Below are 72,089 nucleotides of genomic sequence, written 5' to 3' on the forward strand. Positions count from 1 at the left end.
ACAAACTGGATATGTGTTTACACATGGTGGTACTGCCATCTCCTGGCGCTCAATGAAGCAAACCATTGTAGCTACTTCTTCCAACCATGCAGAAATTCTAGCAATTCATGAGGCTAGTCGTGAATGTGTGTGGTTAAGATCTCTAATCCAGCATATACAAGAAGATTGTGGTCTATCATCTGAGAGGTTGACTCCAACAGTTTTGTATGAGGACAATGCAGCATGTATTGCACAGCTCTCGGAAGGATACATCAAGGGCGATAGGACAAAACATATCTCACCAAAATTCTTCTTCACTCATGAACTCAGAAAAGTGGCGATATTGATGTTCAACAAGTTCGTTCAAGTGAAAATTTGGCAGATCTATTTACTAAGGCACTTCCAACCGCTACTTTTAAGAGGCTGGTTCGACAAATTGGAATGCGTTCTCTCAAAGAACTTCACTGATATTTTTATGAGGGGGAGTTAATGCGCGCTGTACTCTTTTTTCCTTAACCATGGTTTTTTTCCCACTGGGTTTTTCCTGGTAAGGTTTTTAATGAGGCAGCATCATCTTATGCGCATTGTAAGACATATTTTATATGTTGGACATCCAAGGGGGAGTGTTATGTAATAATTATGTATGGAATAATTATAGGTGGATGTCCAACCTTTTGCATTACCTAACCTTTGACATCCCTCGTGACTTTTCGCATTACGTAACTTCTCCCATTATGTGTATATATATATGTGTACCCCATGAGGTGAATAAGATAACCTTATCTATCATCTTTCTTCTCAATACTCTATAATACTCTCAATTTTATAACATAATCCCACTTGTAGCTTGATTAAATGACTATCACTTTTTACTTTGTAAATTAAGCAAGTCTCTTATACAAGGACACTAATTAGTATGAAATATCAATAGTACAAGTTAGAGCTTAACAATGAGTTAGATATCACCTTATTATTAAAAGTCTAACTAAAGTATGAAAGTGCTATAATTATACCTTCAAGTCATTAAACATGAATTTCCATGAATCTTATAAGTAGTGGTTGTTACTAAATAAATAATTTTACTTTTACATAAGTTAGTGACCAAGTTAGTAAAGTCAAGAATTATAGTTTAGGTAATAAATGATGGGGTTACATAATTAACTTCAGGAACTCACTATTAAGTTATATTAAAGTACTTCCTATAATGGGCACATGATGGAAATGGATCATAGAGTTTAAATCTAGATTAAAATATTAATAACTCGTCTTTTATTAATCCTTGAATAGATTAGAAAGGAAAAAGGAATATTACAAGCCTCACCCGGCTATCAAGTATAATAATCGCGACTCGAGGTAACTTCTACTGCTAACACCCGCACTCCCCTTCCAACTATGTTTTATGACGCTTTTACATAATGTTTTGATGATATGTGTTTATGGATTGCGGGATATGAAATGTTTTGCTAACTGATGTTTACGATGATGTTATGATATAAACTGTTTTTCATGATGCTTAAAAGATGTTTTATGACGTAAATATAAAAATGACGAAACATGATAAATGAAAGTGAAAGATGGTTTATGGCAGTACTATGTTCTCTGGGCCGTGCACGTGTCATGATGTTATATGGCGGCAACCCACCTTCTGATGGGGACAACGTCCTCGGTGGTACCCGCATTATGTTTGGCATTATATGCCACCTTCTGATGGGGGACAAAGGTCCTCGGTGGCTTTGCCTTATGTTATTATGTTTGGCATATGCCACCTTCTGCTGGGGGACAAAGGTCCTCGGTGACTTTGTCTTATGTTATGATGGCTTTATGCCACCTTCTGATGGGGGACATATGTCCTCGGTGGCTTAGCCTTATGTTGTACTCGCCAAATAACCAAAAGAAGATTTCTGATAATTAATATGATAATATGATGAATTACAATACAAATCTTTCTTTTAAGTTCCCCATATGAATTACGAAATGGTTTAACTATATTCTCCCCTCTCTGTTTGCAAATAAAATTAGTTGAAATGAATTTACGCTGTTAGAGTAGTATGTTACTGGGCCTCGGCTCATGACGTTTTGTTTTCTGTTTTAGGTATGACAAAGCATATGCAAGGGTGATATTATGGATTATGTTGAAGTGACTCTACACATATTTGGGATTTTTAGAATACTATGTATTATGAGTAATCATTATTAATCTAGTTCAGAGTTTGTATATTTTAAGAGACCATTTTAAGGCTATTATTTTATATATGGGCCCATAACCCACAGCTTAAGTTTTGTTTCCGCTGCCAATCATGAGTAATTAAGGTTATGAATTCTCGGGGCGTTACAGAGACATGTTCAGGTTGATAAATTTTCAACAACTTATTCAATGAAAACTTAAGAAAAAGAGGTAAGCTAAATCACTCAATGATGTTGAGCTAAGAGTGATACTACCCCAACCCCCCTGCAATAATGGTTGATTATGTTTTTCTTGGGATGATGGAATTTGAAAGAAAGGTGAAATGAGACCTCTCAAATGGTTATTGTTGTGCTTATTTACTTATTGTCATGTTTAGTTATGTAAAATTTGAGGGGAAAACTTGAAATCCTCTATTTCAAAGTCAGGCTTAGTGCTGAAATTTTTTTTGGGGAAATTTAAACCCCTGCTGTAAAACTTTAGTTTTGCCTTTCATGAATTTTTTGAAGGAAAAATTGTATTCCCTGTTGATAAAACTTGTAATTTCATTACATGAATTTTTTAGAGGGAAACCCAAAATCCCTGTTGAAATATAAATACAACTGATTTTCTAGTTTGGCTCAAAAGTGAAAAATAGGTCCTCTTTCATTCCCACAAAAAACGCAGTTTTAAAAAGTTGTGGGCTAAGTCTCCTTTTCCTACCAAAATTACTAACTTTATTAAACTCCCTTACTTTCTCTTAATATGCCCTCTGCACAGTGGGCCCCCACCATTTCTTTGGTCTTTGTGAAAAAGCATATGCAGCGACTAAAAAAGACAGAGGGAGAATAAACAATAGTTCTGTATCATATTAATCGATACAATTTGACTTTTCTTGATGTAAATACATGACTTTAACCACTATTATGTTTAATTGTTTATATAAAAAAAATTATAAAAGGTTAATATTCTAAAATTATATATTGAGATAAATCTAATAATATTTTATAGACGAACTACTTGGTAAGACAAAATAATGTACTTGTTGGGTGGACATGTCATTTTGTCATAAGTAGAATTTTTAGCTTGGTTGTTAATTAATTACTTGCTTGCATATTAAGGAGCCAAGAGTTTAGACATTTAACAATTATTTTTCAATGAATGAGTCTTTTTATACTCCCTCAAATCTAACATAAGTTTTACATTTATCGTTATTTGAAATTTCGATATAAGTATACAGTTATCATTATTGGAAGTTCAAGAATAAGAGTTATGTTATTTTATTTGATATTGAATTTTCTCTATTTCTTTCTTCATCACATATGTTTCTTTTTTATTTATCTCTATCTTTCTCCTCTCCTTAGTTCTTGTGTCTCCGCCTCCCTCCACATTACACATATTTCAAAATGAAAGAAGATATGCATATTAAAGTATTGAAGCCCAACTCTTGAATTCTATTAAAAAGCTTTGAAGGTTGTTTTTTCTAATTTTATTGTTAGGTTTGTCTTGTACTTTCTTTTATTTCATAATATAAAAACTTGTAATGAATTCATTAAGAAGTTTTCTTAGTAGTAAATGAGCATCATTGATATAATTGTTCTCGCGTTTGAATAATATATATTGGTATTTGCCTTTTAGATTTAGTAGAAAATTATGGTCAATGTGGGTTATGTGAATAACACGGTCAAAATATATCAATTAATATGGGATGATGAGAGTGCTATGTAAAGACCCAACATATGACCTGATTATAGATTTATTATCACATTATATTAATGGTTTTAATATATTATTTTATTAATTGATTAAATGTACTATTTCTTATACTAAACTAGTTATTAGTCCCGGGCTATGCCCCGGGTAAGAAAAAATTTTATTTATTAATATAATACTTTATGATAATAACACTAAATACAACTTAGTCTAGTGGTTATAACTTTAGTATATGTACTTGAGGTCTTGGGATCAAACCCTATACTATGCAATTTCTTAATTCTTTTATTATACATGGATTACATGAACTAAAATTCCCTAGGGAAAGCGCCATGTGGCACAGTTTCTTATTTTCGCACGCCTTTTAATATATTGTATAGATATATAACTTTTTCTATAATTTGAATAAATTTTTTTAGAATGGCCTTGAATTGGGTAAAGCTCCTTTTTGGAAAAATGTAGTTTTTCTAATTGTGTGTAAGGTACTAAGGTGTAACAATCACTTACTTAGTGCTGTCAGTTTGGTTGAAAACTGATGGTTAAACTGCAAACGGTTGATCAACTGAACTGAATAAACTGAACTGAATTGACCCATAACTGAAAAGTTAAAAACCGATAAGTCAATCAGATTAAAGTAAACTGCAATTAACTGAACTGAAACTGAACTGAAACTCAACCGAAAACATACCAAACTGAAAATTAACTGGACGAAAAACCGATTTAAACTGAACTGAACTGAACTGAAAATGAACTGAATTTAACTGAAAACTGTTTCAAACTGTTTTTAACTGAACTGAATCAAACTGAATGAAACTGTTTTTAACTGAACTGAATCAAACTGTTGTTAACTGAACTGAATCAAACTGAATAAAACTGTTTTTAACTGAACTGAATCAAACTGTTTTTAACCGAACTGCATAAGGTTTGGTCGTAAATAGTGGTGTCAGAAACAGATCTGACCGCTGGATCAACCTGATTCTGACCTGACCTGACTTGAACCTGGTTCGACCTGTGACTACTGTGAGGGTCAGTTAGTGGTGTCAGAATCAGATCTGACCGATGGGTCAACCTGATTCTGACCTGACTTGAACCTGGTTCGACCTGTGAGGGTCAGTCCTTAGACCTGACCGAAACCTGACCTGGGATTACCCAGACCTGACCGGCACCCGCAAGATTATATCCTGACCGTTCAGACAGACCTGCTCTCAAACCCGAACCCGACCGCAATCAACAAGATATTATTAAAATTCAATTTTTTTTTATCTACAAAATAATTTAAATATGTTAATTTATAAAATATGCTTAATAATAATTAATTAAATAAAAATTAAAAATTAAATTACATTTAATTTGACTATTTGTGGTTACACTTTCAATATCATGTATTTGTTTATATTTTTATTTCATTTATTTTTGAATTATTTTTGTACATTATTCTCTTGTTTTAATTTTACATCTATTGATGTATATTATTATAAAGTCAACTCAACATGTAAATTATTTTTACTAAAATTAAATTGAACAAAAATTGAGTTGAAACTTGACAAATTTTAATCAAAAATTGAACTTGACTAACCAAAGCTGTTTAGTAACCAAATTAATTTATTGTTATCTACATCAAATACTTGAATTTACAAGTCAATTATTTTTACTTTGATTTTTTTATTAAACTTATTAAACCTAAGATAACATCAACTTACAAAACTATTTCTAGATCCCAAACCAGCGATTTTAAATCGCTTAATCAAGTACTTGTTAACTACTGGTTTTATGCAAATCTTGTTCAATTAACAAACACCACCAACAATCTTTATCATTTCTGAAAAAGCAAGAGATCTACATGCAATATCATAATACAGTTAAATTAATAAGAATATAAAAATAAGAAAAAGTCAGTAAATAAACAAATAAATTAACAAAATAAGAAGAAAAAGACAGTAAACGAAAAAATAAATTAATAAAAACAAGAAAAATGAATTACAAAATTCTGAATATTCAACGCAAAAAAATAATATTATACGAATTAAAATCTAAAAACTAATATTTAATAATCAAATTAATAAACGAATTGCGAAAATAATGTATATTGACAAGCTAAATCAAAAATCTAAAACAACATTCAGCCTTGTTGAAGATTTCGACAATTAAAAATCTAAAAAATAATATATAACAAGCTAAATTAAAATGATTTACAACAATGAACAAACTAAATTTAAAAATAGACAAAATTTCCCCTCAAAAAAAATAAACAATGAAGACCGGCGAGATGATGAGAGAATGAAGACCGACCGGCGAGATCTGGAAACAAATCTGAAGCCATTGATATCGAACAAACGAACGATAAGCTTGAACGTTCGCGTGAAAGAGAGAAGAAGACGTTGCGTGCTTGAACGACCGCGAAGCTTGAACGTCGGTGCGAAGAGAGGTGCGTGAGAGAGAAAGTTGAAGGAGATCTACCATGAGAGGAGGGAGAGTACGAGTAAGGCTGAGGAAGGAAATCTCAGAGAGGAGAAGTGAGAGTGAGGGAGGCTATTACTGAGGAATGATGATAGGAGGAAGGGGAGGGTTTAGGGTTAGAAAGGGATGTAGTTCAATGGTTGGATTTTGATCTTTTCAAATCAATGGTCTTAATTCATAATCTTTGACATTATATTTTGACAATGAGAATTGAGAGTGGTCAATCACATGGATTGCTAACTTAATCAATGGTTGGATTTTCATCTTTATAAATCAATGGTTTTTTCCCTCAAAAAAAAATTTAATAGCCTAAACTACTAATAAACTAGTATTGATTTTGATATTATTATGATTTGAGTATTCTAATTTCTAGTTCTAATATTATTAGTTTACTAACTTTAGAAATTAGTATATTACTAGAAATTAAAAAAATTAGAAACTTTCAAAATTTAATTAGTATTAATGATTTTTAAGAAATTAGTTTTCTAAATTAATTAGTATTGTCACTTGTTATATAAACATATCAAGAGTCGTTATACTAATTTATAATCAATGAGTATTAACGGGTTTTATAATGATTTTAATACCAAAATTATACTAAAATGATTAAACACATTGATAAAATATTTGTTTATACTTTATCATATATAGTCACAACATAAAGCATATATACCGTGTTATGTTTGTTATTGCTATTGCTATTCTTAACATTGTTGCTACTATATTACTATTAGTATTTATATTGTTATTGTTAAGAATCCGTAAATAGTTATACTAGTTATTATTGTTGTTGTTATATGAAGCTTGAAATTGATCATCTACTCGTTATTATTGTCATTGGTTATATATATATATATATATATATATATATAAAAATATATGAAGAGTCGTTCTACTCCTTTACTCATTAGAGTGGTTTTACTCAATTGATTAGTCCAAATACGAGTTCACTATGAGAATACACTAAACATCAGGTAACAATATAGTGTTTTTATTAGTTTTTTCGTTATCATCCATATATCTATCGCACGCATACGTAGGGATAATGATTTGGGGTATAATACATTATCATTATTATTGTGCAACTTATGAAACCCTCGTTATAATCACCTAGGCCTCATATGAACCGTCGTTGTAAACATATGAATGTATGATTGTCATTTTGTTATAGCATTATTATAACATATTAAGAGTCGTTATACTAATCTATAATCAATAGAGTATTAGATTGGTTCTACAATTATTTTGATATAAATCTAGTAATTGATCGTATATTTGTTGTTAATATATAATTCTCTTATGTTATCGGTAGTTAAGTTATTAGAGCATATTAAGATTGATGCTCCTCATACTCTTAATAATCAAATAATCAATCACGTATTCGCTATAATTTCCAATATTATAACCGTCCTAATACATTTAAGCCTACTGATAAAATAGTTTCTTTTATAGTCACATATATATCAAAGTTAAGAGATTGAAACGAAATTCTCAATATCAACCGAATGTTGAACCTTTAATAAAATAAATTTACAAAATATGGCAACATCAAAATGCGCTTTCGTAGACAAATATAGATACGTTCTCTTGGTGCTATCGTTGTATTCGACAAGTTTAATCTATGCATGTGAGAAAAGTCCAATTGATGATTGGAATTTCCTGCAATGAATAATGACTTGACCCGAAGTGAGACCCGAAGTGAAAATATGTAACGGCATAATCGATATCAAGTTTTACCCGAGTCAATGCTGTTTCCTTAAAAACTGAAATTAACTGAATCCGATCTGAAAATAACTGTTTAACTGATAGTAATCCGTAAAAAGTCAACTGTTTAACCAAAACTGTATGGGTCAACCAAAAGACAACTGTAAACTGAACTGAACTTAACTGAAAATTGAATTAACTGTATGGATTGAAACTGAAACCGAAAAAGTTTAAACTGAATCGGTTAAGATCGAAAAAATGAACTGAATTAACTGAACTGAAGTCAACTGAACTGTTTGGTTTGAACCAGAACTGAACTGGTTAACTGAATTGACACTACTACACTTACTCCTCAATTTTCTTTGTGTCTTTAGCTTGAGTAATCCAAAGGTTAGTTAATAAATTTTTTAAAGTGCTTTTAGTCATAAGAGTATTTAAAGAATTTGTTATGAACCTTAGGAAACAAGATGCGATTTTTTTTTTTTTTTTGAAAAAAAGAATAAATTAAGAATCTAAGAGTATCTCATAAAGAATCTTTTTCCTTTTATGTCATACTACATATGTAGAAATTGTGTTGTCTAAAATTAGATAGCTTAGTGTTCTCTTTCTTTATTCGTGCCATATAGACATTTATTTTAAGGGATATTATCTCAGATAACCTTGACATATAGCTCTTTGTTCCAAATAACCCCACATTGCCACCCCTATCGCGGATAACCCTAAATTTGTAATTTGTAGTTAAACATTACAGAATTACCACCACTACTAATCGATTTATTTAAAACCATTGTTGACTCTCAAAGTCCACCTTTGAAATAATTTAAATACTTTAACTATTTAAAATATTAAATAATCATTGACTTTGAAATAGTCAATACTCAAGAAATTAATTATTTAAATACTAAAATATATATAAATATGCTTTAAATATATTTATGAAATTCATAAAATTACGGGAAATTGCAAATTAAACGTGACACTTTTATTGCTGCTTGTATGATATAACACTAATATGATTACTAAATAGTCGATGTTTGTATTTTCAAAGAATTCATAGAAGAGGCAATAGTTGATAGTAAGGAGTCTTTGAATTTTACTAGCCAATAAATAATAGGAATTTAATATGAAGTTAATTAACCTAAACTCTTTAATTAGAATGTGATTGTGCGTAATGTGTATGATGTCGTGTGTGAAAGTGTGATGTGATTTAGATTACTAAGGAAACCAGAAGCACATGTAGGCTGGAGAGAGAGTGTATGCGATTTTGTGTATGATGGCCAGAAATGATGTGTAGGATGAGGGAGAGAGAGTTAAATGTACATGTGTGGAGAATAATTGCATTAAACTGATTATGTTAATCCTGACATTTAATATATATATATAGTGTTTACAATACAAGCCTACAACTAGTAAAAGTTCATATTATCCTTTTACATACAATATTACTCCAATACACCCTCTCAATCATTACGGGGTGAACAACAGATAGATTGGAACGATGCTTACTAAACAAGTTAGTAGATATACCCTTAGTAAAAATATCAGCAACCTGAGACTGAGTAGCTATGTCGAACAATAAGACCTTCCTTGGCAACCGTTTCGCGAACAAAATGATAATCCACATCAATATATTTGTTGTGATCATGATGAATTGGATTAGCAGTGAGATATGTAGCAGAGACATTATCACAATACACGATCACAGGAAAGCAAAGACAATGGGCAATGTCAGCAAGAAGTTGCCTGAGCCAAATAGTTTCTGCAGCCGTGTAGGCAGCATCCCTGTACTCAGCTTCAGTGGAGGATTTTGACACAGTAGGTTGTTTTCTCGAGCGCTAGAAAATAAGATTCTTCCCAAGAAAATCAGCATAGCCAGTAGTGGAACGACGAGTGTCAGGCAACCCGCCCAATATGCATCAGAGTAGGCAATAACAACAATAGGAGAACTGCTGCTATATAAGAAAAGAACAAAATCCAAAGTGCCTTGCAGATATCTGAAAATTCTTTTCACAGCATGAAGGCGAGTAGTACGAGAAGCATGCATAAACTGAGACACCATATTAACAGCATAAGCAATATCTGGATCATTCATAGTTAAGTACTGCAAGGCACCAACCATATTACGATAATCTGTGGGATCAACAAGAAGCTCTCCATCAAGAAGAGACAATGTAACTCTAGAGACAATAGGAGTGCTAACTGGTTTAACAGTATGAAGATGGAATTTACGGAGTAAATTAGAAACATACTTATTTTGAGAAAAAAATAAACCAGAGGGAGTACGCACAACCTGAACACCTAAGAAATAATGAAGATATCCTAAATCCTTCATAGAAACTGAGAAGAAAGAACAAAGATGAATTTTGTAACGAGGGCTTGACTACTACCAGTAAGGACAATGTCATCAACATATAAGAGAAGAATAATGAGATGACCACAAAGTTTGAGAGTGAACATGGAAGTGTCATAACTGCCGCACTTGAAACCAATAATAGATAATAGGAAATTGTTGAAACGAGAGAACCAAGCGGTAGGAGCTTGTTTCAACCCATAAATGGGCTTACGAAGACGACAAATATGAGTAGGTTTGGAGGGATGAACAAAACCCGGAGGTTGATGCATATAAACCTCTTCATGAAGAAAGCCATGAAGAAAAGCATTTTTGACATTCAATTTTACGAATACACCATTTAAGAGAAACAACAATAGTAAGAACTAAGCGAATAGTAGTAGGCTTAACAACATGACTAAATGTTTCAAAGTAATCAATACTTGCTTGTTGGTGGCTCTGATACCATGTACAAGTGTGAAGAAAGGTTAACCCTGACATTTAATATATATAGTGTTTACAATACATGCCTATGACTAGTAAAGTCCATATCATCCTTTTACATACAATATTACTCTAATATTAAAGTTAAAGGTACACAAAATCGCTCCAAACTAGGACCTAGTATTACCATGGATTTTGGAAGAATTTTTAGGAACTATTTTGAGGATGAAATTTATGAGCTAATTGTTTCTTAGCTACTGTATGTTAGTTAGGAATTGGAGATTTTCATTGCATGTTCATATAAGTTTGTTTAAATGTGAGTTTTTTAGCACTAAAAACTAGCCTAGTGCATAATCTATCGATTTTGTGAAGAAAATTACGTGCAAAATGATTTGGTTTGCTTTTGGTTGGTTTGGGAAGTATGCTAAGTGGTAATTTGAGAAACATTGCTACGTCTACCCTGTGGGTAATCTACCCACTACTAATATAAGCATTAAAATATTATTAATCATGTGAGTTGGATTCCACTATCATCACTTACCATTACTCGATCTCTATTAGTGGTGGGTATATTACCCGGTGGATAGACTAATTATTTTCCTAATTTGAGGTTGCATGTGTGACTTAAAGTTTCAAGTTTTATCACTAAGTTATGACTCCGATTTAGTCGTTTGAAAAGCGTATATGACACCTTGTTTTCGGTTTTCGACCAAGCTTTACTCGTGAGAATTTGTGAGTATTGAGCTTCGAAATTTTTGTGAGGAATTTATGGCAGTAACTTATTGAATTTAACGAATAAAGTTTTACCAAGTTTTCATCAAAACTTGTTGTCAATTACGAGCCACAAAAACCCGCTACAAACCGCGTTTCAAGCAGAATTCCGTATAGTTCTTTGCAAACGGTTTGAAGAAGGACTTATTCTAACTAATTTGGGGAGACTACGATAGCTTAGCTACTACATGATATACAAATCAAACATTTAACTTGACTACAAATGTATCTCTAAAGGAACTCTTCTTTCGAACTCTAAAAATAATATTTTATTTCACTTATTACCTTTTCTAGTTTCAATGTACATTTTGTATTCTTTTCTTTTGATAATGATAAGTTTTGATATATAGCAACTCAAAACCATTTAGTTACTGTCCTAAACCACATAAATCATTGATTAAGTTTAAGAAAATTTAAGAATACCTTTCCATGAAGGAATACGTTTAAGGTTTGCTTTTCTTTGTGAATTAATGATTAAAAAATTATGTTTTTGAACTATTTTGCACGAAAACGGGGTTATGTGTGTATATTGTGTGAGGATATAAGGTTAAAATAGCTTGCAAGTGAGTAAAATAATAGGGGCTTAGGCTCCAAAATGTGTGGAGGTCTACAATTCGATGTACCTGATCAATGTGAAAACACCCTCCATGCGATTCCTTGGTTTGGCTAAGAATTTGTGAGTTATGATAACTGGTTTTGCAAGTGATGTTTTACATCAAGTTTTGAATTAAAATGCCAAGTATTTTTGGAAATCTTGTTAACACGTAATGTTGAGCTTATGTTTAATTTGTAAATAACTATAGAGTACAACGCCCTATTTTCAACCACCATAAGTAGTTTCCTAGTTTGTTTTGTGTACCAGTTTAAGCTAATTATATTCTATTAACCTGTACTGGTGGGGGATAAACTCTCTTCTGTGGGAACTTAAAGGTAGACTACAAGGGAACTCTAGGAATGTGTAGCAAGGGTATCCATAACAAGCTGGAACTTGAGCATGATCATATCACTTTTACTAAATGACTTTGTGATGTATACTTGAATATATATTTGCATCTGATTTGTGTGCTATGTATTATAATAACTTGAACTATCTCTTGTATGATGTATGTTTCTAAACTATGCTCATAGAGTCAACTCACGCATATTAATGGGTTTGACTCTAACAGGTGACAACCTCCATATCATTTTATTCTAAATTGCTTCCGCTAATCTTATATAATATAACATATATATAATGATTTAAGAAGTCATATGAAGGTGGCCTGTTATATGGAGCTCATTGGGTGTTATATGGATAATTGAAGAGAGGGAGATAAAATCATGTTTTGAAAGAATTACGGAAATAATCGATTAAAGGTCCACTCACTTTGCTCAAATAAATAGATAGATCGAAACAATTCAAATTTTAATTTTAAAGTATGTAATATAATGTAATACTTCATCTATCTTTGTTAATTAACCTCATTGAGCTTAGGAAGTTTTTAAGTTTTTCTGGTTTGGATGAGCCGATGAAACACAAAAATGGTAGGATGGGAACAAATAAAGTGAATGTGAGAGTATAATAATGGTGTCTATTGTCATTTTTAGTTCGAGACAATATTTTGATAGCATCTAATTTGTGTATTATAAAACCCACCGAGACTAAAAGTTCTATAGTGGTCAAAAGTAAATATGACCATGAAAATCTAATTGTTTGAAATCATTTTAGGTTTAAAAGTGAACCTAGTATCATGATGATAGACTTATTTAGAATATAATTGAATGAAATATTTTTGGGCCCCTTGCCAACCCTAGGCCCTAGATCGTCACACCTCTAGCTTAGGTCCAAGGCCAGACCTGATAATTCATATGTTAGTAGCGTTTTTATGAAAGTTATTACACAAAATTACCTTTATTATTATGGAAAAGCTCAAAAACAACTATATATAAGACTATATCCATTACCAAAAATATCATTTTTATATGCACTATTTGCATATATTGATTACTCAACTCATCAAATATCTTACTATTTTAAGTTAATCTTACGTTCCTTGAAGTTTTTCCTATGCTTGCTTTATTTATAATATGATAGTTTTTTCTTATTCATTTTACACCCTCCATTGTTCACTTGTTAGGTCCCTTTATTGCATCCTTTCTCATAACTATATTATCTCTTCTATTTTATAAATAAAAAGTTATAAGAGTTGAATTGACCTAAATTGAGATGCTACCTTGATTTAAGAAGGTACAATTTATATTTTCAACCATATATATTTATATTTATTTATTTATTTTAAAAAAAATATTTATATAAAATTTTAACGGATAAACAATTCATGCAATCAACTAACTTATCAATTTCAATTAACTAATCATTTTAATCTCCTTCTCAACCTACGTAACCAAACATAGCCTTAATCTCCATTCTCCACAATCAAAAAAATAAACAAAAAGGAGACAACTGTATTACCTACTCCTAATTGATTATTTGATTCCATTTCCTAATAAAACCAACTTTTCAATCGAGTTGAATGTGTCGGCGCTTGCTTAAACTTCACATTTGGCACCCCACACCTCCTTTCATTAGATCTAACCTCTGCATCTCTTTTTCTCTCTCTTCCATATTTTCCATTGCAGTTATATCACCGACATTTCCCTCTAAATCACAGCTCCCATTAACAAGAAAAACAGCAATATAATACATGCACATTACATTTGCATCAAATATCAACCCACATTAAACCCTAAACCTCTTTACCCATATCCTGTTACATTGCTAATTTTTCTGGGATTTCCTTCAATTTTTCATAAAACAACTTTTTTTTCTTCTTCCCCATTTCCAGAAAAAATTATTAAAAATTCTGGGTTTTCAAAATGGGGAAAGAAAAAGAGTCTAAAGGAGGAGGGTGTTGTGGTTGGTTCTTGGTGATAATAGTAGCGTCAGCCATTGTTGCGGGTATAGTGATTGCTGTAAGATCAAAGTTTCATCATTCTGATAAAGCTGAACCTGTTCCGGGCCCACCTGGTGCCATTGTTACTAAATACTCTGATGCTCTTAAGTTAGCTTTGCAGTTTTTTGATGTCCAAAAATGTAAGTTTTTCTAATGATTTGTTTTTTTTTGACAATGTGCTGTAAATGTAAGTTTTTCTAATGATTTGTTTTTTTTGACAATGTGCTGTTATTTGATGTTGAATTTTACGTTTTTGAAGGAGTTTTTGTTTGTTTTATACATATATGATGTTTTAATGAAGTTGGGTGTCACTCATTTTGATGATTGGAATTGTTGTTTTGTAGCAAAGTTATTGTTTAGGTAATTGTTGCAGTATGATTGATTCTCTGCTAAATTCTGCATTTGGAAAAATTATAGTATTGATTTGCTGACAATGATACTACATTGTGGACCTGAATTTGATTTTTGGATGTCTGTGGTCTAAACAAATGCCCAATTTGTCAATATTATGATATAATCAATGTGGGATCTTTTTGTGACTTATAACAATCTACTTATGTTATACCCATTTGGATTTGAGCCATAAATGTGATAGTCTTGTACTATCTTGTGATCGATCGCGGTTTTGCGATGGTAGAATTATATTCGATCCAATTAGATTTATGATTGTTAGTCTTGGCTTCTATTGTAGATGTTGTATGACTTCAAGTTGAAGAATTAATTTTGACTTCAAGTTGAAGAATTAATTTTGACTTCAAATAAAAAAAACTATACTTTCTTGATCTAGCATGAGGTGCTTTAATCATATTTTAATCTTGCAGCTGGTAGGCTGGTAGATAACAAAATATCATGGAGGGGTAATTCTGCTCTGGAGGATGGAAGTGAGGCGAAGCTGGATCTCTCGAAAGGAATGTATGATGCTGGTGACCACATGAAGTTTGGCTTCCCAATGGCGTTCACCGCCACAGTCTTATCCTGGGCTATCCTTGAGTATGGGGATCAAATGGCTGCTATAAAGCAGCTTGAACCTGCTCAAGAGAACCTCAAGTGGATGACTGACTTTCTTATCAATGCACATCCTAGAGATAATGTCCTCTACATTCAAGTAAGTTTGAGGCCTTACCTCATCTATAGTGTCCATGATTTGTTCGATTTGTAATTCTTCCTACAGGTAATATTGAAGTTAAGTAGCATATCCTGTCTTGGATCAAATTGGTCTTAATTAGTTTTGTTATTGCACCTATGTTTCGTGGACTCGGGTACTCATGTCGGGCATGGGTGTGTGTTCAAGTCTTTGATTGTACTATTTCATGAAAATTTTCCTTCATTCAGGCCCATGATAAATTGTCGAAGTGTCAAAATCCCATGTTGGAGTATCGAGGATCCAACATAGGTATTTTAGTTTTGAGTAACATGGTTGCACTCTCCTTCTATATAATCCTACAAGTCTTGATCATATGACTTGTGAGTGAGAATGTGCTATCACTTAGTGACTGATTAACTTAATAATTTACTTAATCTGTATACTGCAACGGCTGCCAGGTTAAATGATAAGGGTTAATGTGGATAAGCTGATAAAAGGGTGGTCAGTTATTTCTTTGTTATCCAAAAGTAATATATTTTAAAGCAATAGGTAACATCCCAATGATGAATTTGTGTAGGTTGGTGATCCTGAAGTGGATCATAAATGTTGGGAAAGGCCTGAATCTATGACTGGAGAAAGGCCTCTTACACAAGTAAATGTTACCACTCCGGGTACAGAAGTTGCAGCAGAAACAGCAGCAGCCATGGCAGCTGCATCGCTTGTGTTTAAGTCGAATGATGCCACGTATTCAAGCACTCTTTTGAAGCATGCTAAGCAGCTTTTTGACTTTGCTGACAAACACAGAGGTTCTTACAGTGAAAACATTCCAGAAGTTGCAACTTATTATAATTCCACAGGTTATGGAGATGAGCTCTTGTGGGCTGCAAGCTGGCTTTATCATGCAACCAAAGATAATACTTACTTGGAATACGTGAATGACAATGGAAAAGAATTTGCTAATTTTGGAAGTCCAACATGGTTTAGTTGGGATAATAAACTTGCCGGAACTCAGGTCAGTTATTCGTAACATTATATTAAGAACTTTACATACTACAGTAGAAAATAGGAAAAATGAGAAGGTGTTTAGTTTGCTTTAGATTTCAGTTGCGACGATTCTTTCTCATGGAACGTGACGAAATAATGAAGTTTGTTTTTATATATATTTTCATAAGAAATGGTGGATATTTCAACTGAAGCATCAGTTACAAGTCTGATAACCGTATCAATTACACCGAGGTTATAATATGCTATGTCTAATAAATCAACAATAAGGAAATTATCAGCCTTACTTCATAATTATTTGGCCAAAATTGATGACTGGTTTTGACAGCCTGTTTATGGTTTTGAAGGTACTACTTTCCAGGGTCAATCTTTTTGCTTCAAAGGACGGGAACTCTGGCCTTCATATGTATAGGCAAACAGCCGAGGCTGTTATGTGTGGCCTCATACCAAAATCTCCGACAGCCACGTCTAGCAGAACTGATGGTAATTCATTTGATGTATTCTCATCTTATTCCCATCTCTACCCATTTCTCCATAACCATCAAAAGGGGAAAAAGGAGGGGGAGAAAAACTCATTCTTGCACCTTCAAATTTGTGTCGTTACTAATTAGAATTATGCTTTTTTTAAAAATCTACATTCTCCATATCCCCAATATAACCCTTTTTCAAAGACCTTTTTGTTAACTGTGTGAAATTACCTACAGTTAGTATATAGAATATGATCTGGTTTGCCTGATATTTGAACTTTATAAGACGTCTTAACACTTTGTTAGGATCCTTCACTTGTAAAGAAACAAGAATAACACACAGCGACTTGTTAATGGTGCTTTAATCCACCTCTTCTCTTATTAATGAACTGCAAAATGATATCTACAACATGTTTTTCTTCCTATCATCTTCCTTTTTATTTCTATCAACCACATCTTTCTTCCTCTTAACTGCATTAAATACTTCCGTACTATTTTATATTTGTAGGATTTCAAGATCTCCTACTACTAAAATATGTAAACTACCCTAAGACTTCTACAATGATTAGGAAACAATATAATTGGAGAATGGGTAATTTACTTCCTATCTAAACTCCTAAGCATAATATATTTCAATCTTATTAAATTTCCTAAAACACAAAGACGTATTTAGTAATTTTTTGCCTACTCGAACAGACTTCTGATTAATATCGGTGTGCCTCTTGGATTGCATCCCAACAGCACTTGCTAGTTATATTGACTTAACAATATGAGAAACTAGGGCAGTGGGGAAATGTTGGTCGAAAATAAGTTATATGATTTGATGCTTTTTAGTTATATTACTGTCGTTATTTGTCTCTATTAAGTGTGCTTTAGTTCTATTGCTGAGTGCTATCCAAATGTGTAAAAGTACCAGCTAGTTCTCTTATTCTATACCTCATCACCTTTTGGACTGTGGATCCAGGTGGTCTTATATGGGTTAGTGAGTGGAATGCGCTTCAGCATCCTGTCGCATCTGCGTTTTTGGCTGTTGTCTACAGTGATTACATGCTTTCTTCAAGAACCGCACGGATTTCTTGCAATGGAAATTCCTATAAGCCATCAGAACTTCGGAAGTTTGCACTCTCACAGGTGCGGTTTCATGCCCCCAAACTAGCTAATCAGATATGAGAAAAAACCTGCATTTAATTTCTTTGGTTTCTATGCTTTGGCAGGCTGATTATGTTTTAGGAAACAACCCTATGAAAATGAGCTTCCTTGTGGGTTATGGGGACAAATACCCACAATTTGTGCACCATAGAGGAGCGTCAATTCCAGCAGATGCAAAAACTGGATGTGATGATGGATTTAAGTGGCTTAATTCTACCGAACCCAATCCAAATGTGGCTGTTGGAGCACTTGTGGGAGGGCCCTTCTTGAACGAAACATTTATCGATGATCGGAATAATAGTATGCAAACAGAACCAACCACATATAACAATGCCCTTGTTGTCGGCCTCTTATCGGGTTTGGTCACCACTTCTTCAGTAGTTTCATCTTTTACATGAAAGTAATCCGATTCTACAAACTACATTGGTTGTATGACTTGTATCTATGTTGTATGTGTGCTGTCCATATCTATGTAGGTATTGTTTTACATTGTTGCTATTGTCATCATAGTACAATGACTAGTGTGCTGAACATAACTGGACATGGTTGGGGTAGTAAACTAGTAATTAGTAGTTAGATGTCAACTTCTTTATATGCAGTAAGCAGTATGTATGAATTAGCAGTCGCAATCATTTTTTTTATATATATATTTTTTGTTTTTTTGGGTTTTTTTTATCGGGTAGAAGGTTTCTCAAATTTTCCCTTAAATTCATATTCTGTTTTGAGCTCAAAAAGATCGATTCAACGTGAAGACTGAAAAATAGAACTCGTTGAGCTTGTTTTATCTATCATGCGACAAATACTTAACTCGGTTACACCAAGACTGAACTCTTTTGTTTTAAGGTGTACGATTGAGTGGCAAGAAATTATAAGACTAATTGGTATCCGGCTATCTAATCTAATTTACTCTAATCAAATTTGAATTTTGAAGACTAGTGTCTTAAGAATAAGTAGAGAACTAGTTATTAGGCCTGAGTTATGCCCCGGGTAAGAAAAAAATCATTTATTAATATAATGCTTTATGATAATAACACTAAATACAACTTAGCATAGTGGTTAAAACTTTAGTATATATATTTGAGGTTTTGCAATCAAACCCTATACTCTGTAATTTCTTGTTCTTTTTATTGTACATGGATTGCATGAACTAAAACTCCATAGGGAGAGCCCCACGTGGCGTAGTTTCTTGTTTTCGCACGCCTTTTAATATATTTGTATAGATACGATTGTTATTATAGACTTGGTTGCACCTTATATTAAAGAACTCCAAATGAGCAAATAAGCAAAATGAGAATGCTCTAAATGAGAAAATGATTAGACTAAGTATTAAATATACCTTGCACAAAGGACACCTAGGTCATCAATGTTGCTTCGCATGAACAACCATAGGTTCACAACGGAAACAACCACTTCTTGCCTGCATCAGATAGAGCAATTGCAACACCATAATTATGACAATTCTTGGTAAATTAGTTTACAACTAACTTGGAGAAGGCGTTTCTAAAACTCAAGTAGGATTTGAATTATACTTTAGAGAAGTTAGAGCGCTGAATCGCTCGATCAAGAAAGAACAATGAGATGGTGTTGTGCAATGAGATAGTAACAAGAGAAGACTTCTTCTTCTCTGAATCTTTTGAAATATAACCTCTATAGGATTTTGGAAAATCTCCAAATCATCTGTTTGAAAGCTAAGATAGGAGAAGCACCAATGAGAAAGAGTCGTTTTTGGACAAACCATCAGTAAAGGCCTAAGGATCTAGTGGTGAATGTGGAAGAGGTTTGGTTATAGGTAGACCTGGCAAAGTTAGTCCTGATCCGAAAATCCGGTCCGAAATATCAGATCCGTGGTCCGATCTGGGTCCGAACGAGACGGTCCGAACCTTGATCCGAATCCGAAACGGTCCCGATCCGGTCCGAATCCCGATCCGAATAATCTTGATCCGGAACTCATCCGTAATCCGAATGATCCGATATAATCTTACCCGATCCGAAACCGATCAGGCCCGATCTAAAACTGATCCGACCCGAAGGTAAACCGATCCGAAATTATTGGTTTAGATTAGGATTTGATCCGAAATACCCGAAACTTACCCGTTTTTTTTATATAAAAACAATATCATTGGCATAAGTATTGCATTCATTCCACCATAGTTCTATCCCGATCCGAAATAATAGTCCGAACGATGCCCCAATCCGAAACAATCCGATCTGGCCCGATCCCTGTCCGAATTTAACTTGATCCGAAAACGGTCTGATATGAATTGGTCCGGTCCGATTCCGATCCGAAATAATAGTCTGAACAATGACCCAATCCGAAACGGTCCGATCCGGTCCGATCCCAGTCCGAATATAACTTGATCCGAAAACGGTCCGATCTGAATTGGTCCGGTCCGAATTCGATCCGATTGGTCCGATTGCCAGGTCTAGTTATAGGTCTTATTAAAGGCTTTAATTGGTGAGGGTTTTTAGGCGGTCCAAAACTTTAAATTGGTTGCTTCAGAAACATGTATTTTGTTTCTTGGATCAAAGTCTCCCTCCTAAATCATGTCCAAGAATAAAAATTCCCTCTCAATTTCAAAATTTAATTAAGCTATAGTTTTGTTTAAATATTACAATTTTTCATGTCTTTCATTTTACTAGTCCGTCCCATATCAATACATTTTGACCATTTACACTATTCACATAACTTACAGACAATTTTTTCATACTAATATATAAAAACAAATGTAAATTATATAAGATTAATTAGAATCATTGGCAATTAACAATTGGTTAGATAGTGTAACTTAGGAGCTAAAACATTTTTAGCTACTATAGCCTAGAAGTAATTTGTAGTTGAGCAGACAGGTTATCTAATTCTGTTATAAGTTAGTTAGTCTTAGTTTAAGTAGCTTATTATTTACACTTCATTCAAGCTTTGTATAAATAGCTTCTAGGTTGTAATATTGAATTGAATAGATTGAAAATAATTTTTTTACAGAGAGATCTCTCTCTAAACATTCCAAATTATCTCTTCATGGCATCAGAGCTAGAAAACTCAAATTGATTGAATTTTTTGATTTTATTTGATATACTAAACTGAATTAAGATCTTCTACAATAAAATTCATCTGTTTCTTGAATCAACATCTCTAAAGTTGCTTTCCTTCTGATTTCTTACAGATTCTTGAGAAATCTAATTATTGTTTTTAATTTCTGGAAAAATAATTGGACAATCACAAAATTCAAGTTCTCAATATCAAAATAATATAGTAGGATATACAGATTAGTATTTCCCAAGTTCAGGTGATCAACCTGATCAACATCTTGGTGCGCATAAACTCAATGGAGATAATTTTCTTACCTGGAATCGAGCGATCATATTAGCTTTAGGAGCTAAGAACAAATTGACTCTTATAGATGGAAAAACTGTTAGACCTCCATATGGTTCTAAGAAGATTTGCAGAAACTAGCTTAGAAACGATTACATAATTCAATCATGGCTGCTGATTCCATGGATAAGATGATTGCAGAAAGTTTCATTCTTCAACAATCTGCAAATCAGTTGTATGAAGAAATTCTTGAGAGGTATGGACAATCTAATCACCTAATTGTTTGAATTGCATAACAACTTTCTTCTATTCAACAAGGATATGATTATATTCTTCAATATTACTCAAAGCTGAAAAGAGTTTGGGATGAAATTCAATTGTCAGATGGATTTCCATTATGATTGTGGTGCCTTAGCTAAGTGTTCATGTGGAATTTTGAAGAAAGTCCTAGTTGCTGATAAGAAACAGAAGTTAATTCAACTTCTTGTTGGCTTAGATAAAGGTTATGATATTGTAACAACAAACATCTTGAGTATGGATCCTTTGCGTATGTCAATAGAGCATATTATATGTTATCGAAGAGGCCAAACATGATGAATATTCAACATGGATCTTTAAGTCACATCAGTGCATTTGTGTCTATAAAACAACCACCATATTAAGGAGCAACATCTCAACATAATCATCCTTCTCAAGCTGATAGAACAGATGAAAAGAGAATCAAATGTGCATGATGAGCAGCTGAAAATGTGATTATTGTAAGAAAACTGGTCATACTATGGATTAATGCTTCAAATTATCTGGAAATTATCCAGATTGGTTTCTTAATATGAAAAACAAGTCATTTGGAGCTGTTTCTACCAATAAGATGGCTGCTCATGTTGCTAACACTACTAAGGAATGCATTGTTGCTATTCCTTTAGACTTTACTGCTGAAAATCATATTGAACACTCTCAAGTTGATTCAGCCGTGGTGCAATATGTCTACAAGGAGATGATGAAATTGGTGAAAGGACAAGCTAATCAACATAATTCTTCAGATTTCACTTCTTCTAGTGAATTTTGCAAGTATAATTACTGCATACAATATTAATAAAATGCAATATTTGATGATAAATTGGCTTGGATTGTGGATACAAATAAATGCTACAGGTCATATGATTTAGGGTAGGACCTTATTTACTTCCTAGATTACTTTATATAATCCTATTAAATTTTGTTTAATTACTTGATTGTACAACCTAATTAGTATATATTACTGGTACTATTAATCTCGTAGATACAATTCTTCTCAGAAATGTGTTGTTGATTATTGCTTTCACTCACAATATTCTTTCTGTCAGTAAGTTGTTGGTTCAAAATAACTTGCTTGATGTATTCACTCTTTTTTTTATCAATTCAGGACCCTACAACTAAAGCAAACCAAGCTATTGGATATCAACAAGCTGTCTTATACAAGTTCAGTTCTGTTTCTTTTCCTTCTTTATTAATAAGAGCTTTAAAGTTGGCATTTCTATTCCTACACTTAGGCCTTGTTTGGTTGTATATGGAAAGTCATACTTCCTAGGAAGTTTTTTTTTCCATGTATTTGAAATTCTTGCGAGGAAGTGTAAAATTGTGTTTGGTTGATAATGGGAAGTAGAACTTCCTATGAGAAGCTCTACTTACCTAGGGGAAGCTAGGTAAGTAACTTTCTCCATTTTGGAGGAAGTAGAACTTCCTAGGAAGTGCAAATTCCCATGGTTTTGCCAACCAAACAACTACATATACTTCTACTTCCTAGGAAGTTTCACTTCCCATGATTTGTTTTGTCAACCAAACAAGGCCTTAGTGTTTTACATGCTAGGTTATGACATCTTTTAACTCAGAAAATGTCTAAGTTGGCTATTCGTTTTATATCGAATAATGAAACCGAATTTTGTTGCGAACCTTGTGTTTTTGCTAAATCACATAATTCATGGTGCAATTTTTCAATTGGTTCATTTGGATTTTTGGGTCCATATAAACATCCTTTTTTGTCAGGAGCTACTTACTTTTTTATTGTTCTTGATGATTTTTCAAGAACTACTCAGGCTCATTTGGTCTACCCTAAAACTTAAGTTCCTGTATTAATGGAAGACTTTATTGCTTAATTATGTTAAGAACCAGTTTAACACTTCTAGTAAGATCATTAGGGTACAAAGTTTTTCTGAGATACTTGTACTGATTTATTTTCTATTAAAGGCATCATACATCAGAGAAGCCATCCCGCCAAACCCCAACAAACTGGTAGGGTAGAAAGAAAGCGTAAACACCTTCTTGAAACAACTAGAGCTATTTAATTTTATGCTGCTCCTCCACATAAAATTTATGGCAAGAGTGTTTATTGGCTTTGACCTACTTAATCAATGTCATGCCTTCTTCAATTTTACAGTGGAAAATTCCTTATGAGTATTTGATAAAACAACCTCCTTCCTATGATCATTTAAGGGTTGTTGGTTGTCTATGTTATGCCTGTTGTAAAACCTCTAATAGATAATGCATATTTTTAGGATATCCATAAGGACAAAAAGTTATAAATTGTATGATCTTGACACTTAGCGGAGATGTCAAATTTCAGGAACATGCTTTTCCTTTGAGACTCCTAAATCATTTTTAGATGATTCCATACCATCCAATAGTGTTATGGTTACTCATGGTTTACATGATGATGATATCCCTTATTTTTTTCTCTTGTTTCATCTCGTACATCTACTCATCCAAATGCTTCTTCACATATACATCCTTCTACTTCGTCACATGTTTCTCGAATTACAGAAGGGATGCACTTTTTTAAAAAGCGCAGCCCTTCTATGGGCATTTTTTTTAAAAGAATTAAGCGCAGCCCTCACAATTTAAATTCTCTCCTCTCTCTCTCTCTCTCTCTCTCTCTCTCTCTCTCACGCTTCTCTCTCACCCTCCCTCTTCTCTCTCACCCTCCCTCTTGTATTAGTAAAAATATCAACAAAAAAATCCACCAAACAAAAACCCAGAAAAAAACAAAAATTAGGGTTTGCTTAAATTGAGAGCAATTTACAAGAGGGTCGATCCGTCAATGGAAGAATCTAGAAGACGACATACTAATACTTGAATCGAAGCTATTTTGAATAGGAAGAACACTATTTTTATGTGAACAAAGCGAATTCCATCCAATAATCAAAGTAAATTTTCTTTTTATTTTTCCGTTTTTGTGTGTTCCTATTAGATCTTATCTTCTGTTTTCTCTGAATTGTACCTAATGTTTGTCAATTGTTGGAAATCGCATGAGTGAATAATTTGATAACTAATTGAAATATGTAATTGGATCATAAATCAAAGCTTGATGCTCTAATTCCTGCCATTGTGATACTGTAAATGGCGAAACCCCAATTTCTGATACTCTATTCATTTTTTCTGCCTGAACGCAGGGCTAAGGGATTTTTTGTTAGTTGGTCTTTTTCGTCAGATCTGAAAGCAGGGCTAAGGGCTTTTTCGTCGTTTTCTCACTGAACGGAGGTTGAACTCCGGCAACGACAACCACAAGTTATAGATTTTCGTTTTTCAGATCTAGAATTTCTTGATTTTTGTTTTGATGAATTCATGTAATTTCAGATCTATAATTTTTCTCGTTTGTTTTTTTGTTCGTTTTTTTCATTTTTGTTCATTTTTTTTCATTTTTGTTCATTTTTGTTTTGATGAATTTATGTAATTTCAGAAAGGCAAGTATAGTGTTTTTGGTTTATTGTGGAATATGTTAGTCTTGTTTCATCTGTTTGAATGAGAGTGGTTTGAGGGTTATCAACAACATGCTGTTTATATAGATAATCATGCTGTTTGATAAAAAAAAATGTCAAATTTTTTTTTTTTTTTTATTTTTTTTTTTGGTTGGAAGGGCTGCGCTTTTACCTAAAAAGCGCAGCCCTTCAAGCTTAGAAGGGTCGCCCTTCTTATGGGAGTATGGTTGGTTTTGGATTGTTTCAGTCCATATTTCTTCAGCAGTTTCTTGACATATTTTTGTTGATGGATTATTGTTCCTCTTTTGGTTTGCTTGATTGGCAAGCCCTAAAAGAAGTTCAATTCTCCCATCATACTCATTTCAAATTCATCACTCATAAGATCAGCAAACTCCTTACAAAGAAAGTATAATATCATCAATATAAATGTGGACTACTAATATGTCTGTTCCTTTTGAACGAAGGAACATGGTCCTATCAACTTTTCTTCTAACGAAGTTATGAGAAAGTATGAATTTCAACAATCTTTCATACCATGATCTAGGAGGTGTTTTAACCCATAGAGAGCTTTGTCAAGCTTATAGACCTGATCTGGAAGATTGAGATTTTCAAATATGGGAGGTTGTTCCACATAGACGTCTTCTAACAAAAATCCATTTAAAAATGCACATTTTTACGTCCATTTGGTACAACTTAAATCCCATAGAGGCTGCAAAAGCAATTAAAATTCTAATAGCTTCTATCCTAGCAACAAGAGCTAAGGTTTCATCGAAGTCAATACCTTCTTTTTTATTGTACCCTTTGGCTACGGGTATGACCTTGTTTCTTATGAAAATTCCATGTTCATCAATCTTGAACCTGAATACCCACTTGAGCCCAATTACCTTATGGTTTTTTTGGCTTAGGTTCCAGGTGCCAGACTTTGTTCCTCTGAAACTCATTTAGTTCCTCTTGCATAGAGTTTATCCAATGAACCTCTCTTAATGCTTCCACATGATTTTTAGGTTTTATCATAGATAGAAAAGTACAAAAATTCTTCATTTGGGATCTCGTTTGAGTTCTCTTTTCAATATCACTTATAATTAACTTTGAGGGATGAGAATTTTGGTGTTTCCAAGGCTTTGGATCAATTCTCCTTGTTGTTGCAGTTCCTTCTGGTGCTTCTTGAGGTGTTTGTATCATAGGAGTTTCTTCATTCCCATGAGTTCCTGCTTCTTCTTGAGTTACACCTTATGTCTGTTGTGCAGGAACATGCTTCCTTTCTTTACCTGTAGGGGTTAGTTCCTCATCACAGTGGTTTGACTCTTTAGGTCGAGTTAATCCAATCACAAAGTTATCATCATAACTTGGTTGCTGGAGAGAATTAGTTTCATAAAAAATTATTATATGGACACTTTCCTTTACACACATTGTTCTCTTGTTGTCGAGTCAATATGCCTTTCTATTTGATGCATATCCTAAAAATATAGCTCCATCGCTTCTAGTGTTAAACTTTCCTAAATTGTCTTTTCCATTGTTGTGTACAAAACATTTACATCCAAATACGAAAGTAAGAAATATTTGGTTTTTTTTCCTCTAAGGAGTTCATAAGGCATCTTCAATGTGATGGGCCTCAGCATAACTCGATTGATGATGTAGCATGTTGTGTTTACTGTCTCGTCCCAAAAGCTCTTTGGAAGGTCGTTTGCAATAATCATCGTTCTTTCCATGTCCTCTAGAGTCCGGTTCTTTCTTTCAACTACTCCGTTTTGTTGTGGTGTCCTTGGAGCAGAGAAGTTGTGATATAAGCCTTCATTGCTAGGGGTGGACCGGAATTCGAATTTTTTGGGATGGGACCGGGCCGTAATATTCCAGTCCGATCCGATTTTGGACAGGTTTGACCGGAATTTATATTATTTTACTCAAAAAAAATATTTTTTTGCTAAGGTTTAAACATATTAATAAATTCGATAGATTAAAAACTAATAATACTAAAAACAATAATATTAAAGGCAATAAACATGAGATTTTAACTTTCTAATTTTTCTAAGTTTTAAACTAAAATTCCGATCCATTCCGGTCCGGACCGGAAAATTCTGAGTTTGGACCGGACCGGAAAACTGGAATGCCGAGTTTACATGTACCGGAGACTGGATCACAATTTTCATTGTTGCAAAATTCATCAAACTTGAAGTTTTCAAACTCCTTACCATGGTTAGATGTTAAGTGTCTCAATTGAAAAGCACTAGTTCGTTGAATCTTTTTAGCAAAGGTTAAGAACTCGTCAAAGGTTTCATCTTTGCTATGAAGAAAGATAACCCATGTAAATCTAGAGAAATCATCAACAATAACCAATACATATTTCTTACCCGATCTAATTTGTACTGGTACAGGGCCACATAAGGCCATATGAAGGAGTTTCAATGGACTTTGTGTGCTTACCATTTTCTTAGATTTAAAGGAGGATCTCACTTGTTTTCCTTTTACAGATGGATCACAAATACCGCGGTGCATATACTTAATTGTTGGTAAACCAATTACTAAGTCTTTTCCACTTAATTTGTGTAATAGTGATAAGTTAGCATGACAGCAACACTTGTGCCATATTAGGGGATCTTCTTCAATCACGCTCACACATATGAGATTGTTCCTAGGAATAAGGTTCAGGTCAATCATATAAGTGTTGCTTTTCCTTGTTCCCTCAAGGATCTTGATTCTTGTACTTTCAATGTTGACTACACACGACTCATTAGTAAACTTCACTATATTGCCTTATCACAAAACTGAGAAATGCTAAGTAAACTATGCTTTAAGCCGTCGACCAAAAATACATTTATGGACTGTGACTAAGACTTACCAATCTTACCAACAGCTACTATGTTACATGTAAGATTGGCTCCGAAGGTCACAATCATTGTTATTAAAATCCCGATTCGAATCTTACGATTCTACGATTTTACGATCCTGGAGGACCTCACCGATCCCGATCCTACGTAGGATCTTAATCTTGTAGGATCTTTCGATCCTGCCCAACCACAAAAATCACATGGTAGGATCTTAACACGATTCTACGATCCTACGACTCTACGATCCATCCTACCGTTAAAAACCATAAACTAATTTCACATATTATATTTCTCCTATTAGATTTTGGTCGCATGTTACTTCAATCTATAGTATTGAAAAACTATCATCATTTTGCTAATTAAAAAATTCATTATTAATATGTATAAATTTTTAACATGAGGTTCTCACCATATTTTGGTATAATTATCTTTATTTCACCGAATTGTAGGATCTTACGATCCTACGATCCGATCCCACCGATTCGATTCTACCAACCTCTACGATCCAAAGTTGGATCCCGATCCTAATAACATTGGTCACAATTCCTCCATGGTAAGCTGAAAATGAGAGAAACTTTGATTTGTCACCAATCATATGCTTAGAACAACCTTTGTCGAGGAACCACAAGTTGTTCCCCCTCACTTCAGTATGTATTTAAAACAACTAGTCAGTGGTAGGAACCCAGTCCTGATTGGGTTCCTTTGTTGTTGAACTTAAATCACTCTTAGCCTTATATACATGTTTAACAATGTAGGTATTCCTCTCGATACATTTTTCCCTAGTGGAACAATCAGACACTATGTGTCACTGTTCTCACGAGCTTATTTTACTACTTGGTAGATCCACATATTTTTTCTTTTTGTTTTTCTTCTTTTGATTGAAACCGAGTCCATCTCTTCCTGTATTTTGATATTTTTGTGTCCATCTCATTGGATCAGGAAGCTTATTCCTAGAGGAATCCAGTTCCTTGTTAAATACCAGATTTTCACTTAAAATATTTTCATAACTATATTTTAATAATTTGAAATCTATTTTGGTACTAGTAGTAGAATTTGTTCCTTCAGGAACACATAGTTTCAACTCTACCGATTCCATACTCAAAAAATAGTTCTCATTTTTTTTACCGTCTCAAATGCTTCTTGAATGCTCCAATTTTTATCAAAAAGATCAAAGAACCGTTTTTGAGTATAAGATTTCAATGAGTAAAGCCAATTTGAATGTTTCTTAGTAACTTTTAAGGTATTCTCTACTTGTTCCTTTTTAACACAAATTGCCTTATATCCGTCTAAGATTTCTAAAAGTAATTTCACAAGTTGCCTTTTGTTAAGTTATGTAAGCACTTCTTCTATAGTGTTAGAATATACCTTGGTGTTGGACGATTTTCCTTCATATTTAGTTTTAGCCATGAGGCATTGATGAGCAGTTTCTTCTTTTGTCTGTTCCTGCTCCTAATCAGAATTAGATTCTCCCCATGGAACCACCATGGCTCGCTTCATGTTTGTTCTTGAAAAAGGTTTATGCTGACCCTTGTTCTTTTCCTTGAGTTTTATTTTGCCTTTGTCGGTTTCCCATTGAGGACACTCCTTGATAAACTGACCAAGGCTTCCACACTTATGACAACTTAACTTTGTAGGCTTCCTTGCGACCTTCCTCTTTTAGTTCTTGTTAAAGAACTTTTTGAATCTTCGAACAATCATTGCGGCTTCTTCGTCGTTTGACTCTTACTCTTCTTGATCTTCTATTTTGAGAGCAAAAGCCTTAGGTGTCACAGGTTCATCCTCGTGAGTTCATAGATGCAATTCGTGGGTCATCAAGGAACCAACCAGTTGCTCAACATTAAATGTGGTGAAATCCTTTGTTTCCAATAGAGCTGTAACCTTAGCCATCCACTTCTCATCCTTTGGGAGACTCCTTAGAACTTTTTAAACTTGTTCCTCTGGAGTAATGATTTTTCCAAGAGACTCAAGTTCGTTTATGATGTTCGAAAAACGAGTGAGCATGTCTTTAACAGGCTCCTTTTGTTGCATTTGAAACAGTTCATGCTTATGCATAAGCATATCGATCTTCGATCTTTTCACCTCGCTTGTTCCTTCATGAGTAATTTGATGGAGTTCCCACATTTGTTTGAAGGTCTTGCATTGCATGACCCTGTTGTGTTCATGAGGACCAATGTCACAATGGAGAAGCTTTTTAGCCATATGGTTCATCTCCATTTTATCAAAATCATCTTTATCAAATTCTCTAAGGGGTTTAGGAATCAGCTCCCCCTTTTCATTTTTATTTATAACTTCAAAATCGCCAAATTCAATAATCCTCCATACTTGATAGTTTTCTGCTTTAATGAAGATCTCCATGTGGTTCTTCCAGTATAGGTAATTCTTCCCATTGAACATGGACGGACGTTGGGTAGAATACCCTTCATCAAGTTTTTCTCCTATAATGTTCATGGCGCTAGATACAAGCTCCTCACGGTTAACTGATTTTTGGAGGTACTAGGCTCTGATTTTTGGAGAAAGTAGGCTCTGATACCAATTGTAGTTGAGGAAAAATTTTCAAATTAGAATGCGGAATTAAAGAACTTCAAAGTAAAGAGAGATAACACACAAAATTTACCCTAAAAGGAAAACTTCTTAGGCCCATTAGGAAGAAAAACCTTGACCCAAGGGATTTTGAGTCAATACTTTTCTTATTAGACTAGGCTAAAATACACTCTTTACAACCTATTACTGGACGCTTCTCTATTCCACTAGGAACTTGTTTCCAGTCACTCAGTTCCCCCTAAACTGATGACACTCACTTGACTTCACTCTAAGTCTTTTCTTTCTCTCTTTCTTTGTCTCACTTGATTACAAGAATATTCTGAAAATTTTTACTCACCCATACACTAAGGATTACAATGATATGTTTTGTAGGAGAAGAAGAAAATTACAGAAAAATATTCTAAGTAAATATGTGAATGTAATGCTTGAAAGTTATATATCTTCGAACAAGTATTTTCTTTCCTAATAGATGCATTAGCTTCTTGTTCTTCACTCCACATTCTCCATGTTGTGTGCTTGCTGAAATCTAGGGATCATGACCTATTACACGTTGCACAAACTCCACGATTTTTGCAACAGATTTTATCTCCTCCATCCAGCCGTTGTGCATCGGTATTAGTGAGTATGTTAGAGGAAATCTCGCCCCAACTCTCCTTGTTTAGCCATATCTTATCACCCTGATTTCACAACAAAACAACAACAATATCTCAACTAACCTAATAATCTTTTTATTCAAATTATTCTAAGTTATGAGATTTATTAAACATACCATATAATAAAATTGAGTGTGTAGATAATATCTTGATTAGATTAATACTCATTAATCTTTCTATACAAGATAAAATATAAATTAGCATGTAACAATTAATGAAACAATTTTTTTGGGATTTTATATTTTTTCAAAATAACACTATACAAGCACCTAAGTATTTGGCATCATCAAAACATGGAATACAACAAGCAAGAATCAAAGAAATTAATGAATTAAATAATCATTTAATCAATCCCTCATCTGCATACATAGATTCTCAAATCCCTAGAAAATAAACTACTCACACATAACTGGGGAATATATATAATCACAATTAAATAAGAAAGCAACATGATGAAATAACCAAGGAAATAGTAAGGGATGAGATACAATACCAATTGAAGAACGAATTGAATATTGAAAATGATTACTCTATTGAATCATAAACGTGCTTGCAAAGTAGAAGAAACTAGGGTTGTTAAGAGAATAAAAGTACTTAGAAAACTAATGAATGAAAATAAAAACATGAAAAACTGGTTTCTCTCCTCTAAAAGGAGAGTTATTTATACTGAAGTAACAATTAGCGCAACACGCGCTTTAAAACGCTTGAAAATCGTCCTGCCTAGGTTGCCGGGGTGGATTTGTCCGGTCATTTTCGTAGAAGTGAAATAGCGCTCTGCCCAGTCAGGCGAGATCTCGCCCGATCGGGACCGCAACAACATATTTTATTTTTTTTTCAAATCTTCTCCAAACGATGAAATTGGGCTAAGTAAAGGCGCCTAGGCAGCCGTTGCAAAGATCTCTATCTCCAAAACGCCATAACTTCTTCGTTATTCGTCGAAATTAGGCAAGTGTAGAATCTAACCCAATTTAAATCACTGAATTTGGATTTGTAGAACTTGAGATATAATTAAAAGAGTAGATTAGAGTCATTTTTCTACTTCTTTCACTATTCATTTTGCTTCAAAACTCTTCCAACTCAATGCCCATACTTTCAAAAGTACATCATCTCTTGTAGTGATATAAATGAGTACCAAAATGCACCAAATTATTATTATTTCTTTTACAGAAGAAATGCACCAAATTAAAACATGCTAATTATCCTACCATTAGGGGAAAAAAAAGGAAGGGCTGCGCTGGAAGGGCTACGCTTTCTTCATTACGCAACCCTTCTATACAGTAGGGATGCGCTTTTAAATAAAACGCAACCTTTGTTTAAAGTAGGGTTGCGTTTTAATAGAAAAGCGTAGCCCTTCACATAGAAGGGATGCGCTTGTCTAAATAACGCAGCCCTACTGTAAAGAGAAGGGCTGCGTTTTTAGACAAGCGCAACCCTGTTTTGTGAAGGGCTACGCTTGTTTAAAGAGCGCAACCCTACTGTTACAGAAGGGATGCGCTTTTTTAAAAAGCGCAGCCCTTCTATGGGCTTTTTTTTTAAAAAGAATTAAGCGCAACCCTCACAATTTAAACTCTCTCCTCTCTCTCTCACGCCTCTCTCACCCTCCCTCTTCTCTCTCACCCTCCCTCTTCTCTCTCTTCTCTCTGATCACCCTCCCTCTTCTCTCTCACCCTCCCTCTTGTATCAGTAAAAATATCAACAAAAAAATCCACCAAACGAAAACCCAGAAAAAAACAAAAATTAGGGTTTGCTTAAATTGAGAGCAATTTACAAGAGGGTCGATCCGTCGATGGAAAAATCTAGAAGACGACATACTTATACTTGAATCGAAGCTATTTTGAATAGGAAGAATACTATTTTTATGTGAACAAAGCGAATTCCATCCAATAATCAAAGTAAATTTCTTTTTCTTTTTCCGTTTTTGTGTGTTCCTATTAGATCTTATCTTCTGTTTTCTCTAAATTGTACCTAATGTTTGTCAATTGTTGGAAATCGCATGAGTGAATAATTTGATTACTAAAATTGAATTATGTAATTGGATCATAAATCAAAGCTTGACGCTCTAATTCCTGCCATTGTGATACTGTAAATGGCGAAACCCGAATTTCTGATACTCTATTCATTTTTTCCGCCTGAACGCAGGGCTAAGGGATTTTTCGTTAGTTGGTCTTTTTCGTCAGATATGAAAGCAGGGCTAAGGGCTTTTTCGTCGTTTTCTCACTGAACGCAGGTTGAACTCCGGCAACGACAACCACAAGTTATAGATTTTCGTTTTTCAGATCTAGAATTTCTTGATTTTTGTTTTGATGAATTCATGTAATTTTAGATCTATAATTTTTCTCTTTTGTATTTTCGTTCGTTTTTTTCATTTTTGTTCATTGTTTTTCATTTTTGTTCAACTTTGTTTTGATGAATTTATGTAATTTCAGAAAGGCAAGTATAGTGTTTGGTTTATTGTGGAATATGTTAGTCTTGTTTCATGTGTTTGAATGAGAGTGGTTTGAGGGTTATCAACAACATGTTGTTTATACATATAATCATGCTGTTTGATATAAAAAAATGTCAAAAAAACAATTTTTTTTTATATTTTTTTTGGTAGGAAGGGCTGCGCTTGAAAAGTGCAGCCCTACTTAAAAAGGGAAGGGCTGCTATTGAAAGGGCTGCTGTCAAAAAGCGCAGCCCTAAGGGCCTTTTTTAGCGCAACCCTTCCGTATTTTTCCACTAGTGTACAACGATCAACCTAAACTACAAACACACTACAATGAGCACATTAGTACTAAAAATAACTCCAAAGAGCGGAATTAAAACCAATAATCTATGAGGGACGGGGATAAACACTCTATAAAATAGAAATATCACTTATTCTTTACACTTCATTCAAGCTTTGTATAAATAGCCTCTAGGTTGTAATATTCATTTGAATAGATTGATAATAATATTCTTACAAAGAAATTTCTCTCTTTTCTTTCTAAACATTCCAAATTATCTCTTCAGATTGTAATCAGTATACCATATAAGTAAGACGTAATACAACATATGATCTACTTGATCATATTTTAAAATGAAAAATAATACTCCTAAATCTACTAATAATTACGAACTAGAAGCTCAAAATGGCAATTCGGATAATTTCTGTAATACAATAGTCTAAATTAAACCTGATCTTGTGTGGTCTGTTTGAATTTCTCAAAACCCTATGGTTGTCAAATGTTTTTGTTTTAACTAATAAATTGAAACCATTTGTACAATTACACGTGACTCGATATAATGAGATCTGCAAATCAACGTGAGATTTCTGTCTTTGCTGTGCCATATTCTAGTTGTTGCTCCATCTCCCAGCTGAGCTTAGGTGTTGTCTCGTAGTGTCGTGGAACGTAGTCCTGAAAAATTGCCATTTACACTTCAGATAATCTTTCGCAATGTACAATTATGTTTCTTAGTTGTTTTATTTGAATTTTCAAGGTTTTTAAATATTTTTTGAGAATAACAATGTTTAGTTACATATTTACATTTATAAAAAACAAAATGATATTTTATTGATATATAACAACTAAAATTAAACAAGATCGATCATCATGTATTCATTTCGCTCTTTTAAATTTGTTACACTTTTCATTTTAGTCCGTTATTCTAAGATGGTTACACACACATTTTTTGTCACTTATATCTAGCAATGTTCTATTATTATTTTATGCCAACCAACCCATCTTCATCTCGTCATCCTCTCTTTTTCATTTAAGAAATGTCACTATCTACCGTTCCTTACTTTATTCATACAATATTACTACCTATCTTCTTCACTTTTTCTTACTTTACCCCATACAACACTTCCTCTCTTCTCTTGCCACAATATGGCGTATAAATAATAAGTGTAATGAATAAACAGTGAGCGTAATAATAAGTTTATAGTAATGTAATGAAAATATACAAACTTTGACCTTTAAAGCTAAATCAAACAACAAAAAGAAGAGGGGTATAATAATTTTTGTTGTTTTACTTCGATTAAAAGGGTACAAAACCAAGTGTCTGACCTCAAGCTTGGACATTAGCTCTTGAGCAGTTGGAGCAGACACAATAATGTTACGCGCAGCTGGGGTAACGAAATCCTCGTCAACAGCCTTGTCTATGAAGGACAACAGTGAGTTGTAATACCCATCAACGTTCAACAAGCCCACCTGTGTGCATGAAGATATATTCGTTAATTTTATTTTTCTTTTATAAAGGTTTCTTTCAATTTTAGAACCTAGAAGTTAGAAGAACTATTACTAAATATTGTCGTACTTAAAGGATTAAATAAAGGCATGAGTCTAATATTAGAATTTTAGCTCAAATGTAATTCTCCATCCTTCATCTAGGGTTTTTTTTACCTTATAGCATAAAACGATGAATCACATAAATAGAAAATTGTATTCGGATGACGGTTTGAAAATATGACAAATCATCATAACTCTCATAAGATTTTTGTTGCGGTGTGGTTATGTTTTTACTGATAATCTATAGTATATTTCTTATGATTTTTAAATTTTCGGTGGAAGTTAGTACCCTACAAGTGAAATAAGAAAAAACAATGAAATATGGTCTATTATCATGAGAGACAGTTGTACTAGACATAATCTTTTTAAAATTTTTTTTTTAAGTTAGAAGGAATTGCTTATTTTCTATAAAAACAAGTTCAACATCTTAAACCGACATGATATCTGAAATTGCAACATTGATATCAAATTTTTTTCGGAACAGTTCGAAAATTATATATAATAGTGATTTTCCAAGGATCGAAGTTGGATGAATTTCCAGTGGTTCCTTCCATCGGCGTCATCGAACCACGTTAGCAATCCAGAAGAACTGGAAGCTCGAAACGACCGGTCAAAGGAATTGATCCGTTTAGTTCTGTTCTTCTCCTAGTTTTATAGTACACTCACTCACGTAGAGGGGTCTTTTGGACGCTAAATCAGGTCAATTTGTTCTTAAGTCAGTCAGTTTCGACTGACTTTATTAAGGTGGTAACTCTTACCTTCTTCTAGTTTGCACTAATGTTCCTTAAGTAACCTTATAAGAATCCCTTTTTTTTTTTTTATCTCCGTCTTTCAAGCTCCTTGAATAACTTTTTGTTTTGTTTTTTGAAGTGGAAGCTGGGTGGGGGAGTGTATTTTGAGGAGAGCTCCTTGGATATCACTTCCGTCGTACTAGATGCTCCTAAATTTCAACTTAAGCTTAATTGTTTTTGTTACATTATTATTATTGATTAAAGAAAGTTTAGTGTATGATAATTGATAATAAGTTTACTCCACGATACCATGAATCATGATGTTTATGCCTCACATCACCTTTTACGCCTCAATTATATTTCCGAAACAAGTGGAGCACTAGTCACCACTTTATATTGCAACTTTACTTTTGCTTCGTACTACACTACTTGTCGCATTTGTAGATGTGATGCTTAGGCTTCGTTTAGTAGGATGTAAAATATTTTATTGAAAAACGGCTTTTCTCTATTTATAATTTTATATTGTTTGATTTGTAAAGAAGTATAATTTATAAAATCATTTTCTCTAGGAGTAAAATTGCTCTCCCGATGATGGAAAACCATTTTTCCTTTAAAATGAATGAAAAATTATTTTCCTTCATTTTTCTGATCTCTCTTGTACACTCCTCTCACTACCTCCTTACCGTCCATTAAGCTAAATTATAATGAAGGTACATAGTGAATCCCCATCGAGCAAAGACATAAATGACAGAAGAGTAGGATGCTTGAAATAGGGTGGGGTCGTGATTAGCAAGTCTTAATCCAAAGACTGGTTGGATGGAAGGTGAAAGCCTTATTACCATCTAAATCAAACTTGCTTATCTATAGTTTTTGGTTCTCTTTCCTCAATACTATATAATTATGTTGCTTGCAATTAGGGTTTAAAAAAGTTATAATCTTCTCATATTTAATAATTAGTTTACCAAGACAAAAAAAGAGCTACAAGAATATCTTGATTGTCACTCTTACAATGGTCTTGTATTAGTCTTTGAGAATGAATATCCTTCTCAAAATACTAGGACTTCATAAATGCACAATAATATTTTTTTAATATTTTCAAGTAGAACATATTTGACAAAAAAAAAGAGCTATTAGATACTTCTTTCGTTTAGAAATAGTTGCACCATTTGCATAGTATTTACTATTCTCATTTTATACTTTGATTGTCTATGTTGATTTATATTTTAGGAAAAATATAGCCATATAAGATCTTGGTAGACTCCTCTCAATGTATATTTTTTTAATTTCAACTTTTTATAATTTTTACTTATTGATAATTAGAAATATTAATGTTTAAAATAATACATTAACAACTGTGAAAACATAAAATGGTGCAACTATTTATAAACAGAGAAAGTAATTGCTTAAATTTATAAAATTGGCAAGTAGAATGATAAGTTACCGGCTTATCATGAATTCCAAGTTGAGCCCAAGTGATGACTTCAAGTAATTCTTCCAAAGTGCCATAACCTCCTACATAAAGATATTCAACTTTAGCTAGATGAACACAATCCCACTCACTAAAGATGATTGCAAATTGCAACATCAGTATCTCATATTTTCCTATTTTTTTTTTTTGATTGGGAAATTAAGTTAGCCCAAGGGCTAACCCTACCAAGGCTACTAGCCTTGTAGGAACTACCAACACATTGGCTGGTAAAGCATGCAAAGCATGCTAAGGAAATACCCCAACATAATGCTGGGGGTAAGGATCGAACCCCTGACCTCAAGGATCAGAGGGGAGTGCTCTACCACATGAGCTAGCTCCTCATCCTATTTAATCATATTTTCCTATTTAATCACGTGTATACACACTCTTTTTATCATCTTTTCTTTTTCTATCTTGCTTTGCTTTGCCTCAAAAGAAAACAAAATTTGCTTTGCTTTTTCTTGGGACCATAAGATTTCAACAAATTTGCGTTTTGCCTATTTCTGACGTTAAAATGGAGTTTGTTCTAAGTTATCACGATACTAATTTTGAGCATTATTATAAGTATTTTGGAGATTTTCCAAACAAAAAATATAGGACTGCTTTATTAATATTTTTCTTTTATTTTTTTTAAAAATTACAAAATAGTCATTGTGATACAAACTATTTATATATTATAATGATAAACTTATAGAAGATGATATCCTCCGACATATAGAGAATACATTTTAACTCTTTTCTTTACTAAACTTTTCAAAGATTTATAGTTTATACAGTTGAAAATAGAAAATTTTGACTTTCGTAAATAATAAGATTTAACAATGTTAATCTTACTAGATACTCAATTACTAGATAACTATAACAAAATTTTTGACCTCTAGATATCGTTTTTTTTTTTTTTGTTAACAATATATATAATGCCTTGTGTAAAAATGCCTCAAAATGTTACCTGGTAAAGCAATGAAAGCGTCAGCTTGGCGAGCCATTTCTGCTTTTCTTTGATGCATACTTGAGACAGGTCTCACTTCGCCAACTGTTTCACCGATAATCTACCACAAAACAAATTAAGCTACCTTAATCATATCATTCCATCCCTCAAATATCATAATGAAAAACATTACTTTTGAAGTAATTATACTAAGATTTATTAATGTTTATTGTAATTACAACATTTTGAATATCATGTTGAAGAAAATTTAACCAAAAATTACCCCTCAATGAGGGGCCTATGAGTCATAGGCTCTCAAAGCTAGAAATATTAAAATTAACCACCCAGTTATGACAATTGTCTACTGAAAGTCTCAAAATCATCTTTTAAAATTTTGATTAAAAAATTATTGATCTAAGGTTTATATTCACATAATACAATATCAAAACCGGAAATTATACTCACCATATATTTATATATTTCTCAACCTATATCTAACTCAATTAAAAGGATCCTAGAGAATATATATATATAAGTATAATGGTTCACTTAAAATGAATTGTTGTGATGACTGAAGAGGTATAGATAATTTGACAATTTCAATTCGAATCAACTAATTGACATATTTTCCACATTTATAAGGAGTCCTATGTTTATATTTGGAGGTAAGAGCACAAAGGGTAGTGACATTAATATCCGCTAAATTGTGGCATTGTTTGACAATAGTGTTTTCGATATCAGGTAGCGGTTGGACAAAGTAAAAACGCTACTTAGGAAAATTATAAGTTTGGTGAGATAGTGGTTGTATTAGCGAGTAGCGATTGGAGTGAATTATAGGTAGCGGCTGTAGAACGTTAATACAAGTAACGTTTGAGATTTATAGGTAGCGGTTAGCGAATAAATACTATATAATGAATGTCATGTATTGTATTTTATAATCTCAACAACTACTTTTGCCAAACACTGCTAATCAAACAATTACTTTAAACGCTAATCTCAAACAGCTATTAGTAGACAGCCAGCAGCTATCTCAACAGTTTCTAGAACAACTAGTTTTGTCAAACAGACCCTAAGTAAACAATGTAAATTCAATTTTATTTTTTTTAGTTAAGGGTGGATGTGGGACGACTAGACCACATTTGAAGGTGGTTTTTGGTTGAAGTCCTATCTTTAATTATTTATCAACAAAATATTTTTCAAAAATTAAGAAAATAAATTGATAATTGAGTACACCATATTATATAATAATTTATATTTAAATAAAAATATAGTCAAAATTAGTATTTGAATAATGTAAAAGTGTTGCAACTATTGTAGAAATTAAAGGGAAGAAATCTATATATGTTAGAAATTGGATATATGCCCTGTTAGAAGAGAAGTTAATTACCCTAACAGAGGCAAAAAGAAAGAAAAGAAACAAAGTCATAAGCTATAATTGAGAGGATATATAAATAATTAATTCAAGAAAAAAAGAAAGAAAGAAGAAAGAAAAAGACAAGATAGACAAATGTCAACAGAAAAGTTTTCTATTGTTTCACATGAAAAACAATATTTGACTATTGAGGTGTGAACTGTGAGCACGCACACCTCATCCTTTAATACTTTGTCAAAAAATATATAAAAATTTATAGGTTTAAAGTTGAGAGGAGTCTTGTTAATTTGGTTTTATCGTACCATATTATTTTAAAAATGTATGTCCTTTTCAATTTAGTATTTTAAAAGTAATGGTCCTTTGGTTTTCAAAGTTTATGATCTTTCTATTTTGCAACATTTAAGAAATACAATGAGAGTTTATGATACTCCAACATGTTACATGTATGCGGAAAAGAAAACAGTAGCATTGACATACATTTATTAATAAAGTAGATATTGTTTTAGAATTTATTAATATTGATAATTGAAAAAAGCTGAGAATATTTCACATTTAGAAAACCAATTCAATCAAAAACTTAAACTAATGATGGTTGAAACTTCTAAGATTGACCCTTTAATTATTAACTAAAAAATTTAGCTTGTTTCGTACATAACTTTGGTCATTTTAATAATTTGCTTTGGTGATGTTATACTATTTCCCTAATTTGATAAGTACAAATGTAATTAGCAAAAAACATCATATGAAATCTAGGATTAAATATTTAGTATGTAAATTATAGATACAGATTTTCCTTAAGTTCTCTAGGTTGTTATTACCTCTTTAGGCATAAGGGTCTTCGGTATCACTCTGCATATTAAAAAAAAAGAAGAAAAAGGAAAGGTTAGTTGATTGCATAGTAATGCATATTATATTCACGTTGGACTTGGTAAACAGAAAGATATATAAAATGAGAGTATGTTAAAATACAAAATGCGTAAATTAAATAGAAATGGAGGGATTGTTACATTGTTTTCATTACAAATATAATTGATTATTACAAATTCTCACTAATTCAATAACATTCTCATAGCACTAAATGTAAGGAGTACTTTACATCACTATATTATAACTATTTGATGAAATTATTTTTCATTTATATTTCAATTACATTCTTTTTGATATGATTACAAAATTTTAATAATTTAGAATATTAAAATAAAATTGTCGGACTACCTCCTTATAACTACTTTTTTTCTTCTAAATAATTACTTAAAACATTCTTTCAAAATAACCATGTTATAGTATGATCGTGTGAGAAAAAGATGTAATATTAAGTGCAAAAAATTAAACGATTTATTCAATGAATAAATATGTCAAATGGTGGACAATCTGAAATGAAAACGACGACATAAGGTATATTTAATTTTTTAATATAACATGATTAGTTGAAAAAAGTTGACTTTTTTATAAGGTCGTTATAGACGAGAGCATTCATTGTATACACTCGAGTGTATCACATGCATAGTACATCGAAGGCTTTTTTTTAAAAAATTTGCACATCTGTAGCTTTCCCTATTATGTAAATTTTGCTCATTTGGAGATTTTACATGAGCAATAACAAAAGTGTGCCTTAAGTGTACCATATATGCTCACACTACATCCGATGTATGATAAATTGTAAGTTAGAGACAAAAATATAATCTTTATAAAATTGTAAATTTGTGATGGAGTTGAAAATTTAACAGCATAAGTAGTAATATAATTACCCTAAGACATGTCGACCTCCATCATAGACAGCTTGAGAAACCAGACCCATCAACCCAATGCTTCCTCCTCCATAAACCAAATCTATTTTTCTTTCAATCTGCACAAAACCACATCACAATCACATGGGTATGTTACAAATTTTCACAAACGGACGTATAACAGCAAAATTACACACATAATGCAAATTATTCGGAACATATAGAATATTCCTAACACAAATTTTAATCTATTCTACAACATCCATGTTCCCTAAATATGTCTACCAAGAAACAATCCTCTTCCTAGTTTCTAAGAAACTCCACACTTTCTTTCAAACATGCCATAGTAATGGTTTTATTACTTCAATCATACATTCTGTTTTTTTTACTTTGATCACAAATTAATTTACAACTTACCATGTGTTTACAAATTATAACTAAAAATAGTATGTTTCGTTTCTAATCTAAAGTTTCTTAATTTAACAAAAACTAATTTGATCTTAGTAATTAGTATTAACAATAACCTGCACAATCTCTGTTTTTTAACAGATGATCTATACCATACCATAAACAAGCTCATTTACATAGCTACACATTCCATTGATATGATTACAGTTACAAGATCTTTCAAATTATCAACCAATTTTTATTCTTGATGGATTAATATAAACTGTATGTCTGAATGATCACTCATCCTTCAGCTAACACAAACCCCACGTCATCATAGATGTACTTGTATGGGAATGTCATACCAAGGTTATTGGAACAAGATTATACTAGTAACACAAAATTATAAGATAACAATAATTATATATAAATAAAACATTCATCCAAAAAATAATACCTTTTTCAAAGGGATTATGTCCTAAAAAAATGGAAGCAAAAAGTGTACCACATATCTTATGTAAAATGGTTGTATATTCTAATAAGATGGCGAAACCAGCTAACCTATGTAGCATGGGTACTCCTTCTAGGTCACGTAATCGTACCCGCACTAGTACCAGATACGATACGATACGTATCATGTATGGGTACACGTATCCTTTCCTAAAATTTCAAAATCTTGCAGTTTTCTATTCCCATACCTGAATTTGCACACGTACCCTTACCCGTCTATGTACAACCTAGCAGCTAACTATCCCTTAACCAATTAAACAATTCGATGGCGAAAGAAAAACAAGAAAGGAAACATACCAATTGGTTAGCAAGTTGAAGAGCAGCAAGCTGGTAACTGGGATTTTTGCCAGGGCTACTACCACAAAAGACACAAATTCGTTTAAACCTGGAAATACCTGATAATTTCTTCATCAAACTTGGTTTTTGTGCTTCCTTTTCCATTAATGGATAATTGGTTAATTTCAGTTGAGTTTTGTAACTTGGGTTTTTGAAATTTGGTTGATTTGGCCAATTTTTGTTCGACAATTGCTTTAAAAAGATAAGGAGATGTACGTGGGGCTAAACTTTATTTAAATTTTTTTTGGGTGTTTGTGTTTGTGTTTGTTGGTGAGAGAAAAGAAGTGTACGAGTGAGGACGGCAGCAAGGCTTTGGGAAAGGATTAAAGTTAGGAATACGAATACCCAAAAAAATAAGATTTGAGAATTGAGATTGAGGTGATCACATTCACTAGTAGTCTTTGGTCCCCTTCCTTTTTATATAATCACAAAAAAACACTCATCCTTCTATACACGTCTCTAGCTAGTTATGATATCATCATCTTGTGGTATATTATTTATTTCATATAATATAGTTTGGTTTATTGAAATTCAAACATGAGATTTATTGTTAAATGTTGTTGTAGTGATAGTCCAAAGTTGAGGAACTTTCTCTAACACGAGGGAGTGGAAGTGTAGGACCCTTAAAAGAGAGGGATATGATGTGGTAGTGGGAAAAAGACCGAGGGGAGACGGTGCATCTAAATATGGGGTAATATATTTTTGCATTCATGTTCCCAAATGAAAATATTATTTGAGTAATTATGATTTGAAATATTATTATCAAAGGATAGGATCTTTTGGTAAGCGTGCTACATAATGGTCTTTGTTCGACAAAGGGAACAGTTTCCTCCACCAAAAAATCCAATATATTTAAGAAAATAGAGCGATTTTATGTTGGTTATGGGTTGTCGAGAGAAACCTATATGGATTTTAGTTTAACAATGGAGACGGTATTCGTGAGTGTGCAAGGATCCTAAGGAGATGGAGGCTGTTAGCGCCTACTATATTTAAGTCCTTAATATGAGTTAGAACTAGTTGTCCCATATTGAACAAGAAGATGTCCATATTAGGAGCCTTTGACAGATCTCACGTTGGAAGTATAATCTCCTTCTGGAAGTTGTGACCTTCTTTTATACTTCATCCATTTTATAATAATTACAACATATTTTATTGGACCTTTTTTTTTGAAAGTCATGTGAAAAGGAGAAAGATAGAAATAGACAAATAGTAGGACCCATGTAGTTCACGTACCATCAATAAACCAACAAGTTGTTCCAAACTGAATTTTGTGAAATCTTTTGTTTCTTGTAAGGCATTAACTTTGACCATCCATATGTCCTTAGGTAGACTTATTAACATCTATCATACCTCTTCTTCAGATGAGATAACCTCACAAGAGAAGCTAATCACTAATGTTAGTGAATCTAGTAAACATTTCTTGAGTAGTTTCTTCAGATTTCATTTGGAACAATTTGTATTGATCCATTAGAAGGTCAATTTTGGATCTTTTGACTTCATTTGTTCAGTCATGTGTGACTTCCAAAAGATCCTATATTTACTTTGTCGTCTTGCATCCCATGACAAATTGTGTTCATGATGTTCAAAACTACAATGCAACAACTTTAAATCAAGCTAATAAGATCGTCCGTTTCCACTTTGGCAAAGTTATCTGTATCATAATTAGACATAGGTTTAGGAACAATGAGCTCGTTTTTGCGATTTCTTGTTTTGATTTCAGTCATCAACTTCAATGACTCTCCATAACTGATAATTTTTGGCTTTGATAAAGATCATTTATAAACAGTTGTTCCAGTAAGTGTAGAGTTTATCATTAAACATCATAGGTCCTTGGGTGGAATACCTTTCATCCAATTTATCAATTGTATTCATTATTCCTAACCCTAATCTCACTTGTTGGCATTACCCACTAACTTAAGAGCACCGGGTCTAATATCGATTTTTATTCTACTAGGAAAAATACAAGCGGGGATCATAGTGAATTGTATTGTGGGGGGGGGGGCAATGAGTAATTTTTGCCGAATTGGAATAAATGCAAAAAAAAACACAAGAAAGACATGAGAGGTATAACAAGGAAAACCTTCATATGCTTAACAGGACGTAAAAACCTCAAGCACAAGGGATATTAAACACAACTCATCCACCAATTTAGGCCAACCCCTAAGTACAACCTATTACAATGAGCTCCTATTCTTTCACTTTCTCTCATTGCACACTACAAAAAAAAGCTCATATAGCAACGGATTCTTGGCGACGGATATATATCCGTTTCTAATTTAGAGACGGAATACTGATAATCCGTCTCTAAATTTATTTAGAGACGGATTTTAAAAATCCGTCTCTAAATAAATTTAGAGACGGATTTTAAAAATCCGTCCCTAAATTAGAGACGGATTTAAAAATCCGTCCCTAAATTAGAGACGGATTTTAAAAATCCGTCCCTAAATTAGAGACGGATTTTTTAAAATCTGTCCCTAAATTAGAGACGGATTTTAAAAATCCGTCCCTAAATTAGAGACGGATTTTAAAATCCGTCTCTAAATTAGAGACGGATTTCTAAAATCCGTCTCTAACTTAGAGACGGATTCTAAAAATCCGTCTCTAAATTTAATTATGAATATTTTATTGCGCTTCTTTAATTTAGGGACGGATTTTAAAAATCCGTCTCTAAGTTAGAGACGGGTTTTACAAATCCGTCTCTAATTTAGGGATGGATTTTTAAAATCCGTCTCTAAATTTAGATATGATTATTTTATTGCACGTCTTTAATTTAGGGACGGATTTTGAAAATCCGTCTCTACATTAGGGACAGATTTAAAATCCGTCTCTAAATTAGGGACGGATTTCTGAATCCGTCTCTAAATTAGGGACGAATTTTTGAATCCGTCTCTAATATTTCTTCTACATATTACCAATATTACGTAGAGAAGTATACAAGTTGTATTTGGTGTAGTTGGTTAGAGCTTCTTCTCGTTTCTTTGAGGTCACAAGTTCGATTTCTACGAACAGCGATTCTTACGACTGTGCTTTCCCTTGTAGAGCTGAACCGGGTTTACTTAAGGGATATTCCAAAAATGATAATGAGATCAACTTGAACTAGGTAGGTAATTAGGTGATTAAATATAATCATGATAATATTAGGAACTATCGTGTTATTAATTTCGTCTATATATTTTTCATATTTTCAGCGAATTAGAGACGGATTTTGGAAATCCGTCTCGAATCTTAGAGACGGATTTTGGAAATCCGTCTCTAAGCTTATAGACGGATTCCCAAAATCCGTCTATAAACTTTAGAGACGGATTTTCAAAATCCGTCTCTAACTCGAATTAGCGACAAGGGTTTTAGAGACGGACAATATCCGTCTCTAAATCCGTCTCTAAGCCCATATAGCGACGGATTTGACCTATTTAGGGACGGATTTTGTCCGTCTCTAAATGGACTTTTTTTTGTAGTGGCACTAGTGATAATAATTCCTACAACAATCCCTAGATTGTTGCTTCCTCTCTCTTGATTTTACTCAAAATCTTATTTCTAACTTCACTCAACGCTCACTTAGGATTTTACTCAAAATCTCAATCCCGAATCAATTACAAATTCTTTAAGTAACTCTAAGAGAAACAAACAATGAACATAGGAAGAGTGATGCTTATGAGAACTGTTTATGGCACTGAATCAATATAATACTATATGTTCTCAAATATGTTCGGTCAATGTTATTCTAAATGATGATTCACATGGGCTATTTATAGAGATATAACTCAAAGAGTTAGACATTCATATCTCTAAGTAACTAACCTTTATAATCCTTATTTAGATCTAAGGAACAGTAACTAACGGATAAAATCATATTTTATTTAAACTAACACTAGTACAGAATAGACAATTTGCATCGGATGCGAGGCGCCTATTTGCGTCGGACATGGGTCCAACCCACAGGCCTCGACGCAGATCAAAATACAGGATTTGCGTCAGACAACAGCGCGACACGTTTCATTAGTTATCTGCGTCGGACCCCGCCTACCATGCGATGCAAATTGTCTTTCAGCTGCATCGCACATTGACCAACACGCGACGCAGATGGAGACAGCAGCCCAACAAGCCACACTGATTTGTGTCGCACATGGTCTTGCATGCCACACAGATGGTTAACTTTGTTATAAAAAAAAAATTCACATATGCGAGAAATACAAAGTCTGAATACAAGAATGACAAAAACGAATTTAAATCCTAAATTCACTAATCCAAGGTAGAAGAATAATGCATAGCAGCGAAATTAAAAACAAAATTGAATCAACTTCACCAAAAATGAAATTCAACTGACGTAAAACATAACAACACAACAATCTCTTCTAATCAACCTCTACAAAATCAACAGAAGCAATCACCATAATCTATACTAACACTAGTACAGAACAGTAACTAACGGATAAAATCATATTTTATTTAAACTAACACTAGTACAAAATAGACGATTTGCATCAGATGCGAGACGCCTATTTGCGTCAGACATGAGTCCAACGCCACAGGCCTCGACGCAGATCACAATATAGAATTTGCGTCAGACAACAGCGCGACACATTTAATTAGTTATCTGCATCGGACCCCGCCTACCATGCGAGGCAAATTGTCTTTCAGCTGCATCGCACATTAACCAACATGTGACGGATGGAGACAGCAGCCCAACAAGCCACACTGATTTGCATTGCACATGGTCTTGCATGCCACGCATATGGTGAACTTTGTTATAAAAGAAATTTCACATATGCGAGAAATACAAAGTTTGAATACAAGAATGACAAAAACGAAATTAAATCCTAAATTCACTAATCCAGGGTAGAAGAATAACGCATAGCAGCGAAATTAAAAACTAAATTGAATCAACTTCACTAAAAATGAAATCCAACAGACGTAAAACATAAAAACACAACAATCTCTCTTAATCAACCTCTACAAAATCAACAGAAGCAATCACCATAATCTATACAAAGTTAAAAATTTAAAAAACGAAATGAAAAACTTAAATATTCGGATCAAACAGAAAAACGAAACTAAAAAAATAAACCTAAAAAAATGAACCTAAAAAAGCAAAATCATATCTAACATACAAGAATGAAATTGCACTAAATATGTTTAAAAAAACCTAAACTACCAAAATCATATCGAACTTCGTTCTCGTTCTTCTTCAATTTTTGTTCTTGAATTTGAGAAAATAGTAGCGAGAAAATCGCCCTTCAATTTGGGGAAAAATCGATGAGAAATACCATGTTAGTAGTAAGGCATTCGAAGGAGTCGTTGGGGGAAAAATCGATGAAAAATCGCCCTTTTCGTTGTTGGTGTTGTCGATGTCGTCGGCGCTGAAGATTCGTTCGCACGTTCAATCGCTGAAGATTCGCTCGCCGGAAAACGGAAAAAGGGCTCGACAGTGTTCAGTTGATGCGAACTTGAGAACTTGAATTGATGTGAACTTGAGAAAATACGATTTGTTCAAATTGAAGAAGCAGGTGTTTGAATTGATGTGTTTTGGTTTCCATTTGAAGAGAAACCAGAGAGAGAGTGGGGTGGGGTTTGAAGAGAAACGAAAGGGTAGGTAGGGTTTGAAAGGAAAGACTAAGAGGTGCAAAGGGATTTAAGATGGGCTTTTTATATGGAAAGCCTATCTGCGTCGCATGTGGAGACCGTTCATCGCACATAGCCCACGTACATCACTCGATATTTCAAGTGATTTGCATCGGATGGGCGGGGGGTCCGACGCAAATCAACCTTTTGCAATGCACTATAATGACGTGCGACACAAATAGAGCCTCAAATTTTGTTACTTGGATGTAGCAATGTGCGTCGGATGGGCCTCATGGTCCGACACACATCCTTGTATCTGAGCTATATGTGTCGCACTTCATGAGGGTCCGACACATATAGCTCGTATCTGGTGCTTGTGAGCAGTTGTTTCGCGTCGCACTCTGGCTCTTGTACGACGCAAATTAGGTTTTTGCGTCGCTTTCGTTTTAGTGCGACGCACTTGCTGGGACGCAAATCGTGCCTTTTCTACTAGTGTAATATAGATAGAAACCAAGTTTAACAAACTAAAGATAGAGTTAAGAAAAACCGGCTAAAGAGCTAAAGATTATTTTTGAAGAATAAAAATAAACAACTAAGATAAAACTTAACTAAACAGATAAAGATATATAAGATCTTTTCAACCTAAAGATACTAATTTCATTAAGCAAAATTAAATCTAAAATTTTGAGTTATTTCATAACACGTTCATTAGTGCATAGTGCCAAATTCCAGTTATTATATAGTTGTTATTCCCAAAGTCTAGAAACTACTCTCTTTCGAAACTTATATAACAACTCCTTGTTCCAAATTATTGTTTGTTACTTACATAAGTCCCTAGGAACATCCTAATGATCTTGGGAACTTCAGTTCAACAGTTTCATCAAGTCTTCGTTCTAAAATAATCGAACTCTCCTTGTTTTTTTCAATATCCATGATAAACCTGTTTTTTACTTAAAACAACACTTGTACAATATTAGTCCAAAATTTTTTGCCTTTGTTATTTGTCATATTCAAAATTTAGGGGCAACACCAACATTTCCACAAAGTAAACCTACACACATCATCTTGAGAATTTTCCATTTTCATTAGTCTATCCTTTGCGATAAGCTCATTCAATATAGTCATCCAAAAGATAAATCTATGTTTTTTGGATGCTTAATCTACCCCATAACTGCTTGGCACCAGTGGCAAATTTGGTTGCAGAACTTTATAATTATTCTAGATGGATTAATGATCTTAGCCAAATAACTTTCGGTGTACCATCCTTTCATTCTTTCCTTCACCTTACACACTGATTTCCGGTTAGAATTGCGTACATTAGAAAGAGTTTTTGGGCCAGAGGATGCAAAATCAACATAGGCAAATTATATTTTTGATTAGCTACGTCGTATAATAAGTTTTTTTTAGAGAGAAAAAAGGTAATGGAAATATACATACAGGCTGGCAGTAGCATAAATTTCATGGAAAACAATTTCTAATATGTTATATAGTCTATGAGCAGTGAACTTAACTTACCATAAACCATTAGTAGGGTGCAAGATAGCATCAATTTTATTAGAATTGCCCATTTCATCAGATACATTTGCACCTATTTCGTGATCTTCAGAGTTAGAATCAGGGTCTTCATTCACCACATCATCTTGAGGAGAGTTATTTTCTTCAGTTTCAGGTGATGTAATTGGTGAAGGAGAGCGATCACGCAGCTCAACACGAGGTAATACTGGTCGACCATAATTCCGAATGATCGGACCCATTCCATTATGGCCACCTCTACGTCTACAAGTAGAACCATATTCTCTTCTCATATCCATCTCCACTTCAAGAAATATAGAGAAAACAAGATTAAGATATAATGAGCAGTAGCATGTACCAATTGTGCTTATCACCATAACCTTGTGGATGAAATTGCAAATTTCCACTTGAATACTCGCATGTTTTTGGCATAGAGGACACACGTTCCCAAACTTGTTGTCCATTTAATCTCGGTGGAGGTAAGGCACATTCTGTCCTATTTTTGTAAAAACCACTTTTATTTTGTCGGAAAACATGATTATTAGGCAAGAATTGTCGATGGCAATCAAACCAAGTCTGCTTTCTACTATGACTCAATCTAAATGCTTTTGTATTCTCCATGCAATACGGACATGCCAATTTGCTAGCACTAGCTGTGCTCCACCCAGATAACATACCATAAGCCGGAAAATCATTTATAGTCCAAAGTAAAGCAGCTCTCATCTGAAAATTTTGTTTCCTTGAAACATCATAAGTTGGCACTCCTACCTCCCATAAGAGCTTCAACTCCTAAATAAGAGGTTGCAAGAAGACATCAAGATTTCCCTTAGGACTCTTTGGACCCGATATGATCAAGCTCAAGAACATGAATGGTTTTTTCATACACAACCATGGTGGTAGATTGTATGGAGTTACAATGACAGGCCAACAAGAATATTGCTTCCCCGACTTTCCAAATGGTGAAAATCCATCGGTGCAAAGGCCAAGTCGGACATTTCGTGACTCTCTAGAAAAATCTTCAAATGTTTTGTCAAAATGCGTCCATGCCTCACCATCACGTGGATGTGACATTGAAGTGCTATTTCTACTACCATTTGCATGCCATCTCATTTGATCTGCTGTATGTTTTGTTGCATACAATCTTTGCAACCTAGGAGCAATTGGCAAATAAGTGAGAACACTTTTAGGACTTCTATTACCGTTTGCTCTTAAAGTCTTGTAGCGACGTTCTTTGCAAAAAGAACATTCTGTAAGATCTTTGTTTTCCTTCCAGAATAACATGCATCCATTTACACATACATCTATCTTATGATGTGGAAGTTCTAATCCATCAAGCAATTTTCGAGTCCTATAAAAATTATCTGTCATTTTATTATCTTCTGGACACATATCTTTCATCAAAGATGTAAAATTGTCAATGGCTCTATGAGGAATGTTGTATTCACACTTGATGTTTGTTACCTTTGCAGCAACTGATAACAAAGACATCTTACATCCATCATATAAAGGCTTTTCAGCTGCCGCCAACATGTCAAAGAACTTCTTTTGCTCAGGTAAAGGATCCTCTTCCACAACATGTTCCATATCATATTCTGGTCCAAATGCATCTATAACCATATCCTTATAACGATTAGATGCATCTCGACTAGAGGTGGCCATACTACTTAGAGATTCATCCCTAAAGTGTTCTTCTCCATGACATGTCCAACGATAATAGTCTGGCTTAAACCCATTCTTGTACAGATGTAGCTTGACGGTTTCGGGATCTCGGTATGGTATATTTCGACATTTTGAACAAGGACATTTCATTAACCCATCAATCAAAACATTTTCTTGCTTACTAACAAAATCAATGAATTCATCGACTTTGTTAGCATAGATTAGGCTAAGAAATTTCCCGTCAAGTCTTTTATACATCCATTCTCGAATTGATGTCATGATACTGCCAACCAACTTGTATTAGTAGAATTATCATGAGATGCATAAGATAAACATATTACATATATAATCTTCAAAATGTCGTTTTCTTGTTGTTAGTGGTGCCAACATTGCATATTGTAACAAACCAATTTTAAGTAGGAGTGTGTTAAGTTTGACCTTAAATTGTAGTTCAACTACATTTGGATCGTATATGAGGATTTTTAGTAAAAACTAAATAAATTTTGACCCCTTAAAGTAACAAATGTAGAAATACTTGCTTTAGGCTATGGTTCAATTGAAAATGAAATCCTAACTAGCTAGACTGCATTCAAGTTTGTGGAACTAACTTACTGTTTCTAGACAATTTAATCGAAATTTATCCTCTAAAATTATTCTTAGTACAAAAGCTTTAATTTCTAATAGGCATCAAAGAAATAAAACATAGTAACTAATTATATGTTACTGTACTCCTATAGGTATACAAGCGATAAAGAAAAATGGATAAGGAAGAGTGTCATATACTCATATGTCAACTACAACTAATTGTTAGGATCATTGGAGAAACTTTACTTAGTGTAGTAGTGTACTCCTATAGGTTTGATATTCATTAGTAACTGTACCCAAAACCTCAAAATTCTAAACACTATCTGCATAAAACCAGCAACTTTATTCACAGTTTTTCAAAGTAGCAAAGTTTCTTAACTTCTAAATCCCTTCAATATCCCATCAACCCCTTCATATCATCGGTAACTTAAAGTAACCAAAACCAGTAAATTAGACACACGAATTACACCAAAATCAACCCAGAAAGTAAATTATAAAAAAAACCCAGAAAGTAAATTAAATTAGATGCGAATTACACCGACAATCACAACAGGAGAGAGGAGAAAAACCTGAATACACCGAGAATCGGAAGCAAAATTGACCGGTGATGCCGATGTGACCGGAAGCGTAGAAGTTACCGACGGCGTAGCCCGGAAGCGTAGAAGTGACCGGCGGCGTAGCCCGGAAGCGTAGAAGTGACCGGCGGCGTAGACCGGCAGCGTAGAAGTGCTGCCGATGAGAGAGAAACCTTTTGTTTTCTAGTGAAGTGGGAGTGGCAGCGTAGAAGTGTTTAATTTTTTTTTGGGTAAAAAACCCTTTGTTTCCTCCCAAAATATTGTGAATGAAGCGCGAATTATCACAAGACTAGTCCGCCAAAATGAAAAAGAAGCTAGCGACCAATTTGAAATTTTATATTTTAAATCTTTTTTTTTTCATATTATTTGTGTATGGGTCGTCCAAGATTAACAACAAAAAATTATAGATTTCGTCGCCAAACAATTTTAGCGACTAGGATATCAACATGACTTGTGGCATCCAAATGTGGGGAGACCGTTTCCAACAACTTAGTCGCCATTTTAGAGACCAAAATGAAATTCGTCTTCACTTTGGTTGCTAAATTCAACTTTTTTTGTAGTGATTCAGGTATCTTTTAACCCACGAATCCTCTTTTCTGCTTGCAATCACCCATACATGTTTATCAATTGCAGCCTAATTTCATTTATGCAGATCTATCAATAAACCACCATCTTGCGTATATTTACACACTTCAGTCCAAGCAACTTTTTCAGGAGCGTCATACCATGAGTAATTTCTACAGATGGTATTGTAGACATATAGATATGTCTCTCCTTTTAACACCCAATGATAAAACAAACAGTTGTCCTACTTAATTTGGACTAGAGAGGAGCAATCAAAAGTCAACTTCAAATTCCTTTTGAGTCAAAATATGTTTCAAAGTCCATTTGGAAAAAAAAAAATTCAAGAGCCCAATTAATTATTTATGATAATTAATTGAATTTTTAAATAAATCTAACATTAATTGGTTTTCATAAAATCAAAATTTGTGTCTTAAATGCTTTAGTCAATGATAGCTTTCGATAAAACCTAATATTAAGTGGCTGCAAAAAGATAAATTCAAAGTTCGGCTAAACTTGATTGTAAGTCGTGCATGCGCATTCAGGGCCGGCGTTTGGCCGGAGCGAAGTGATCGACCGCGCAGGGCCTTAGTTTGATAGGGGCCCCAAAAGCTCTGTACTTATTATAATGTTTGTAACAATAATAAATCAAATAAAAGTGTATGGAGCAGTGGCGCGTTTTGGGCCTTAGTTATATGAGGTGAAGGGATTGAATCCTTGTAATTACGATTTAAATTTTGCACTCTGGTACTCTTTCGGTGAGTCTCTCCATGCGGATGCGGACATGCGTTACAACTATGTTCCATTGTGTGCTTTGAACTTCTTTATTTTGTGTATTTACTTCCCAGTTCCCACTTTACGAGCCTCTCAATTGTCATCCACTCAATACTCATCCCTATTCCATATTTCCATGCTTCATTATTTATCACTCCCTCTATCTCAGTTTTCTACACATCCATTAAAACCCAATAATCTTTACAACTATCCGACTATCAATCTTCTAAAAGTCTCTCTTAATCTTCATTAATTGATTCCTTTAATCTTTTAATTATCTAACATTCACACACTCCTTTTATATATCATCTTTATGAATTTTCTACATATACAAAGTTTGTTTAGTTAATAATCATCTTTGGAAAAAAAATTGAGATTTTAAGGCCTCTTTTTAAGAATCTGCACAGGGCCCCTAAAATCCTAGCCCCGACCCTGTGCGCATTACTTTACCCCGACACTAACTCAAAGCAGTCTACAAAATCAAGGCATCACAAACAGAGATGAGCTGAAGCAAGAAGTCTGGCCCAAGTGTAGCAGCTGTTGCGCCCGGCGTTGTCTCCTTGCGTTAAGCGCGAAAGATTACGACACTTGTTTTTCGAACCCTAGTCAAATTTTCCTTATAAATACGTCGATATTTCTCCAATTTTAAATAACAAATCTCTAGTATATAAGCCAAGGGGGGAGCTATGGTGTCCCCTCTTGAAAAGACTTATATACTCTTAATCTCACAAAAAATAATAAAGAAAAGATTTTCTTAATTCTTTCCTCATTACAAATATGGGTAATAAGGAAAGTTCTACATTACCAAAAAGACATACATAGAAAAGCATAAAAAGAGGAAACTTACAATTGAAAATACAAACTGATGATTGAATCAATGTTCAAACAATTATAAAAATAAATATTTACAGAAATTTTACTATCTGAACTAATAACTATGTCAAATAACAATTAACATAACAAACCATAAAAGAATTAATAAACTTAGAGAACATTTGTTTTTTCATTTTTTGGAGCTCACAATCAGTTGAGATAATAAATAATTAAAGAGATGAACATACATCATTTGATAATATCAATTTTAATTTTTTTTTATTTATTGAAGCACTATTCACCATAATATGCTGAAAACCTCAATTACCCAATGAAATTAAATTGACCTACTACTCATAAAATACGTCTATAAAATACGATCATATACATTCGCACGCATCGCGTGCATATAGTGCCAGTATCTTCATATTCCAACACTTATCAAGACTTAAAACATATCAAACCTCTCTCAAGACACATTTAAACTGTCATCAACTAAATTCAAACACAAGAAAAAGTTAAGATTTTGATAATTCTCTTTGAAGCTTCATTCAAGAATTCACTTTTTCAAGGCTAAAAATTGATTACTCTCATGTTCGTACATCAAGGCGGCAAATGTATAATCCTTTTGGGTAAATTCCAATTTAATTCCTTTTTTACTAACAATTTCATTTTCATGATGCAGGAATTAAATTCATAAACGCGCACATATAAATCTTGTAAATTTTTATATTCTTTCCTATGTCTTCTCATGATTATTCCAATGCTTTCATTGCATTTACGCCTTTTCCATTTCAACTAGTTTTTAGACCCGATCTATGCCTCGAATAATTATAACTTCCATTTATTAATATTTACTTCAAAATTATAACACCAAACAATACATGGTTTAGTGGTTAAGACTTTATTATATAATCTTAAATTCATCAAATCGAATCTTATAACATACATCTTCTATTTATTTTTTATTGCATGTGTGTTCACTTGAAGTAAACACTCTAAGAGATAGCGCCACGTGGCATAATTTTTTATCTAGGGATACCTATTAATATATTTGTATAGATTGTCAGATCACTAATCTATTATTGTTTACGAAATAGGACATGCAAATTAGTTAAATCATGCCAAAATGATAACTTGGACAACCGATTTAGGTACCTATTAATTTTTATGATTTAATAAAGTGATCACCAACATTAGATGGGTTGAAAAACCGACCTTTATCATATTTTTCAACTTATTAATCAAATTATGTGCGTGCAATTCAATTTGAATATTTCATTGAATAAATAAGGATAATTTACCATACCCAAAATCTCTTCATTTTTTATTTTAGGATTTTTTAACAAGAATAATACAAACTTTTGCCCGTTCTCTCGCAATAATACAAACTTTTGATTATTTTTTAATAATACAAACTTTTGATCAAAATTCTCCAGTAAGGCAACACCGGTTTTAAACTTGTTGTAGGAGGTAACAAGCGAGGTGGTTCAGGTGGGTGGGGGGTTGGGGAATGAGGAAGAAAGAAGAAAGATCATTTTGTAAATTTTTTTTGACTTTTTTTTACCGGTTACAAGTCAACTTGACCTACTGAGAGAATTTTGATGTAAAGTTTATATTATTAAAAAATAAACAAAAGTTTGTATTATTGCGAGAAAATGGGCAAAAGTTTGTATTATTGTAGTTAAAAAATCCTTTATTTTATTAGTTTTTTTTGAAATTTTACTTGGCAACTATCTTCAAACCAAAACATGTACTCAAAATAGTGTTGGCTAAAACACGATAACCACATGCCTAAAGGTATGTACCTTTTTAATCACATTTCCAATAATAATTATGATCTGGGTTCAATTTATCTGCATAATCACCAGAACTGCATTCACTAGAGTTTATCTACCAGCAAAAGAGCATACGTAGTTGGGACACTGTTGGGATGTGGCGATGTTGATAAGAACTCGATATTGCGAAATATACTCGGAAAAGAGTTTTTATGAGGGTCTTGTATGAATTGTCTTTGGTTTGTTGCAATGGTAAGTAAACTATTAGTGTTACTTGTGCAAAATACAACGACACATAAGCTTTTTTTTTTTGAAGTGAACATTCATTCATTAATATGAAGTCATGCGACATATGCAATAGAAGTTAGAATAGCTAAAATAAAAAATAGAGATCAAATTGAAAGAAACTTAATTCTAATCTGGCAGCAAAACCACAATTGTTGAGCAGAATTAACCTTTCTAAATAGCCTCTTTTACATCGCTCTCTGATGCAGCCTTCTACGAGATGGTCTAATGATTTCTTTTAGTTTAATTTTGACGTTAAATAATTAGAGTTAAGTCAACCGATTGTACACGGTACTGACCGCTGTTGCGATCCCACACAAAATTCTATCAACAGATCAACCTTTAACTAGAGTGAGGGTTCAAAGCCCACTAACAGACAAAGAAATTAAACTAATATGCCAACGGTGAAGGGAGAGATTACAAAAGCCGTAAAGGGGACTAAAGCCATCACACATATGGGACTTAATGAAATTTGAAAGTAGTGAAAAAATAAGAAAATAAACTAGAAACTGCAAAAAGGAGAGAATGAGAGGCTTACGATGGACGAAAACATCCATGACAACCCTTATAGAGGGTTTTTTGTGAAAAGAGGAGAAAGAGGATAACAACTAGGATTTTTCAAGGGCACATGAGCTTGGACTTGCGAAAAGCTGGAGAGCAAGACATAGTACGTAGCACATGAATAAATTATCCTTCGACCGTAAGGACTCTGCTAGGATTATCTGCCAAGTACACGACACTACTAGAGCTAGACTATATATATATGTATATATGATCTTTTGTTAGAAAGTACCTTTTAACATATTTGGTTTCGCGAAAGAATACCTTTTACCGGATTCTGGGAGTTGACCACACATTTCAAAAAAATTCCCTTTCCCTAAATTTCCCCAAATTTCTTTCTCTCTTCTATTTTCTTCTTTTTCTTCTCCTTTCTATTCTACAATTCAATTCTTAGGCCTTCAATTAGTGACGTAACTTGCAGAATCAGAGAGTTCATAAGGGAAAGGCTAAGGAGAGAAATCTGAATTGAAGGAGAGAGAAAGAGATTGAAGGGAAAATAACCCAGAAAAAGCGCCAGTTGGGATGGAAGTGAAAGTGTTCAAATTGGGCCCAAAAAAGTAATTGTTTTGAAGAGAAAGAGAGAGTAGTGTAGTAGAGACAAATTGAGAAGCAAGATTTATGGAGGTTACCTAGGTGTCACTATTACAATTTACGACTTTCCAAGAGCATAAACCCACTACAAGGGGGAGTTGAAAAAGCTTTTAAGAGGTCATCAATGGCGGGTATGTCATCCCATATTGTATCAATTGGATTTTCTTGATGGAGAGAGAAAACGAAGAGGTTTGAATTCAGAGAAGAAAATAGTTTAATACAGTGATATTCGAGCATAATCCTTTGTAATTAGCTTTAATTTCATCTACAATGTCCACTATAATTAGCTTTGAATTGAGTTCGCCTAAAATGTTTGTCAAATCCTTCAATGATTCACTTGTAGATTAGGTTGAGTTAATGATTAACATATTGAGAAGAGGGGAAGAGAGAGAACCGGGGTGAAAGTTAAATTTTTGGGGAAATTTGGGTAAAAATGGTGAACCAATCAAATTAGGGTTATTAGATTTATTAAATGATCACATACAAGTCAACACCGAAGTTCATATCAACTCCCAAAATCCGACAAAAGGTACTCTTTCTCAACAAAAAAAAACATGGTAAAAGGTACACACACACACACACACACACACACACACACACACACACACACACACACACACACACACACTTGGGTTCTAGTGAGAGCGACCTTCTTATGGTGAGAATCGTGAGAACCATATAAAATGAATAAAAACTTCCTTAATGACCAAAGAAAGGTAAAAAATGAGGAAAAACAAAAATACGTATAATAGAAAACTTAAAATTATCTAAAACATAAAATGAACAAAAATGTAAAAGGAGAAAAATGTAAAATTAAAAAAGTTAATTGAGAAAAAACGTAAAATGAGCAAAACGTAAAATGAACAAAAACGTTGCAGAATGAGCATAAAAATGGTAAATGAGTAAAAAAATATAATAAGTAAAACATAAAATGAGCAAAAATATTGTGAAATGATCAAAATTTTCATAAAATGAGTAAAAATGAGTGGTTATTACGATTCTCACCATGAGGCTGATTCTCATATGAACTTAAACTTTCAACGACTAAGATTGATCGGCATTTTCCTTCATTATTATTGTACAAAGTAAAAAAAAATGCTATTTCCATCTTCAAAAGTTTTTGTTGTGCCGTGAAACTATATGATCTATTTCATACTCTTCTCTCTTCTCTCTTCTCTCTTCTCTCATCTTTATTTATACTACTTTTCTTTACCATCTCATCCACCATTGTTGTAGTATCGATCGATGAGTTCCTTATCTCTTCTAAATTAAATTTTGTTTTTGATAAATTTCATCAAGGAAGATCCATCAATTTATCAATAATAGTTAGGCAATCAATCTAGGTGCTTAGAGAATGAACAAGAAGGCTTGAAATTGTATTATTGCGAATATGTTTGACAGAGTACAAATATTGAGTAAGAGTAGAGAATTGTAACTAGTGAGAACTGATGCCTTATACTTGGCTACTTGAGATATATTTATAATAAGAGATCTAACTAAAGTTGTCATTATTGGTTGTTCCAAATGACAAAATTTCTAGCTAAATATTCCCTGGACTTATGACGAGTTTCCCTTGATTATCTCAACTGCTCCAACATGCAATGACTTGGTTCAACGTTGGATTCTAATGCCCTTATCATTAGCGTCCTTCAAACACTTTCTTTTTCAAAGCATATTTTCTTATTCAAACCATATTTTCTTCTTCTTTTTATTTTTTATAATTTTTTCCTATGTTAATTTTCTTTTGTTGATGCCCATGTGACCAACACTCCAACTTATCCTTCACTTTAATCTCCAATTTTTGTCAAAGTTTTTTTCTTTATAAATTTCTTTTTCTAGTTTAATTTTCCCTTCTTTATCAGTTCTTTAAGGAAATTTAGATTTAGTACTTACCTTTTTTTTTTCTCTCTTGTCATTCCATATTTTCAGTACATCTTATACTCCTTCATCTCTCGGATCTCCGATTTTCAATTTCTTTGTAATCCTTTTCCGGCTCTTCCATCATGGAAATTTGAGGACGGACGCAAAAGTTTTGATGGACCTAAATAATATAACAAAATTGTATTTTTGTTGATTACATTGATAACAATTGTACAATTATATTAGCGAGAGCCCAATATCTCACTTATCTCTTTGGTAGAACCTTGATTCTACCCTTCAAAATATTTTGTGTGAGCTCTCTTGTATAGTTCATCTTTCAAGTCATGCACGTACAACATATTTATAGTTGGTGTATCCTATTTTCTAAATTTCTCTACACTTGTGTAATAGTACATATTCACATATCTTTGATTTTTACAAGATGTTTTCAGATACACCATCACTTGAATTTTTCAACTAATGCAAGATTTTTCTAGACTACATACACTATACTTTTCATTACACATTTAGATTTTGTAAACTAACCTCTAATATTTCTTATTGTTGTTTTTTGTATAAAAAAAAATAATTTCTACAATTATTTTGCGATATGGTTACTTGCGCATATATAATTAAGTACGACATAAATAGAAATTTATTTAGGACAATCATTATTTAGATAGAAATGATAAGTTTATTATGCGCATAGTGCCATAGACCGAATCGCTCTACTTGGATAGTCTAAAGTCTAAACACCTCCTTAAAGTGATACCCCCACTGAATGTATGAGGAATAAATTTGTAAATTAATATGTCAATTTTTCTTATCTAAATTCTAAGATATTGTTGTCAGATGGCTTCCGAACCTTGCACCAATTCATTCTTCTCCGAAGAAAATATATTAGTTTATATAGTAGTCGAAACCATCCAAATGAGTTGGAAATTATCACATCTGCTGACTGCTGCTAATAAAACCTTCTCCACGTAGTACTTGGCACTTTTAAGCTCTGCTTAAAAGTCTTCTTCTGAATAGATGTTTATAGTGGACACATCATATGCAACTTCAATTACGTTTACTCTATCTCTAATGTTTCTAATTTTGTTGAATTGTTTTATTATTTCTTTTTATATTGTTGAACGACTTCTACATGCCAATATATCGTTTTCGTTTTACCTCTTTCTATGGCTTGTGGTGATCTCATCAAGGGCGTGTAGAGTAAAATTACTCTAAATCTGGTGAGCTAAACTTCTAGGAAAGACGGATAATCGTGGGAGAAATTTCTCACCTTTTGTGGAGCTACTCCCTTCGTCCTAATTTATTAGTTGCTACATTTTGACCGTAGGTACTATTCACGTTATAACTTTGACGATCTTTTTTTCCATATACATAAGAAAAAACATAGTCATGTTGGATCTTGTTTGATTCATCCCAATTTGTATTTTTCAAATATATAATTTTTATAATTTTTTTCATATATATATATATATATATATATATATATCTTAAGATATTGGTGTTTGAAGTTGCATATCGTAAACTGTGATAAAGCAAATGTAGCAACTAAATTGGTACAAAGGGAGTATATTATATTGTATATATTGCGGCCCTCGGTCACCATTACAATATATATACAAGAATCATTCTTATAAACACTAGGGGAAAAAAAGGGTTGCGTTTTTCCTAAAAGCGCAGCCCTACTAGTGAAGGGCTGCGCTTTTTTAAAAAAGCGCAACCCTACATAGCAGAAGGGCTGCGCTTTTGAAGAAAAGCGCAACCCTTCTTAAAAAAATTTGAAATAAAAAAGTTCGCGGGCTTCAAATATTAAGCGGGATTCGTCAAATATATTATCCCTCATTCTCTCTCCTCTCTCACGTCCCTCATCCCTTTTCCTCCTTCTCTCACGTCCCTCCTCCCTTTCCTCCTTCTCACTCATCCTCTCTTCTCTCTCAAAAACTCCCAGAAATGTTGCGACAAAAACCATGAAATGATTTGCACTAATCATGCCGACGGTGTCCGATTTCCTATTGTGATACCTTTTCGGAAGCGGAACGGACCAACGGGTCAAACTCACTGCTATGCTGTGATGTTTAGGCTTTTTAAGCCATCCGAGTTCGTTTAATGCTCCAAATAGCCATTTTAAGTTTTTCCGAATTTTTTTTTCCTTAATTATGTATTAGGGTTTTGTTTTATGTATTTAAACATTATTAGGTTAATGTTTGGAGGTAGTTCTTGTATTTTTTTTTTTTTGGCAATTCAAAGTTGTTATTGATTACCAAAAAAATATGGTAAATGTACAACCAAACACAATGAGAAGCAACTCAGTAGAACATGCGTGCTCTACCTGAGAAACAACCCAAGCACACACACTACAACTCCAAAACAAATAGGAGAGTTAATAGACTAACAAATGTCTATCTTCCTCTTTACATAAGCAAGCTACCCTGAAAATAATTTCTTTAATCACCTGACTACAATCTAAGCACTTGCCATTGAAAATTTTGTTGTTTCTTTGACCCCACACAGCATAGATGGTTTCACTGAAGCACAGTGTGTAAGTCTTTGCCTTTCTTGTACTTCCCCTAGCTTTAGCAATAGCTATGACACACTCCTGATCAAAGGTACTGCCTGAGTTTGAAGCACCAATGATCTGACACACCCTTCTCCAAAACTAGCAGAGTAATCACACACAAAGAACAAGTGTTGCACACTTTCCTCTTCTCTATCACAAAGACAACAAATAGCTCTGCAAGGAACATTCCACTTGATAAGCCTATCTGAGGTAGCCAGTCTATTTTGAATAGCTAACCAGACAATAAACTTGCTCTTTGGTGAAGCATGATTGTTGCAGATAAGTCTTTTCCAAGGAACATGCTGTTGTATACCTTGAAGGAGCTTATAGGCTTGCTTAATACTGAATTTGCCAGCTTTACACACCTCATTCCATCCTCCCAACAGCTGTAAAGTTTCTCTGGTATCAATAATTTTTCGAAGTAACCAGGAAGTATTAGCAGTAATACTCACTGTATTGTAGGTAAGCCTTTTAATATAATATTCATGCACCCAATTCACCCACAATCTATCAGACTTATAAGCAATAGCCCACAGTAACTTAAGCATTGCAGCCTTATTCCAAAGAGTCATGTTAACCAGGTTCCAACCACCACAGGTTTTAGGATCATAGAATTTGCTCCAGGCTATAGGAGCTTTCTTAGAATCCATGGTGCTGCCAGTCCATAAAAATCTTCTGCAAATCCCTTCCACCTCCTTGATTACTTTCTTTGGTAAAGAAAATATATGCCCCCAATAGTTCTGCATGCTACTTAGGATACTCCTTACCAATTGAAGGCGCCCAGCATAGGACAGGAGGTTAGCAATCCACCCTTGAGCTCTATTTGTGATTCTTTCAACCAGTGGCTTGCATTGAGAATAAGTGAGCTTTTTTGTACTCAATGTGATCCCCAGGTACTTGAAAGGTAAAGTACCTGCTTGCATATTGCTCACTTCAATTAAATTAGCAGCTTCCTCATTGTTGACCCCAGCTAGACAGATGTTACTTTTTTCAGAACTGATGTGCAATCCAGAAGCAGCAGAGAATTTAGCAATTGCACTACAAATCTTTGACACTGAGCTATGATCTGCTCTACAAAAGAGTAGAAGATCATCAGCAAACATCAAGTGTGTTAGATGAACTCTTTCACACTTGGGGTGGTAATTAAAATCAGGATTATAGCTTAGCTCTCTCAGACACCTGCTCAAGTATTCCATGCTAAGAGCAAACAAATAAGGGGACAGGGGATCCCCTTGCCTCAGCCCCTTCTTAGCACTGAAAGGATGAGAAGGTTTCCCATTAATCAAAATTGAATAGCTCACAGTATTCACACATGCCATGATCCAATTTACAAAAGTACTAGGGAACCCCAATTCAGCCAACATGCTATATAAAAAGGACCATTCAACTGAGTCATAGGCCTTTTTAATATCTACTTTCAGGCAGCACCTAGGTGAGACACTTCTTCTATTATAGCCTCGTATAAGTTCTGTGGCTAATAATATATTTTCAGAAATGTGTCTGTCTGGCATGAAGCCAGATTGAGATGTGTCAACAACTTCACCAATAACTTCTTGTAATCTCTTTGTAATAATCTTAGAGATTATTTTGTACATTACAGTACAACAGGCTATAGGCCTGAATTTTCTTAGCCTTTGCATCATTTTCTGTTTTAGGGATCAAAGTGATAATTGTAGCATTGATAGGCTTATGCATCCTTTCCTTCTCAAAAAATTCAGTAACTGCTCTGTATATATCATCCTTGATAATACTCCAACTTTTCTTATAGAAGAAAGAGTTGAAGCCATCAATTCCAGGGGCCTTGGAATCATTGATGTTATTCAAGGCATCATCAATCTCTTGTTTAGTAATGGCTTGAATTATAGGAGCAGCAGTTCCAAGAAGACTTATATTAAATCCAACTATCTCTTCTTGAATTTCCTCAAGCTTAGTTAACAGCACCCTCTGATCATTATAAAGGATACTAATATTGTTTCTTGCTTTCCTTACTTTTGTAGCAGTGAAGAAAAGCTTTGAATTAGTATCACCATGAGTCATCCAGTCAATTCTTGATTTTTGCTTCATTATGCTGTCATCCACCTTACTCCAGTGCCTATATTGATTGTACAGCTCCCTTTCCTCCAGCTGGAGTTGAACATTTTGCTGCAGTTCACTTTGAGCTTGAATGCACTTAAGTCTTTGCCTATAATCTTCAACTTTTTGTCTAGCATTTGAGTAAGCTCGATTATGAAGCCCTTTCATTGCCTCCTTAACAGCTTTCAATCTCTTCCAAGTTGTCTGGAGATGGTAGATTCCAGAGATAGACTGCCAAGCCTCTTTGACAACATCCAAGAAACACTCATGCTCTGCTAATATATTATGAAATTTAAAAGGTCTACCACCTTCCCTTCCACTGTTTCCAAAATCAAGCATCAAAGGTGAATGATCAGATATCCCACTGGGGAGATATTGAACTTGGACATCAGGATACCTACAGATCCACTCTTCATTCACAAAAGCCTTATCAATTCTGCTTGACACTCTATCAGCACCAATACTATTGTTTGTCCAAGAATAGAATAACCCATTACTTGGAGCCTCCATCACTTGCCCTCTCATGATAAAATCATTAAAATCATGTGTCTCATGATTAGTAATTTGAGCTCCATTTAATCTATCTCTAGTATGAGTGACAACATTGTAATCTCCTATAAGAATAAGAGGGTCATGACATTCAACAGTTTGATTTAACAACTCTCTCCAAAGCTCCTTCCTATCTTGGACAGTATGTAGTCCATACACAGCTGCAATATGAAATTTCACACTGCCTATCAAATTCTCAACATCCATAACTATGACTTGTTCAGATTTAGAGAGAACCTGAACTTTAACTTCACCTGGTCTCCATCCAAACCAGATTCTACCTCTAGGAGAAAAATCATTGTTATTCTCCCACTGCCAATCAATCCCAAATCTTTTCCTAATCTTAGCAACATTAGTTCTCCTCACTCTTGTTTCAAACAGAGCTATACATCTAATGTTATACTTATTTAAGAAGTTTTTAACTTCTTTTTGTTTTAGAGGGTCATTGAGCCCTCTCACATTCCATGTTGTGAGAATCATCAAGACAGATAAGGGCTAGGTCCCTTAGCACCCCCAGTAGCACCTGAGATATGACCTTCATGAGAGAAGTAGACAGCCTTACTGGAGTGAAATGCTACTTGCTTCCCCTTATCTTTAGTTTTCCTTGTTACAACCTTCCAAGCTCCTTCTTCTTCCTGTGATTCATCTATAGTCTGATGAATAGGAGTAGCAATAGGTGTTATCTCACTACTTAGATCTACTACAATACTAGGATCACCAGCATTCTCTTGGGGAACACTAGTATCTACTAGTACTGTAGGATCACCAATAGGAGCTTTTTGTTCTGCAGCTATCCCTTTCTCAACCACATTTTGTACCTTGGGCACCCATTTTTGAACAATCTTAGGAGTAATTTTAGGCTTGCTTCCTCCAGCTTCACAGTTATGTCCGACCTTTAGACATTTCTTACAGTATGGTGGTAACCAGTCATAACTTACTTTCTGAGTGAAAGTAGCTTCATTTGGCTCTTCTATTTGTATCTCAGTTAGTAGGTTTTGAGTGACATCCATTTCTATGAGGATCCTAGCAAAAGATACTCTTAGGGCTTTAGATGTACATTCATCAGCATACACAGGTTTGCCAAGCAAGCTTCCTATCCTACTGAGAGAATCTCCACTCCAATAATGAAGAGGTAGATTAGGAAGTTTAACCCATTAAGGGAATAATTCTCAACACTTCATTATGAAAATTAAAACCAGGATCCCACTATTTCACTATGATTGGTTTGCCATAGAACAGATGTGGACCAGCACACAAGATTGCATCTCTTTCACCCCTAGATTCTAGCTTCACCACAAAATAGCCTTCCTCATGTTTGAAAACTTTGGGATCAATAGACACATTCCAATGAGACCTAATATACGCTGTCATAGCTGTAATAGTAGGTGATTGACCAATAACATACACAATTATGGAATTAATCCATATTTCACTCAGCTTAGACACCTCATTCTTATCAAGTTTAGCTACTAAAACTCCATTCATGACCACCGGAGTAATAAATTTAAGACCCATACCTTTATCAGAGATTCTACTCTGAGCCGTGAAAGTTTTCCATTTGAGCATAGCTTCACTCTCTACCGCTTCGTTCTCAACCATTGGTTCTTTCTCCTTCAATGGCGTTTTTCCAGGGTTTCCACTAGTTACTGTTCCATCAATTTCTGTCACCTCCAACTCTTGGTTATCCACTTTTGATGTACTAGGGTGCTTCTCAAGAGATTCCGGTTCCGGCGTACTCGGAATCGGCGTCACCACCTTCTTCTTCCTCCCCATAGCTTCAGGGAGGTGCACGTTAGCGAATCACCTTAACGTGCGCCTATAGAGGTTTTAGGGAGGTTTTCAGGGTCAATGTAGTTCTTGTATTTTCAGATCTATAATTTCTTAATCTTTGTTTTGATGAATGTTCTTGTATACTTTTCTTTGTTTTAATTGATGTTCTTGTATACTTCTCTTTGTTTTGATTAATGTTCTTTTATTTTTATCTTCGTTTTGTTTAATGTTCTTGTATTTTCATCTTTGTTTTGATTAATGTTCTTGTATTTTCAGATCTATAATTTCTTCTCTTCTGTATATTAGTTTTTGTTCCTTTTTTTTTCATTTTTGTTTCGTTCTTTTTTTGTTTTGATTATTTTCATTTTCGTTTCGTTTCTCTTCTCTTCTGTATAATTTCAGAAAATGTGAGATTATGAGTAAAAAAATGTCAAAATAATTTTTTTTTATTTTTTTTGGTAGGAAGGGCTGCGCTTTTTAGGTAAAAGCGCAGCCCTTCTAAGCTAGAAGGGTTACGCTTTTACCTAAAAAGCGCAGCCCTTCGTTGTGAACAGCTACGCTTTTCTAGCGCAGCCCTACTTAAAAAGTGAAGGGCAGCTATTGAAAGGGCTGCTGTCAAAAAGCGCAGCCCTACAGGCCTTTTTCAGCGCAGCCCTTCTTCATTTTTCCACTAGTGAAACCTAGAGCTAGATGTATAAGATGACAAAATAGCACATCACATGGGATCACTTAAAAACTTATATCTAGGACTGTACAGTAATGTGCAAGAATAAATGTATGGAAAGGGCCATGATGTGGGCTTTGTACAGCTCTTTGATGGGTCTCATTTTACACTCCCCCTCAAACTGGGAGTGGGAGGATATTGAACTCCAAGTTTGGATAAAAGCAGTTGATGTTGATCAACGGTAAGACCCATAGTTAGAATATCAACCAATTGAAGCTTGGAGGGAACATAGACAGGGTTAATGACACCATATTGACTTTGTCTCGAACACAATGACAATCAACCTCTATATGGTTGGTGTGTTCATGATGAACTAGGTTGATTGCTATAGAAAGAGCTACTTCGTTGTCACAATTAAGTGTGACAGGTTCCATAGACTGCAAGTCTATGTCGTTGAGAAGGTGAGGCAACCAAGTGACTTCACAAGTGACTAGAGCCACGGCTATATATTTTGCTTTGGCTGTTCAGCGAGCAACATTAGTTTGTTTTATTGATTTCCATGACACCAGAGAGTCTCCAAGGTAAGGAGTATGCAAAAGCCAGTAGTTGATTTTCAGGAGATGGGGCAACTAGCCCAATCACTATCAGCATAGGCAGTGAGAATGGCACTATACTTGGCAGCTCAGAGAAGGCCTTGTCCAAGGGACACCTGCTAGGTATCTTAGGATTATCTTAGCACCTTTCATATGTATTGTGGTGGGTTTTTGCATAAATTGGCTCAAGGTATGGACAACAAAGGCTATGTCTGGGCGAGTGATGGTAAGATATATGAGCTTTCTTATAAGATGTTGAAATAGGTCAGGGTCAGGGAGAAGTGTACCTTGTTCATGAGTGAATTTGATGTGAGTGGTTAAGGGTAGGTTTAGAGGCTTACATGTTTCATTTTGTGGTCTTTGAGGAGGTACAGGGTGTATTTGTTTTGAGGTATGAAGATGCCATCTGAATTTCTGGATACTTCTATTCCCAAGAAGTAGTTAAGTTCCCTAAGGTCCTTCATCATAATTTGAGAGTGAAGGAAGTTTTTTGCTTATGTTATAAGTCCCATATCATTGCCTACAACCAACAGATCATCCATATACACTAGGATGATCACAAAATCCTTGTTTATTCTCTTTATAAAAAGTGAATAGTCTGCCTTAGATTGAGCACAGCCATTTCCAAGCAAGGCTCCAGACAATTTTGTGAACCATTGTCTTGGAACTTGTTTAAGCCCATATAGGAATTTCTTCAGTTTTCATACTGTGTTGGAATGTGTCTCAGCATAACAATGCTCCCCCGGACCAACAATCATAGGTGTATGTGGTCCTGCATAGCCTTTAAACATCTTAATGTATACATCTTCCAAGAGATCTCCATGAAGGAACACGTTTTTCACATCCATTTGGTACAAGTGCCAATTTTCAATAGCTACCACAACAAGCAAGGACCTTACTATGGTCATCTTTGCTACAGGAGCAAAGGTTTGCTCATAGTCTACTCCTTCCTTTTGTCTGTAACCAAGGACCACCAATCTTGCTTTTTCCCTCTCTGCAGTTCCATCTGAGTTAAACTTTGTTTTATATAGCAATATAGCTCCAATGGCTCTTTTTCTAGGTAGCAGTTGAGTGAGCTCCCAAGTTTTGTTTTCTTCTAAGGTTGTTAGCTCTTGATTCATATCATCAACCTACTTAGCTTGTCTCACAAATGTCTCAAAGTTAACTGGATCTTGAGTTTTGATGTTTTCAGCCATGAATGCCATAAATTTCCTTGGCATTTCCATTATGGCTACATTTGCAGCTTCCACAACTTCTGAGTTTTCATTGCTTCTTTTTGCAGTTATGACATAATCTTGCATCCACCTGGATGTTGCCCTTGTTCTCACAAGCCTTCTTGGGTCAGTACTTGCATTTACTTTAGGGTGTTGCAACGGCTCAATGGCAGTTTCTTTTAAGTTTTCGATCTGAGCACCAGTAGTGCCTTCAAAACCCACATGAGCAAGTGTAGGTTCGACCATTGAATCTGCATTTTTCTCATCTTCAATTTCACCTGCATAATTATACTCCAGCTCACCTGTGGTGTTAGTTATATCTTCTGGGACAGGGTGAGAGTATTGACATTTTACCCCTTGATGACATGAGTAAATATGTTCAAAGAATCTCACATCTTTGGAGACAAATGTTTGCACATTCATCACATTCAACACTTTGTACCCCTTTTGATCATTTGGGTAGCCAAGAAATACACATGGTACCCCTTTTGATCATTAGGGTAGCCAAGAAACACACATGGTACCCTTGTTGGATTGAATTTGTCCTTCTTTCTACTAGGATTATATGCCATTACAAGAAATCCAAATGCCCTCAAATTGTTATAGTTTGGTTTTTTACCAAAACAATTTAATATAAGGGCTAACATTCCCTATTACAACACTACGGAGTCTGTTAATTATGTAGACTGATATCAGAACACAATCACCCCAATATTTTAATGGTAGGTTGGCATTAAGTCTCGAGGCTCTACTCATTTCAAGGATATTCCTATGTTTCCTCTCAACCCTACCATTTTGTTGTGGCCTGTCTACACAACTTGTTTGATGAATGATCCCCTTTTCACAAAAATATTCTTTACACTTCCCTTCCATAAACTCTGGTGCATTATCAGAACTCACTTTCTTCACAATTGTACCAAACTAATTTTCAAACAAATTATTGAACAGTTTGAATACAGCTAGGGCATCAGATTTGTATTTCATCAAGTACACCAGGTTGCCCTGGAGTAGTCATCTACAATAGTCAGAAAGTATTGAAAACCATTGTTAGTTTTCACCCTGTAAGCACCCCTAGTACTAATATTGTAACACCTCAATAATACTATATTTTCCAAAATACCCTTTTTATATAAAACTTATAGAATCATCAAAGTATTATCGCCCATGTAATAACGTATCGGCTTATTCAGAATTTTACAGCGGAAAAACATAATATATAAACTTTAAAAATAAACCTTAGTCAACAAAAAAGTCAAAATCATGATCAACATATACACACAAAGCACATAATCAGCAAAGAATCCTAACATGATACTAATAAATAACAAGCGCCGATAAATAATAACATTTCAAACTTCGTTTACTGAACTAAACTTGACAACTAATAAATTAATTAATTTAGATGGAATAGTCAATGAAACGAGTTGTCTAAATCAAAACAAGTCTTCAATTTAGAAGATAAAATACGAACGTGGCTCCGTATTCTCCTCACCCATGATATCGAGGAACCTTTAAAATAAAAATAGGGCACGGTGATCAATCTGGTCCCAAGAAAAGCCATGGGCTACCACCATGTACTCCAACTCATATTTGTCCAACACTTCAGACGTGCACAAGTCTAAAGCGATTGCTATACACATTTCACTTTAGATGATTAATAATTTATTCACTTGTTATGACTCACAAATAGGAAAAATAATATAATCAACAAACAATCTTAAACTTTCATTTTTATCTTAAAATTAGACAAGGTGATCAACAACAAGTTAATAACCCAAGCTTAATTCCAACTTTAATCCATAACCTTCTTTTATTCATTGAACCAAGTCAACAACCAACCAACCTTTCATATATAGGTATAATAATCCACTTACCAAATAAGGCCCTCGATCCTCATAAAGTAAATAAATAATCAAAAGAGAACAACATGATTCAATCATGATCCAAACCAACATATATATTAATCCCTCATATGAAATGATATAATAAAGTTTCCAAATCCCATATGCTTGCATCAATCTTCCATACACACATACACTAGGGGAAAAAATAGGAAGGGTTGCGCTGGAAGGGCTGCGTTTTCTCTAAAACGGAACCCTTCTTTTATGATGAAGGGCTGCAGTTTTTTAAAAAACGCAGCCCTATAAGCCATAAAGGGCTGCGTTTTTTTTAAAAACGCAGCCCTTTATGGGCTTTTTTTTTACAAAAAAATTTGAAATGAATTCGCGGGCTTCAAATGTTAAGCAAGCTAGGGTTCTCACAATGCAATTAATTTCCCTCATTCTCTCTCCTCTCTCACGTTCACCCTCCTCCCTTTTCCTCATTCTCTCTCACGTCCACAACAAACAGAAGAACCCCTCTTCTTCTCTCTCACCCTCGTTCCTCATACTAACACCACCGGCTTCAATTCGTCCTCGTTAATGATCACCGGCTTCAATTCGCTCTCGTCAACAACCATCGGCTTCGTCGTCGTCAACAACCACGTTTTTTTCGCTCATCTTCAACCACTACAACCATGGCCTCGACGCCAACCACCAACGCACGACACCACCAAATGTCAAACACCAGTCCAGCCATCAACA

At 34.0% G+C, this 72,089-nt stretch overlaps 3 protein-coding genes across 3 annotated transcripts; 1 reads left to right on the plus strand and 2 right to left on the minus strand.

Annotated features, from left to right (window-relative positions):
• The first annotated feature begins 14,060 nt into the window (after positions 1-14,060).
• On the plus strand, positions 14,061-18,862 carry LOC104884436 (endoglucanase 2). The gene is made up of 6 exons (XM_010669083.4): positions 14,061-14,631; positions 15,313-15,596; positions 16,153-16,587; positions 16,925-17,060; positions 18,009-18,175; positions 18,259-18,862. Exons 1-6 carry the CDS (start codon positions 14,415-14,417, stop codon positions 18,589-18,591), a joined length of 1,572 nt encoding a protein of 523 aa, XP_010667385.1. The 5' UTR covers positions 14,061-14,414; the 3' UTR covers positions 18,592-18,862.
• A 15,288-nt stretch (positions 18,863-34,150) lies between these two features.
• LOC104884437 (probable cytokinin riboside 5'-monophosphate phosphoribohydrolase LOGL10) lies at positions 34,151-43,362 on the minus strand. The gene is made up of 7 exons (XM_010669084.4): positions 42,924-43,362; positions 41,751-41,848; positions 40,821-40,851; positions 38,652-38,751; positions 37,676-37,746; positions 35,282-35,425; positions 34,151-34,630 (listed from the first exon to the last, which is right to left on the minus strand). The coding sequence occupies exons 1-7, from the start codon at positions 43,065-43,067 to the stop codon at positions 34,532-34,534; spliced, it is 687 nt and encodes a 228-aa protein (XP_010667386.1). The 5' UTR covers positions 43,068-43,362; the 3' UTR covers positions 34,151-34,531.
• A 6,670-nt stretch (positions 43,363-50,032) lies between these two features.
• Positions 50,033-51,971, minus strand: LOC104884439 (uncharacterized). Its single transcript, XM_048637989.1, has 3 exons — positions 50,949-51,971; positions 50,414-50,822; positions 50,033-50,337 (listed from the first exon to the last, which is right to left on the minus strand). Exons 1-3 carry the CDS (start codon positions 51,969-51,971, stop codon positions 50,033-50,035), a joined length of 1,737 nt encoding a protein of 578 aa, XP_048493946.1.
• Between the last annotated feature and the right edge of the window lie 20,118 nt (positions 51,972-72,089).

The sequence above is a fragment of the Beta vulgaris genome, chromosome 1, assembly GCF_026745355.1.
Source record: "Beta vulgaris subsp. vulgaris cultivar EL10 chromosome 1, EL10.2, whole genome shotgun sequence".
Lineage (NCBI taxonomy): Eukaryota > Viridiplantae > Streptophyta > Magnoliopsida > Caryophyllales > Amaranthaceae > Beta > Beta vulgaris.

Excerpts from the sequence above, each read along its gene's own strand:
- LOC104884436 (XM_010669083.4), top strand. The coding sequence starts at position 14,415 with ATGGGGAAAGAAAAAGAGTCTAAAGGAGGAGGGTGTTGTGGTTGGTTC. Across the intron at positions 14,632-15,312 it reads GTTTTTTGATGTCCAAAAAT|CTGGTAGGCTGGTAGATAAC; the intron begins GTAAGTTTTTCT and ends TTAATCTTGCAG. Across the intron at positions 17,061-18,008 it reads CACGTCTAGCAGAACTGATG|GTGGTCTTATATGGGTTAGT; the intron begins GTAATTCATTTG and ends CTGTGGATCCAG.
- LOC104884439 (XM_048637989.1), bottom strand. The coding sequence starts at position 51,971 with ATGACATCAATTCGAGAATGGATGTATAAAAGACTTGACGGGAAATTT. Across the intron at positions 50,823-50,948 it reads ATTCTTGTTGGCCTGTCATT|GAGTTGAAGCTCTTATGGGA; the intron begins GTAACTCCATAC and ends CCTCTTATTTAG. Across the intron at positions 50,338-50,413 it reads TTTGCAATTTCATCCACAAG|TGGAGATGGATATGAGAAGA; the intron begins GTTATGGTGATA and ends TATTTCTTGAAG.
- LOC104884437 (XM_010669084.4), bottom strand. The coding sequence starts at position 43,067 with ATGGAAAAGGAAGCACAAAAACCAAGTTTGATGAAGAAATTATCAGGT. Across the intron at positions 38,752-40,820 it reads AGACCCTTATGCCTAAAGAG|ATTATCGGTGAAACAGTTGG; the intron begins GTAATAACAACC and ends GTTTTGTGGTAG. Across the intron at positions 37,747-38,651 it reads CGCTTTCATTGCTTTACCAG|GAGGTTATGGCACTTTGGAA; the intron begins GTAACATTTTGA and ends ATCTTTATGTAG.